This window comes from Rhopalosiphum maidis, chromosome 2 (genome assembly GCF_003676215.2).
Source record: "Rhopalosiphum maidis isolate BTI-1 chromosome 2, ASM367621v3, whole genome shotgun sequence".
In the NCBI taxonomy this organism is placed as follows: Eukaryota; Metazoa; Arthropoda; class Insecta; order Hemiptera; family Aphididae; genus Rhopalosiphum; species Rhopalosiphum maidis.
In genome coordinates, this window is record NC_040878.1 from 81097685 (window position 1) to 81167905 (window position 70221).

General features: G+C 27.9%; 6 protein-coding genes and 1 pseudogene across 10 annotated transcripts; 5 read left to right on the forward strand and 2 right to left on the reverse strand.

The window, feature by feature from the left end:
- Window positions 1-7738: 7738 nt before the first annotated feature.
- Window positions 7739-14409, reverse strand: LOC113555142 (cleft lip and palate transmembrane protein 1 homolog). Its single transcript, XM_026959481.1, has 11 exons — window positions 14365-14409; window positions 12570-12788; window positions 12333-12488; window positions 12065-12253; window positions 11832-11949; window positions 11675-11774; window positions 11364-11614; window positions 10619-10794; window positions 10298-10544; window positions 10011-10178; window positions 7739-8474 (listed from the first exon to the last, which is right to left on the reverse strand). The coding sequence occupies exons 1-11, from the start codon at window positions 14407-14409 to the stop codon at window positions 8302-8304; spliced, it is 1842 nt and encodes a 613-aa protein (XP_026815282.1). The 3' UTR covers window positions 7739-8301.
- LOC113555145 lies at window positions 8908-9743 on the forward strand. Its single transcript, XM_026959486.1, has 2 exons — window positions 8908-9192; window positions 9299-9743. The coding sequence occupies exons 1-2, from the start codon at window positions 8987-8989 to the stop codon at window positions 9447-9449; spliced, it is 357 nt and encodes a 118-aa protein (XP_026815287.1). The 5' UTR covers window positions 8908-8986; the 3' UTR covers window positions 9450-9743.
- A 526-nt stretch (window positions 14410-14935) lies between the features above and the next one.
- Window positions 14936-25294, forward strand: LOC113555143 (eukaryotic translation initiation factor 5). 4 transcript variants are annotated; one of them, XM_026959482.1, is made up of 13 exons: window positions 14936-15036; window positions 15122-15593; window positions 15740-15842; window positions 21104-21218; window positions 21310-21562; window positions 21627-21730; window positions 21818-21998; window positions 22055-22215; window positions 22908-23054; window positions 24035-24178; window positions 24262-24399; window positions 24476-24661; window positions 24826-25294. In XM_026959482.1, the coding sequence occupies exons 5-13, from the start codon at window positions 21406-21408 to the stop codon at window positions 24940-24942; spliced, it is 1335 nt and encodes a 444-aa protein (XP_026815283.1). In that variant the 5' UTR covers window positions 14936-15036; window positions 15122-15593; window positions 15740-15842; window positions 21104-21218; window positions 21310-21405; the 3' UTR covers window positions 24943-25294. The 4 variants fall into 4 exon arrangements, with proteins under 4 accessions (XP_026815283.1, XP_026815284.1, XP_026815285.1 ...); XM_026959483.1 differs by lacking the exon at window positions 14936-15036 and having other exon boundaries at window positions 15078-15593; XM_026959484.1 differs by lacking the exons at window positions 14936-15036; window positions 15122-15593; window positions 15740-15842 and adding an exon at window positions 20393-20597 and having other exon boundaries at window positions 21294-21562.
- Window positions 25295-25976: 682 nt separating this feature from the next.
- Window positions 25977-29379, forward strand: LOC113553435 (zinc finger protein 622). The gene is made up of 5 exons (XM_026956763.1): window positions 25977-26153; window positions 27021-27721; window positions 27793-27976; window positions 28082-28198; window positions 29109-29379. Exons 2-5 carry the CDS (start codon window positions 27025-27027, stop codon window positions 29218-29220), a joined length of 1110 nt encoding a protein of 369 aa, XP_026812564.1. The 5' UTR covers window positions 25977-26153; window positions 27021-27024; the 3' UTR covers window positions 29221-29379.
- A 2442-nt stretch (window positions 29380-31821) lies between these two features.
- Window positions 31822-36297, forward strand: LOC113552282 (annotated as a pseudogene).
- Window positions 36298-45017: 8720 nt separating this feature from the next.
- On the forward strand, window positions 45018-61919 carry LOC113553031 (protein spire homolog 1). 2 transcript variants are annotated; one of them, XM_026956146.1, is made up of 16 exons: window positions 45018-45843; window positions 49748-49815; window positions 50862-50979; window positions 53361-53497; window positions 54417-54605; window positions 54858-54887; window positions 55833-56084; window positions 57968-58079; window positions 58240-58314; window positions 58380-58513; window positions 58591-58699; window positions 60023-60201; window positions 60866-60985; window positions 61047-61148; window positions 61224-61432; window positions 61528-61919. In XM_026956146.1, the coding sequence occupies exons 1-16, from the start codon at window positions 45579-45581 to the stop codon at window positions 61658-61660; spliced, it is 2232 nt and encodes a 743-aa protein (XP_026811947.1). In that variant the 5' UTR covers window positions 45018-45578; the 3' UTR covers window positions 61661-61919. The 2 variants fall into 2 exon arrangements, with proteins under 2 accessions (XP_026811947.1, XP_026811948.1); XM_026956147.1 differs by lacking the exon at window positions 54858-54887 and having other exon boundaries at window positions 61528-61918.
- Window positions 61920-63522: 1603 nt separating this feature from the next.
- Window positions 63523-66045, reverse strand: LOC113553141 (coiled-coil domain-containing protein 43). Its single transcript, XM_026956315.1, has 4 exons — window positions 65559-66045; window positions 64909-65151; window positions 64269-64417; window positions 63523-63953 (listed from the first exon to the last, which is right to left on the reverse strand). The coding sequence occupies exons 1-4, from the start codon at window positions 65718-65720 to the stop codon at window positions 63875-63877; spliced, it is 633 nt and encodes a 210-aa protein (XP_026812116.1). The 5' UTR covers window positions 65721-66045; the 3' UTR covers window positions 63523-63874.
- Between the last annotated feature and the right edge of the window lie 4176 nt (window positions 66046-70221).

Sequence of the window (70221 nt, forward strand, 5' to 3'; positions counted from 1 at the left end):
GTATAAGATTCTTCAACTTTTTACGTCAGAATATTTTTATATATTATGCACAAGATGGGTCGCTGTGCGAAGACAGATCAATAGAAACGATTAATAAATATTGTGAATTATATAATATGTCAAATGTGAAAATTATTATTATTCGATATATTATTACATTAGAAATGTTTTTTCCTCTACAGCGTTTTCACAAAGTACCTGTATCGATAATAAATTATGATTTGTGTGACGTTGAGAGATTGTAATTAATGTTAAAAGTTAGTTAATCAATTATTAAAATAAAAGACAATAAAAACCTAAATTCTAAACCGGAAATTGAGGCCGAGAAGTTATTATATTTCCGAGAAGATTTCAACTTGCACAATTTATATAGTTGTATAATAATATGTTCAAGAAATAAATTAATTTCATGATCTCACTATTATAAATTTAAAATGAATATGTATATTTTTGCATAATGTTTAATTTATTTTTTTTATCGAAGTGTATATTATATTTATATTATTCATATATTTTAATTTTTAGCGAATCTATTTATTTATAAAAATAAATATTTGTTTGTTTGTTTGTCCTCTATAGATTCAAAAGCTACTGGCCCGTTTTCAATCAAATTTATAGATTTCTTGAAATTTAAAGTATGATTATAATATATTTTTTAACTCATACAAGTTTCTATAGCTTATACGGCGAGTTACACATGAATTTAATTTTGATTTACGAAAATTGAATATTTTTTTGTTAATCTAAATGGTTGCTATTGGTTTTAAATTATATTACTATTATAATTATTAGAAATTTAGAAATATAAAATACATAAAAATAAAACAAATCTTAAAATCAAATACTTATAAATACAATTACAATGATTACTTTTAACTTTTAAGATTTACATATCATATTGATATAAACACAAAAAGGTCTCCATAAAAAAGTCACCAATCGACCAATCTTAACAATGTAAGATTTACGTCGGCCTTTGAGCATTTTGTTGAGTATTTCTCTAGTTGCGAGAATAAAAATACGTCAAAAATTAATTAAGAAGCAAAAAATCATAAAATTAATTTAATTGTGCTGGTTTATATTGTATTTCAACTGATATAAAACGGAAAACGATAAAAAGATAAATATTATTTTTAACATGAACAAAGTCGAGTAATACAGCTAATATATTTTTATAACTTTTAATGTTCATTAATATTTTTTAATAGGCATTACATAAAAAAAAACAAATAATATTATTATTTTTAACTTCTACTGGTAAAATAGATACTAAATATCAAACAAGTGAATAGACAAAACAATATTTTTGTTTTATCAATTGTGTCTACCGTTACATAACATTTTTTAAATCTATTTTTAAATATGTTAATCAAATTCCTATAATGTTATTAGCTGAACATAAACTTATACAGTTAAATCACTAAGTTATCACAACAAATTGCGATGTTTTGTACATTTTATTATATTTTTGCATTGCCTTATTATTAATTTATTAAATCCTTACTGACTAATACATTTTGCCATAAAAAAAAATGAAATTATTAAAGTCAATAAGAACCATAAATTACATAATTTAAAATTCATTAATTTCAGTAGACATGAATTGAGTTTGTAAAATATACGATTAAACATAATATAAATACATAATTTAACATAATAAAAAAAATATTTTTAATATATTTTAAAAAATAAATAAAAAATAAAGCTCAACAAAATTAATCATTAATAATGATTGCGTTTTAAATCACAAGTATGATTAATTTTACCAACTCGAAATTTCTCCAATGGGAGGGTTCTTTATTCTTTAAACTATATCTTTAATATAAATAAATATACCATTGATTATTTATTTATATACAACGTATAAGTATAATCAATGATATATACCTAAAACCTACACCAAAATCTTTCATATTGCCGCATATTTTTTTTTTAAATGATTTTGATTGTGCAATAAAAAATAATTAAATTATAAAAAAAAATCATTTTCACTTGCTACTTATAATTTTCTTTATTATAATGAAATATATTTATTTTATCATTAATAATCATGAAGTTAATCCTTTAGTTTAATGAAAAAATAATAAGGGTTAATTTTACGGTTATTCGTCAATTTAAAAATGTTCGAATTAGTTTCCCGATAATATCACTTTCCAATTTACAACTGTTACAAAATATGTACAAATCGATAATCTTACAATATTTTATTAGGTTTTACAAAGTCTGGGTAAGTTTATGAATATAATTTTATAACTAGTTATATCACTTGTATTGGGGCGAATTCTCAGTGGCGAACCCAGGATTTTAATACTGTGGCTCTACCTCATTTACGAGAAGCCACTCGCACCTATATAAAAGGTTTAACCAACTATGTATTAAAAAGTCGCTCGTTGTGCTCGCGATCTATCTAATTTAGATTATATTTTTATACCATAAGAAGTAATATACAAGTCACGACTAAGTTATACACACTTGGGTATTATTAATTAATTGCTATTTTTAATTGTTGCTCAAAATTGATATTTAATTAATAAATTTACCTGAAATTTTATTAATTTTGTACATATAACATATAGTTCAAAAGAGCTAATAAGAAACATACAATTCTACACCAAAGAGGATTAAAAATATAAAAATAAAAAATTCCATCATTTTAACTATGTACTCATATTATGTGATAATAATGGAATAATACATCGTCATAACAACAACACTAGATTAATCAACGTCCTAATAAATGACGCCGAATATAAAACGGGTGCGTTTACCGAATATTGTCAGTCTACCCTCAACCTTCAAACTGGCAAGAACAAAAAAAAAAAAGAAGAAACAAAACCCAGACGATCGGCGGCGAACCCGGTAAGAGAAGAGAAAAGCGACCGGACGAAGCTCGTGGTTAGCAGATTAACGATCAACGAAAGAACACAGTCGACTACGTCGGATCGTAGCAGTACGGTCAGGCCAGAAGTTACTGTGGTAGTCGGGTAGTATCGACTCAGCTGCGACCACCAGCAGACATTGTCTATACAGACCTGTCACAAACACCGGACTAATGTCCTCACGGACGTCGGCCGGTCTTTTTGTGCACCCCGCCAAATCGGTGACCACGACTTGTTCCGCCGTTACCGTACCTTAGGTCCTAGCACTTTCGAGTGGCTCAAAGTTATCACTCCGCTTGTGGCAATTCTGTATGGCATTGGCGGAGAACATACGCGAAGCTCCTCACCCCGGTCCTCACAGGTCCAGACGCCCACTGCCGGGTCGGTACCGTCCGTCTACGGTACGTTGAGACTGAGGAGGAATAACGTGGTGGGTCACATAAGACTCTGCGCACAGGCGCAGTGCAGTATCTGGTTGTTCACCTCAGCTGGGTCGGATAATGCCGACTCAGCTTCACTCGCCTCTACCCAGCCACCACCGGTAGACGATTATCGAAAAAAAAAGAAGAAACAAGTCCCAGACAATCGGACGAAGCTTGTCATTAGTGGATATTGAATATCGGACGAACATCGTCGACTACACCGATAGAATTGTCGACCAAACGTCACGAACTATAGTATAGAATAAGACGCGGCACTCATCATCGCGGACTCCACTAACGACGTATTATGTCGCTGGATTTCTACATTGTACGACCGACGGCAATATTATATCGACGTGCACCGCTCAGAGCTAATCGCTTATCGGGATCGTTATACCTATGACGCCCGACGAACGTTCTCGAAGTGCCGTCGCGTAGGGTTAGGTGTACGTTGCAGACGTCCGCGGCATCACGTCACACGACTGTATGCGTGTCGATCAACGACAGCTCTCTTCCCTGCCGGTCGGTTAATCCCGACCCGGTGCTATCTCATCGGGAAACAAAAATCGCCCTTTCCAGGGCCCCCAAGGGCCTGCCTCGGCCACACTCTTCTTTGATTACACCCGATTATTATGTATCATTATCATTATTATTTTGTATTTAAAAATCAAATATTCGTATTTGAAATTTCCACCAAAAATTTATTATTATCATTCGCTAAATAGTATAATTTTCAAAATTGTTTGACTATTCTTAAGTCAATTAAAGGGATATATATATATATATATATTTTAGTTGTAATTTATAACCTTTATAAATTTATGGACCTAAAATTGTGTAGGAATACAGCGACAATGCAATGATGAAAGAACCACCACTTTTGCATCATTTCTACACTAGCGCTTCATAGTGGCTGGTTAGGTTTGGTTAGTATTTACTAGTAAATATTTAGCTTCACCTAATTATTATTATTGATGTAAGGAAAAAATAAAATAAAAGGTCGAGAACCAATAACCCACTGTGTTAGTCATTATTAGGGCTTGTAGGTTATAGAAGTTTCATACCAAGCTAGAAATTCATTTTTATTCTATACAATGATAACGAGATTATAATATTAATGGAAAATCGAAATGAAAGGGCTGACGAAACGTTTTTCTGTTTTCCCCTCATGCAAATTGATTTTTTGAGGAGAAGGGTCGTGCGAATTTCAAAATTAAGCTTTGCAAATTCGTTTGAATCGCATGCTAAATATCTACATAATTTGCTTATGGGTTTTTATTAGTGGGAGGAGGCTAGCCAAAGGTATATTAAACAAAATTAATTTTTTTCAAATTTTGAATAATTGATTTTTTAACTATTTATTCATAAATGTATTCTGTATTCTGTAACCATACGAATATAAGACGTGTATTTACATTCAGGAACAAAGTCATAACTCATATATAATAACATATAGGTAGATACGAGATAAATTTACGCGACTTTAAAATCAAAATTCAACTTTCACAATAACAAAAACATTATTGCCAACGAATTTTTGATCCTACAAATCGAATTCAACATCATGATTACGCTTTTTAGAAACAAACAGCAATCACAAAAATATTTCCAAATTTTTTTATACATAAATATTTTACATTTCCGTAAGCATTTGCATGACCAGTGTGACGAATATTTTTAATATATTAATCAATTTACAACTTCATATTTGTTTCTCATAAATACATTATTATGGACCTTGAGTCGTTGAAAGATATTAAATTAGTATTTCATAATCATAATATAAATAAAAATACGAAAATACCTAAATTTTTACTATACATTTTCAAGCGTTATTAATTATTTTAATATTACACATGCAAAACCACCCGTAACAAACGCCAGGTATTGAAATATAAGTATCGAGTACGAAATCGTACGACCAACGCATAATCGTTTTTCGCGTCAGAGCGGTGTTTTAGTCAATCAACCGTGTTGACAAATAGACAATGCAATGTTAATTTCAGGTGACCATTCATATGATACAGCTACTATGAAGCACTAGTGTAGAAATGATGCAAAAAATAAATATTTAGTGAACATTTCAAGTATCTACGAATATTTGATTTTTAAATACAAAAAAAAAAACAAAATCAATTTTGTAATAAACTTGTTTTGCAAATTTCTGTTTTTCATTCAATTTTTGAAGAATACTAAGAATTTTCATTTTTGAATTCTCAAAAATATAATCTAAATCCAAATTTCTGACCAAACCATAATTTTCACTTTTAAGTTTTACATTTCTAAATAATACATAATTATCGGATTTAGAAGTTACGGTCACCGTGCGACGGAGCATACCTCAAAGAAGAGTGTGGCCCTTGAGGGATAACGTAGAATTTTTGGGTCCTGAAAAGTGCGATTTTTGTTTCCCGATGAGATAGCACCGGGTCGGGATTAACCGACCGGCAGGGAAGAGAGCTGTCGTTGATCGACACGCATACAGTCGTGTGACGTGATGCCGCGGACGTCTGCAACGTACACCTAACCCTACGCGACGGCACTTCGAGAACGTTCGTCGGGCGTCATTGGTATGACGATCCCGATAATCGATTAGCTCTGAGCGGCGCACGTCGATATAATATCGCCGTGGGTTGTACAATGTAGAACACCACCGATACAAAGTGCTATGACCAAAGGGCGCGGGTACGGTAACGGCGGAACGCGTCGTGGTCACCGATTTGGCGGAACGCTCAAAAAGACCGGCCGACGTCCGTGAGGACATTAGTCTGGTGTTCGTGACAGGTTTGTATAGACGATGTCTGCCGGTGGTCGCAGCTGAGTCGATACTACCCGTCTACCACAGTAACTTCTGGTCTGACCGTACTGCTACGATCCAGCGTAGCCTACGGTGTTCGTCCGGTGATCGGTATCTGTTAACCGCGATCTTTGTCCGGTCGCTTTTCTCTTCTCCTACCGGATTCGCCGCCGATCGTCTGGGTTTTGTTTCTTCTTTTTTTTTTTTTTGTTCTTGCCAGTTTGAAGGTTGAGGGTAGACTGACAATATTCGGTAAACGCACCCGTTTTATATTCGGCGTCATTTATTAGGACGTTGATTAATCTAGTGTTGTTGTTATGACGATGTATTATTCACATTATTGTAACATAATACATAGTTGAAATTATGATATTTTTTCTTATTATATTTTTAATTCTCTTTGGTGTTGGATAGTATGTTTTTTATTAGTTCTTTTACAACTAAATGTATAAAATTATATGTACCTATATATAAATCTTTCTCAAAATCTAATCTGAAATACTTAAAATTATTTAAATATTCCAGGTAAATTTGTTAATTAAATATCAATTTAGAACAAAATTAATAATACCAATGTTTGTAAGTACTTAAGTTATAAATTGTTCTTAAAACTTAAATGTGAATTGTGTCTTACATCTTACTGTGGTTTTACAATTATATTACAGATTGGTATTAAAATATAATATAAATAAGGTAAATCGCAAGCGCAGCAAGCTACTTTGTAATACATAGTAGGTTAAACCTTCTATACCCTATACTCACTAAGGTCCCTTAATTTTCATTTTTAAATACTTAACTAAAATAAATAACACGCAGTAAACAATTGTTAAGAATATTATAAGTTTATTTTAAAGTAATATATCACAAATATAATTATTAATTTATGTTTAATAATATAACATGTTTAGATATAAAATTAATGTAATGTTTATTTAATACTGTATAAATATTTGGAATAACTTTATAGTACAAATTGTTCAATTTAAAAGCTTATATTCAAAATGTTGAATTATATAAAATATATTCACAAATATTAGTGTATTTCTTATTTAAATCAAAATTAATTTTGTTATGTATGTATAATTTTAAAGCAATATTTATAAAATTATTTGAATAATATAAATAGCCACAGATCTATTTGGTGTAATTAATTTAATAAATTACAAATAGGTGATTTTTTATTAATGTTATAATTATTTATCATACTGAGTTAAAAATCAAAACTAAAATTTTGAAATATTTATTTTTGAAAAATGTAATTCGGTATATAAAATAAGATATCCAATATTTTACAATAACAAATATTCAATTAAAAATACTAATAATTTTTTGATGTAACTCATAAGTAAAATATGTTCTAGTACAACATTAAAATATCAATTATTATATTTTAACGGAATATAGAACTAAAATTAATCAATCTTTTAAATGAGTTTCATCAAATTTGTCTTGATAATCTAACTAATAATTGTATAACAAAACCTTAATAATTATATTTGTTTACAAGGACATGGACGTTCATGCATTTAAAAACAGTATGCTTACCATTTATTTATCTTGCACACTAAAAGCTACTAATAGTATTTTGTTTATCTATAAACAATATATTATAAAGTAAAAATAATTAAGGTTAACACAAGTTGAATGATTTGAACAGCTGTATTTGGCATGATTAAAAATATATTAAAGAAACATCAACAGACCGAAGTATTATAAAAGAAAATTGTACTATTTTAATTAAGAGAAGGGTTGTATGTAATACAAAACATTTTAAATTCTGATAGATTAATAAATTTCTTTAAATTCATACATTGCATAAAAGTTTCTCATAACTATACATTGAACTGTGCAAAAGCATGAACTCCCATGCCTTATACATGATAACAATACAAAACACAAAACAAAATATTTTAACTTGCACGCCATTTATCTTAACTATTATTTTATAAATTAGGTGCCATACCCTTTAACAAAAATTAAAAAACAAAAAAAAAAGAAACTTAATTTATCCATACAAACTCACTATCTTATTACAATAATAGTTGAACAATATTTGTAAATTATTAAATTACTAAAGCAGTACTTTATGTAAATCGGTATAATATTTTCTATTTTGTTTTGGTATATTAATTATTAAAAAAAAAAAAAAAATGAAACAAAATACATTTAGTGACTGTTAAATATGTCAATTGAGAAGATTTTATTAATCATTCTTTTTATCATCTTCAGGTTTCTCATTTTCAATTGCTTGTGGCTTTTCTTCAATAGCTTGTGGCTGTTCTTCAACTGGCTCGGCAGCATATCCAAATTCATTTACTCTAGTTGGATCTACTCTATATATCCATCTTTGGTACAAAAATATGAAAAATACAACATCTAAAAAAAAAACAATAATAATATAATTTTTACTTAGACTTTTATATCTCTAGGGGGCAAGAGAATAGTGGACGGATATAATATTAAATACACATACAAATTTAAGAAATACATGCAACAAAATATTAATGTTATAACAAAGTTATAACTTTATAAGCTTATAACACATTCATATTATAAAATTGTTTAACTTCTTTTTATTCTCAACAAATCAAAATTGAGTAAATCGTTAAAACATTTATTAGTAGGAAAGGGGGTTATATTAAATAGCATTTTTTTTCTGGAGGTTCAATATAAAATTGCAAATTTTCACTTAATATATTATATAATTTGATATAAGTCTATTGTCAATATATCTATTTAGTATTTAACTATAAACATAAAAAATCATTAATAAAATTACATTCAACTTTGATAATAAAATAAAATCCAAATCAATTTTAGACACAAAGAGAATGTGATAATACTTATTCAATTTTATTTAATAGTGATGCAATTATCAAAATTCAAAAATGAATCGAATAAGAGCAAGAAAAATAAGAACTATACCCCATTTCATGAGAGAATTCAAGCATCTATCTGCAGCTGTCAATAGCATTTCTCCCACTATGTACCACTCGGTGATTAGCCACATCAATTATAAAGTGGTGAGAGATGCTTATGGACCGACAAAAAAATATGTACCTTCTCTCATGAAATGGAGTATAGTTACTGAATAGTAAATATGAATTATTATTTTTAATTTAAAAGATAGTAATGCAATAGTTTATTGCATTATTTATTGGTGAGAAACATTTAAATGTGTATGTATATATTTTTTTCAGTATAAGAGTACACTGGTTTGAACATATGCTATTGACCGCTGTATGTTATCAGACCCTCCTGATTGATTGTTTTGTTAACAATCGTTACTGGGAGTGGGGAGACAATGACACGACAAATTTTTGTCCGCCACATGGTATAATCTTAAACTGAATAGAGTATAATAAAGAACTATATAATATCTGTGGTCGCAATGTTATTATGATACAGGAAATCGGGAAGTGGTATTAAAAGGATGCAATACCTACATAAGTTGATTTGTCTTATAAACATACAATATAACAAACATTACAATTTTTAAAATTTTGTGTTATTTTTAATAATAGAATGTACTAACTTACTATAAAATTTAAAATTAAAAAATATTAAAATTTACTCCTTTATGTAAATTTACCTATTAAAAATAGTCACTGGAAACTGGGTATGTATATTAGAAGAATGAGTCCTTGGCAGATACCCAGTAATACACAAGAGAAGACATTGGATCGCAGAGAAGAAATGTTATAGATAGTACAAAGTTAAGTTGAGCTTGTGATTAAAGGATTTAAGCACAACTAGATTAAGGTAACCATTTCTATAATAAGGACATTGTAGCAACATAGATTCATTAATTAAAATAATAAAATTAAATAGCTCAGAGGTCAACCCAAAGATGAGTGCTATGGAGTTAAGGAAAAGACATATTAGAGTAGTTTATTCTTGAATGCTACTTACCATCTCTAAAACAACCCAAACGGTACATTGTTGGCATTTTAATAACAAATGCAAATATATCATCAATAAATGTATTTAAACATTTATAAGACATCATTCTCCAAGGAAGATGTGCTACAGACTTGAGTTTATAATTAATGAACAATTGTGGAGTCATTGTAATGAAACCTGCAAAAGTATTATAGTACTATAGAAATATAATATAATTAAGTTTAAAAGTAATTAACTTTTATCTTCTTAAAAAGGATAAATTTTACTTTATTCTGAATAAAACAAATAATGCTCACCAAACATTAATAGAAAACCATACAACATATTAAGTACCCAAGAATACCATCCTTTGTGTTCTTCATAGACGAGTGAATAAATTGCATATGCAGCAAGGAGAGGAAATAGTACCCATGATAAGTACTTAAATGCCAATCTATCATATTCCTTTGTGCTGGATTCAGCATAGGACCCTTTTTCTTTAAATATAAATTTTGGAATAATACCTAAATACCGTGTTTGCCGATCAAGACTTATGTCCAATACCTAAAACATAATATAAAGACACAATATAGTTAATTATTAATTTAAATTTGAAACATTTTTATAAATTATTTTACCTTATTGATTTTCCAACATTCAATACCCAATCCAACGAAACAACTGATGCGAATGATCGTGTTTGTATCATTGTCAAGCACGTACAATAGCACAACAACGGATTGAAATACATTAAAAAATACTGCACGTACAGATAAACCTTCCAAAGACTTGCGTTCCTTCCAAAATTGAATATCTGTAAAATAATTATTTTAAATTTAACTTATTTAAGATATATTGTTTATATACACTATAATGTAATATTTATATATATATATATATATATATATATGTATATATTATATCAATGACAAAGAGTGAATAAATAAGACATGCAGAAAAAATAAGAAATAAAAACTGTCCAATACAATTACAGTTGATAAGGGACGTTGTTATTTTATTTATAATTTGAGTTTAATCCAAAAAAACTTGACCCCAAACAATGTAAGAAATAAAACATATGAGTAGACTTAAAAATAATTGGAAAAAAATTACAAAATAAAACATTCAATAAGTTAGATAAAACATAAATAAATTTAAAAGTATATCAAACATTTTCATTGACAATAGGTATACCAAATTTATCATTTTAAAATTGTTTATACCTCATTGTTTTTATTTTCAAATTTATATTAAGATAGACATTGTCTTCATGCTTCTTAGACAGTAGTGGTTTTCTATGTAAAATATAAAAGCTATTGAGGAACTATATACCATATCACAACCACTCTAATACATAATTGTAGTTTTTACATAAATTGTTACCATTTTTGAAAGCTAACAACTCAAAAACACTATGCAATATTGATACAATGATTGTAGCTGCCAAAATATATGGTGAAGTCTCTAACAATGCTTCTTTTAATGAATCTTGATCTTGATCATCCTCATTAGCATCTGATGCAAAAGTATCGCCTAAAAATCCAGCAGTCCATTTATTTCGCATGGTCTGAGCAGAATACATTTGCCATTTAAATAATGACAATGGTTGGAATGTTAGTGTTAAATCCAAATTTCTGCAACATTAATAAACACAACTTTAATTTTGAAATTAATCAAAAATTATTGTTATTTACTTGACAGTATTATTAATTGGTTGATAGTCTCTAAGCATGTTCCAGAAATCATTGAAAAATACCATTGGCTTGTATCGATTGTGCGGCAAGAATTCTAGATCTAAATATTAAATAAAATAAATAATAGATTAAGTTATTTAATTACATGATAACTTACATTCAGAAAATGGTTCAGGGAGAGATCCTTTAGTCCAATTGGTTTGATCAGTTACTAAACAAATTGTCAAATTTGGATGCCAATGTGATATTATTTCAGTCTCAAATTTTTCAGCTTTCTAAAACATAAAATTAATTCAGCAAAACCACTTTATAATAACTGTTTTTCTCTGTCTTTAACACAACAACCAAATTTATTTACCATTAAAAAAAAAATTAAATTATTTCACTTACTTCGATTTGTTCTGGAGTAGCAGATGTTTCACCAGTAAGTAAGTTATGAGTTTTTAAGAATTTAACTTTTTTAAACTTATTTAATTGTTTTGATGCATGAACAACGTAAGGGTCATTTTTACTTATATTTGAATTTGACTTTTTAATAAAGTACACATGTAAATAAATTGATCCATTATTTTGCAAATTCTAAAAAACAAAACCGTTTTATTTGTACCAATATATCTAGCTAAAATTGTTCCAATTTATTAAATCATGTATCAGTTACCGATGATGGAACGAAAGATTTTTGGATAGTATAAGTACCATCATTATTAGGTCCTGAAGTCCAGTCTCCATATTCTAAATCTGTTTTTTTCCAGACAAGTTCACTATCATCTATTACATTAAAAAGACTGTCTTCTGATAAATAGACATACATATCCTGAAAATAAAACATATATTTTTAAGTTTGACCACCTAATACCAACAATTTGTAAATAAACAATTATCATAAAATACATACAAATTTAGTACCAAATTCAAAAAAATTGACATTTGGAATGGAATCTGCAACTTGAGTAACACCATCAGGAGGTACAGTTGATGGCTTTTTGAACATTGATGTAATGAAATAGATAATTAGTGATCTAACAATTAATGTTTTCACAACTCCAAAGAACATATTGAATCGTCCTTGTTGGGGTTGTGGCTGTTCGCCTTGCGCTGGTTCCACATTACCAGCCTTTAACAATACAATAATTATTAAGTTTTACAAATTAAATTAATTTTAATTGTTAATCGTTTACTATAAGAAATAGCAGTACATTTTTAATTTAGAAAGCAAACAGTATGCAAAGTTAAAGCAAATAGTAAATCACAAAAACCACTTGAATATTTTAAACTAAATTAATAATTTGCTACTTTTATTTTGTAATAATATGTTTTTAGAAATTTAAAAATAACAAAAAAAGAATTATTAAGAAAATGTCAAAACACTGTTTATATTCTTTTTCTGGTCTATACATAATATAACAAATTAGCATTCAGTAGAGAAGCATAAACATTTTAAAATTTATTATTAGATTATTAGAATTATTAGATTTATAAATATTAATAAATAAACTCATTATTTTGTATTTATATGATAGCGGAGCTATAAAGTTTTCACTCACCATGGCGAGGCTATAACAAACCAGTAATATAATATGGCAAGTTGAACCAAATTTTTCCAAAACAAAAAAATTATTATATTTTATTGTACCTAATATTTCATGAAAAAAAAATAGATCATATGAATAGTTTCATAGTAACTTAAAATTATTTTGAAATATTATTATGGAAGTTTAGATAATAATATAAATAATAACAAAAAGCAGGGAATTTTTAAGTTTCACAAATAATTAAATTGTTCTTTTTTGTTGAAAATCTCAAATGTGTATAAATTACAAAAAAAGAATGCAATAATGGATATTGTAGAGTAATTAAAAATGTAATCATGTTGAGTTATGACAATGATTAATATTTCAAATAAGATAATTATTAAATAGGTATCTGGTATACATATAATAAAGCCAGTACATGTAGTAGGAAGATATTATCAAATTATAGTTTATACCATTTTAATTCTTTAAATTTAAATAAGATAACAAAGTACTTCTTAAATTATATAAGTATCTATTGTCTATTGTATGTATTCATGTAATTTTATGAATGGTTATAAATCGATTAAATTGAATGCATCGGCAAATAATATCTTTACAATAATCCATATTTCATATTTAAATCAGTTTTATCATATAAATTTAAATGTTATCAACATTTTTTTAAATTTTTTTTGTAGCTATAAGATTAAGATTTATTACATTTCAGAATTTCTAGGCGATAAAATAGCTTCACATGAACTAGATAGGTACCAATGAAAATAATATGCTAAACAGTCTAGATAAATTAGTTATTTGACCCTATTAGATTGAAATAATTTGGTTTCGTTTTTTTTTTAATTCAAATAAATAAACGCAAACACAAAATCAATGTACCACGAGCAATCGCATATTAAACGACATGTAGACAGACAGTTAAACGATGTGTCTGTTGAAAGTGTACTGCGGAACAGAAACATTTCCGAAAACCAAAAAACCGATTAAAAGGCGTTGGCCGCGCGCGATGCGCCCGCCGAACCGAAAACCGTGCTCCCATCTATAGTCCCGGTCGAAAAGCCGGACTTTCGGTCTGAAGTAACGACAACGGCGGCCTTTCGAAAAACGTCCATCCGCCAGAAACAAAATATTATAATATTATTCACTAAGTGCTTGTCTCACCCCATCGCCTGGCGGCGCTTCATTTCTCCTGGCCACCTCTGCCATGACGTGCGTCGCAGACGTTCGTTGAGTCGACTATGAACGGCCAACGGAACACCATCAACGGCAGCTGACACGAGCGATGCGCTAACGGAACTGCGAATTATCACGTCCGGCGAGCGGGGCGCGCATACGCGAGACGTCTTCCTATCAGACGAAACGGAACACAAAAAAAAAAAAGCCGAAATCCAATAGGATAGAATAGAGTAGAGCAGCGCGAACGTGTGCGTGTGTGCGTCCCAAGAAACCAAGTGTTCGCCGTTCGGAGGTTTGGTCACCGGTACTCGGTCGGTGGTCGGTCGTACGATTTATTTTTTATCCCCCTATGGGCCCTATATAGATATAATCAGCAAGCCAAGCGACTACAACTTTACTGTAAAATACGACCGTACCGTAGATACCACATCCATTATCGCAGTGCGGGGGGGAGTGCGGTTGATAAGAACAACACCGCCCGGTTGGACCGCAGAGTGACCAACCTAGCCGTGGGCCCCGAGCCCGTCGCGTTGGCGGCGCCGTTATCATCGTCGTGGTTTTGCCACCGTACCGCGTGCGACTACGTAGTGGGTACGTAACTAGTTTTCGCAACTTTGTAACCCCGCCTCCGCCCATCACCGACGACGACGTTCTATGGTACAATCTTAGATTATTAATTATTATTTTTTTTTTTTTTACGTTTTATCAACATATTTTCACAATAATTGTTTTTGGCGTTTAGCATTTTGCTGTTCCGATCTTCCACGGACCTCTTTCATCGTGCGACGACGCCGCGTAAATCGCACCATAGATAAAGAAAGAAGTAATTACGACGCCCCCGTCGACTAAACAAGCCGTGGAGCAAGTGAGCAACGAGATCCGTTTCGCGCGCTCGGTGGCTCGGTCGCAAGTCGCAACTCGCCACCAACGTTCTACAAGTACGCTCGTCGCGAAGTCACGGTAACGCGCGCGTTGCCTGCCCCTGTGCCTGTGTGCGCGCGCGCATCGGACGATCCACATCGATCAGACGGTATTGCCGTCGTCGTCGCGTCACGTTCACATTCTCATACTCATTCCCAATTCGCCGTCCGTCCGACCGGTTCGATTGTCGCAACATTGCGCCGTCCCGCCTAAGCAGCTGCTGCAGCAAAGCCGACGAAACGGTTCCCGAGACAGGAACACGACTTGTCTGGAGACTTGTCAAAGACACCGATGTAAGTACCTACCCGTACCGATTTCATCGATCGTACGCGCGCGACTATCTGCAAACGCCGTATTTTTGGCGTGGGGCGCCGTTGTTTTCCGCCGGTTTTCCTGTCTTCGTGTTGTAATACGTGTACGATTTTGTTTTGTGTTTTAGCTTTGGCCAAGTCGACAGAAGCGAACCACATTCGCTAATCATTTCATCGTCAGTCCCGCGTCCCAGAAGGGCGACACCATTTATATGAAGTTTCTCGACACGGGTAAGCAGACGTCGCGACACACACGTGTTATTTAATGCTTGTGATTAATTAAATAACGATTACCCGATGTATTTAAATATAAGTGTTCAATTTTTCCCGTTCTCTTCGTGTCACCAGAATTTTGCCGATAATAACCTTGAAATCCCGTGTGACCAACGTGTTCTATAAATACGGGATATAGAGGTCAAATTACGAATTTCTCAGCGGCCATATGTTTCACGCGTTTTCTATCCCCGAAAATCGAATCGAGCTTTTTCCTTTCTTGCTAGACGTTATTTTGCCAATTTTTCATTCCCCCGCCAGATTCCGTAACATTAATGGCACAAAATGCAACAGTCTGCCCATTTGAAATTTTTAAAGTTAACTTTTTTGATCACTTTAATTACAGTTCATCCCCGGTCAGGTTCATGCTGATCGTAATATTATGTCTATTCTGGTATTATCCACATAAATGACCCAATATGAAAACGTAATGTACCATGTAATAATTGTTATTGCTCATTACTGAACACTGGTAATTACTAATTTGTATAAAATTTAAAATACTATAATCTACCGATAGGTATCAGATACTTAAACTTAATTTTATATACTACTCTTTTTTAGTAGATATAAACAGGTAGGCCAAGTCATTATCTGTTATAAGTTACATTATGATATAGAAATTTAAAATAACTTAAAATTTTGATGCAATTATAATATTTTGATTTAAATTGTCATTATTTAATTGTACTACCCACTGTGTATGAATTATAGATTTTATATTTTTAGATAACAATAATGAACATTGTATAGCACTTGTTAGCTATTAACAATGATTTTATCTTTTACTTGTAGATATACATATTTTGTTGTTTATGCATTTGTTATGACTCATTAATTACTTGCCTTTTGAACAGACTGAGATATGTTTGAGGAACTTCATATAGCTTATAACTGATAATTATATAGGTATTTACAAAACAGTGAGGAATCTACCTATTTATTCAACATAAATTAATGTATTTAGTGTATTGTTATTAAATATGTATATTTTGATTTGGTCATTAGAAGATATTTGTGATCATACTTGGTTCATCTAACATTAAATCATATTGAGATGTGATTTGAACTGTTGTAACTATATTTTTTTTACTGATTAATTATAGGTATAGTTGCAGTATTAGCCATTAGGTTTTTTTAGGTCATACTATCATAGGTTATATTACTGATTTGATAGCTTGTTTAAAAATTGAGTAGATAGCCTAAATAAATAATTATTTTTATTTTGATGATAAGAAATATCTCACCACAAAAAAAATATTAGTTGATATTAATTTAAAAAAATTTTACTCGGCATTATGAAATAATTTTATATCACATATTGTAATGTAGGTATAACCTTTATGTTACAGTTGGATACATATAATTAATTATGTTAAATATACAATATATAGTTCAGTTTAGTAAATACACATGTTAGACACCTAACTATTATAATTTATTGAGTTATAATTCCTCGAGTACTTAAATATAAATGAACTAATTTTGTATGAAGTTATACCAAGCTAATATGTTTTAAAGTTGTCTATATAATACTTATATAATATATGAGTAGGTGATAATCATTTCTTATATATTATATATATATAGTTGGACATTATTATTGATATTACCATCATTGGCAATTATAAACGTATTACTATATTCAATAAAAAAAAAAAGTTTAATAATTTGTACCTTATAAATGGGTTTTTAATGAAAATTACCACTATAAAGATGTTATTATTATTTTGGAATAAAACAAAAATATTACCTATTTAAACTGTCTAATGTTGATTTAGGCATAAAATCTGAAAGTTATTTTTAGTTGAGTCCATAGTACATAGGTGTACGCAGACCTGAATTTCGGTGGGTGCCTACAATTTTTTCAGGCCCTCTTTTAACAAGACATATACATATTTTAATAAATTATAATGCATGAATAAATATTATTAACATTATATTGCACATTAATCAGTGGTATTACTAGTACCAAGTAATATAATATTTCATTAGATAGTTGGATCTAAAATCCATTTTTAAGATAATTGCAATATTTGTTTATAATTTTTACTTTTGTAGTCAATAAAATCTAGCTGTTATAATACAAAATATTATTTTTATTCTAGTAATATTAGTTAAAATATGAGCCCATGTATTATATGCTATAGGACTTAAATTTTAGGGCCCCAATTACATATCAGGGGTGCCTAGGCACACCCAGAACCCCCCGTGCGCAAGCCTATATGGTTTATAGTTTTTACTACAACTTGCAATATAAATAACATTTATTTTATAGAATAGTACTATGTAGTTAAATTCTTAAACCATATAATTTGACATTAATTTTACCATTTCATAGATCACTATTAATCAAATTTATTAAAAAGTTAATCAAATTTTAATGACTTATTTTATTATTATATTATGATAATATATATCCTTATAAATTGAATGAACTGATAAGTAAAAAAAAAAAGTTATAAGTCATAATATTTAAATATGTAGCTAACAATATCTCAATATTTTATCAAATATATATATATTTTTTTAAGTTAACTATTTTTCATGAAGTTTAATAAATGTATTAACAAGATTTAATATTAGTTTACAAGATATAAAATTAATAATCTATTTAACTTTATTAAAAAAAAAAAAAAAAAACAGATTTCTAATCAGTAAATCCTACCAATGCATTATATAAAGTATATTCAAATAACAATATTATTTATAATAAATTACTCAAATCTTGTGTCTTAAGAAAATTGTACTGCTCTAATAGATAAATAACTATTTGATTCTTAAAAAAAATTAATTAATCTCATTAAATATTGTTGTTTATGTCAATATTCCCAAACTTTTACGACCCCGGCACCCTTGAGAAATAATTTATGTTTCGCGGAACCCTCTTTTTTAAAATAAGTTTTAATAATATAAATAATCCAAATACAATATAAAATAATTTTCTCAATAAGGTTCCGCAGAACACATTGGGAAATTCTGGTCTATGTAATGTATACACTATGCATCTGTAACTATCAAAAATATTTGCCTAAGGTTTTAAATTTACAAATTATAATTTCTTTAAAATCAATTTATTTATCACAATTTTTTTGGACACATATTGTAATGTAGCCAATGTAGGTTTATCTAAATCTTAGGGTTATATAAATTTTAAAAAAGGTCTTTGCTGATTCAAACATATATAATATGTTTAATCGTGTTTGCAATTTTTATTTTATAGAAAATAAGTATTAAAATATAAGGAATAAGCGTTTTAATGCGGCATGCCATTATTTAGAGATGTGTTCAGAAAAATTTAAAATTAACATTTTAGTGTGTCTAATCTACCACAAATTAAATATAATCAATAAAAATAAATCAGATTTTAGATTATGAATTATTTGCCGCTGTTAAATTGTCCATTAAAACCTTATCCTTTTTAGAATGACACTGGTCACTGGACAATATAATTAAGAGTTAGGGCTCAGTAGTGTTGTTATAGTAATATAATTATGTCTATAAACTATTTTTATTGATTAATTTGCTTAATATTTAAAATAAATGATTTTAGATTTAATATTCACTTATTGTTTAAAAATGTGTAAATAATTTATTGACAATATATTATTTAAATAAATTATCAAAAAACAAATATATAATAAATGTAATTAACACTTGTAATAAGTGCATATACTTAGTAGGTATGAGAATATTACATAAACTTAACAACTAATAATTTTAAAATGGAATCGTTATTTTATTATTTACAAATATATAATATCTAACATCTTGTTGTTTGAATGCATAATCGCTGCTATGTCTCAATCCATTTATAAAATGTTTAAGGCTTTGTACTGATACTTTATTTTCCATAGAAAACATTTTAGATCTAAAATAATTCTTTATCATTACTTACACCATATTACATATTAGTTATATCCCTAATATAATTTTAAATAAATCGTTTTTCCAATATTGATTAATAAAATTGAATTTCTACTAAACTTGAAAACTAAATTTTAAAATTCAACCATGTGAAACCCGTTTCTAACACGCCCGAGTGCTTGAAATTACATCATCCCTTATCCCCAAAAGTGTAATCAACTCCACCCCGCACATAGTTTAACAGTTCATTCGATTCTGTTTCTATTCGTATGTACGAATTATACGGCTGAAAAAAAAATCGTAAATTTTCTTAATTTCTGGCAAACATAACGGAAAAAATACTATTTATCTAATGATTCAAGGGACGAAAAATTAGGAACACGTCGCATATAATTATCTTACAAAAAAAATCTGTACAAACGTGCGAGTAAATAATGCTGGGTGTAGTGAAGTACTCATTAGAAGTCAGTACTCGTAATGGTAATTTATTGACCTGGACAAAACGCGACGCTCGGCGGCGTGTTCGGGCATGCCCACGAACCGCGAGTTGTCACTGGCTCGAGCCTCCTCCAGACCACCAGTAGGTATATTGATTTTACGCCGCACGCCTGCACACTCCGGTTAGTCTGTCTGTCGTCAGCTTTTATCGTGCACCGCAGCTCGTTTTATTCGCTGGCAAATTTAAAAAAAAAGTTCGGAACCCCAACTGCCGTCGTCATTGTTTCCGCCAATATTTAAAACTGTCGCGAGTCAAAATAGATTTCAGACTTCTGAAACTGATTTACAGTTTAAACATTATTTTACTGAAAACCTCTCGTAAACATATGGTGGTGCTATCTCGTATAGGTGAGTTCATATATGCCCCCAGACTAATAATTATTGTCAAAACCCGATTTTTGCAAATTTGCAATGCAGTTTTGACGATCACTGCAGTCCGTCGATTATAAAAAATCAAAATCAATTTTAAATCTATGTTTTTATTATTTAATATATTTGTTTATTGTTAAAAATTAATTAATATTAAAATACATTTATATTATTTTATAGTATTATCTATATAATAATATAGATAAAAATTCTAAAACTGTGAGATATAGGTAGAGAAAAGCATATAAATACTGTACAGAATATAAATAAGTATATTCATAAATATGTAATTTCACGTTTTTTACATTTTTGAAAAGTATGATGGCTTAAAAAAAATGTATATTAAAATAATATCATAAACAACAATATTTTTAACCTATTATAAATATTTATATTATGTTAGATGTAAAAACATAGTTACAATTATTATTATTTATAGGATGTATAATTTTTCATTTAATAATGAAAGAATTATTTTTTTCCAGTATCGCCATCATTATCCAGAGCAAGATCTGGCAGTTGTAAAAAGCTCATAGAGCCATTTATTGGCCCTGCTACAAGGTGCATGAGTTCTTTAAAATACCAGGGTTTTAGTTTTCGGTAAATATTATGAAATAGTCATTTAATAATGAAAATTGAAAAAAATTTTACTTTTTAAATGTCTTATTTTTATAGAAATTTGTTGGAACAGGACATCAAAATACTGCTGCAACCGACACAGGAAATCGCAACCATTCAGGGAAACGTGACGGGTTACACTTAATACAGGAACAATACAGCTGCGATCATGGGTAGCTTAAACGTAAATCGGAATGTCAGTGATGCATTCTATCGATATAAAATGCCTAGACTTATGGCTAAAGTTGAAGGCAAGGGTAATGGCATCAAAACCGTGATTGTCAATATGGCTGAAGTGGCTAAAGCTATTGGAAGACCAGCTACATGTAATTTAAAATCAATAGTTAATGTTTATATACAATATTGAATTTTTTTATTTCTTTTTATCAGATCCAACTAAGTTCTTTGGCTGTGAACTAGGTGCGCAAACTCAATTTGACTTTAAGCATGATAGATTTATTGTAAATGGAGCTCATGATGCTGGTAAACTTCAAGTAAGGAAAAAATTTGATTTAATTAATTCATATATTTATACTGTTTGAATCATTAAATTTTTGCTATAACTAAATTAATATTTTAAGGATCTTTTGGATGGTTTTATTCGGAAATATGTGTTATGTCCAGAGTGTGATAATCCAGAGACTGATTTAATGATCAGTACTAGAAAGGGAACAATACATCAGGGTTGTAAAGCTTGTGGTTATTATGGTTCTTTGGAATCCAATCATAAACTGAATGCCTACATATTGAAGAATCCGCCTAGTAAGGGTTTTAGCCTTATACATTTTGTACCATCTAAACTCTTAAATTTATTATAGATTTAAATCCAGCGGCTCAGGGATCATCATTAACTGAAGGAAAACGTAACAAGCGTTCTAAGAAACATGGAGGCGAAAACGGTGAAGGAGGCAGGTCTAGTTCTCCAGAAGACAACAATTCAGAATTGATAGTTCAAGCTCCAGAAAAACTAGCTGAAGATGTATGATTTGAAATTTTCTATTATTTAACATGCAAATTATATGTAGTGCTTGACCAGTTGCTTCATATTTTGAAATAATTTGTACATGGTGATAATATTATCTTATTGATCAATTCTCATTATTCCAAAATGACTTAACATTTTTAAAATCATTAAAAATCTTTTTTAAATATTTACTATAAAATATAAAGAAAATTATTTTTTAGAAATTTCAAGTACCAATTTAGTTGAAATTACTCATTTAAACAATAAATAATGATATGTTAATTATTTTGTTATAATTTAATAATGTTTTTGATTTATTTTAAAACATCTATTAATAGCATTATGAATCTATTTTTACAGTATTTACAGTAATATTTTATTAAATAACTTTAATGTTTTATTTTGACTGAAAATTATGTAAGGAAAAAATCAAAAAAATCGTATAAACATTAATGGATTTTAAAATAATGATTGTTTGTTAAAATAATTGAGCAATATATATACAAGCATATCAAAAAGAAAAACAAACTATTTCTAACTAATAATCAAACTGATTTTGTATTGATTAAAAATATAATTTATTGACATCAAGTTTATTTATTTTTGATACTATTTCAAAATATAAACACTGGTACTTCGCCATTACACAAAATGTGTTAAATATAAGTTTATTAAATATTAATATGGTTTATTATTGATTAATTCAGGACGTTGATGATAAATGGGCTGTTGATGTATCTGATGCGGCAGTAAGAGCTCGTATGCAAGATTTAACTGATGGAGCTAAAGGATTAACCATTGATGAAGATACAGATAAGACTGAAAAAGAAAGAATGGATATATTTTACAACAAGGTAACAGTTCGCACTAAAATATATAATTAGTAATATCTTTAATCCTTAAAAAGAAACTTAAGTGTTTTTTTTTTTTATAATTGCTAAATTTAATTAAATAAATGTAAAATAGTAGTAACAGCAATTTAGTGAGCAATTGCAAATCATGCTATTTTTTGGAAGTTGTAGAGATTTTTTGAAGAACTTAAAAATTAAATTAATAATCTACTGATCTATTTTTAACTTAAAAAAATAAACAAAATTACTCCTATAAGTTAAAGCTGTTCTTTACATTAAATGTATTTGAATAGGAGAATTATGAACAAAATGAAACTAAAAATCTATATCTACAACAAATAATATTACGTTGCAATTAGTAATGGAAAATTCAAAATTATCATGAATTAGCGTATAGCTAATTAATGCATTATTATCTAATGCATCATTAGATAATCATTAGTCTTAAATTCTTAAATATACTTAACCAATGCAACACATGCTGGTCTAGTGTCTTAAATAAAATTCAATATTACTAAGCAACTAATTGTAGAACATATTGTAACCCAATTTTGAGTTATAAGGAATTTCATGATTTATAAGAACTAATCATTCTTACCAAAAGCACAAATATTTTATTTTTGTAAATAGTATATTTGTAATATTTATATTTATTTAATTTTGCAATATTTCTTATGTATTCGTATTTGAAAAAAATGGGATTAATACATTTAAATAAAGTCACCATATATATATAATCATTTATATTTACCCTATAATATAAAGTTTGATTTTTCAATTCCTAAATATTGCTTTTTGTTAAGCATAAATTAACAAATTTGGTTCTATACAAAATTTGACTATTTTGGTTTAAACATTTTACTAATGAGTTTTGTTTGTGTTGCTAGATTTCTTTTTATTTATCTATTTATTGATATAAAATTTAACTTGTTTTATATATGGTATACTGAAAGATTATGTATACTTTACATGGTTTTTTATAGGTTCAAAAAGCACGAGATTCTGGTTTAATTTCAGATTCAATTACAATCAAAGAAATTGTAGCTGAAGCTGAGCGTTTAGAAGTAAAGAGCAAAGCTACATTAGTGTTGGCTGAACTATTATTTGATGATAAAATCCATTTGCAGGTACATTACTAAATATTATTGTGTGCTCTTGATAAAAACATTGATTATGTAAAAAATACTCATTAATATCGTTTTGGTTTTAGTTGAAAAAACATCGTGTCTTGTTCTTACGTTTTTGTCATGAGGATCAAAAGGCTCAAAGGTATCTGTTGGGTGGGATAGAACAAGTAATTGGACTCCATAAAAGTAGTTTGTTGCCAAAAGTTGCTGCTATACTGAAGGTATTTTTTTTTTATTAAGTAGTTTTGCTAAAATTTTGTATCAATAAATTATTATTAATTTATTTCATATGTTAAGTTATTTTACGATGCGGATATTTTGGAAGAGTCTGTATTATTAGACTGGGCTAGTAAAATCAGCAAAAAATACGTCTCTAAAGAGCTTAGCCAGGAAATACATAACAACGCTAATCAGTTTATTACATGGCTACGTGAAGCTGAAGAAGAAGAGGAAAGCGGAGACGACAGTGATGATGATGTAGAGGTAAACCATTTTTTATTTGATATTTTTACAAGTTTACTATATTCTATTCCATATTTCTTGATTTCGTTTGTTTCATTGATATCGCTTATGAATGAATAAGCATTGTTCTTCCATAAAGAAATATTTTTTAAAGCTAATATTTATTGAAACAACTTTTTTTCCAGATTGAATATAATGACCGTGTGCATACTAGCACATTAAAAGCAAAACCTGTACCACCAGTTGCTGCCAAATCCAATGTTGATGATAACGAAGATGACGTTGATATTGATGCTATCTAATTATCTTGGTGGACAGAACACCTAAAATTTAATTATTCAAATAAAATAAGCTTACAATATTATATAATCAAATATACAATTCAAAACCAACTAAAACAATTTCAACATTACATTTATCCGATTCTAATTTACAATATATAAGAATATTAAGTAACATTTAAAATCCTTCTTGTACCCTTTGTTTTTTTTTTTTATTATTATAATTATTATAATTTATTTATAATTAGTAGGTGGCTGCAAATATGTTTTACTACGTGGCTATTCACTATTATACAAGTGTATGCCATAAGTTAAAAGTGTATTCAATTATAGTAGCCATTCTAATAAAGATTTCCAGTAATTAAAAAATTAATTATATGACTTATTTTATTTTATTCTTACCTCCCATACACCGAATATTATATTGTAATAATAATTAGCACAATATATTTGTTAAATATGAATTTACATGTTAAATACTTTTACATATTTTGATTCAATACAAATGCAACTGCAACGTTATATTGTTATTTTAATTATTATTATAATTTTTTATAAAACAAAAAGACAATAGTATTGTCTTTTATTTTAATTGTGTTTCATTTACTGCTTGAACAAATGCATACCTTATAATAGTTTTTTAATGCACAAAACTATTTCAAACCCTAATTAATAATAAGTACTCATGGTTGAATAATTAGGTTAAAATACTATAAATATATAACTAATTACAAAAAACACTTAAAAATTTATTGAGTATTGGTTTGTAGCATTCTCTTCCAAATATCAATGCCTGTGACTAGCATGTCTGTGTGACATACTGACATAAATGAGCGGATGATGTTATAAGAAACCAAAAAAAATTAATTTAAAAACATGACATTTTTGAGTTCCATCCTTGCACGTCACGATAATTGTAAGCAGGCTGTACGAGAACGAAACATCAACCTCTTACTTTCTTTGACATTGGTATTACTGTGTACGTATTTTTTTCGGATCGAGGATTATAATCTTTTACCTTATCTATTTATTAACTTTCCCATGCACTTTATGATAACATTGGTGTGTTATTGTCTGTATACTGTATAGTACCAGTTATTACTTTTTCACGTGTAAGAATTTATGGTCAATTAGTTGACTTTTCACTAAAATTGCTACAAATTACGAAAGTTATACCACAGAACGTTATACTAAAATAATTTCTCGTTGTTTCGGCTGCTAAGCGTCCAGAGGTAAGTAACTCTTGATTATGTTTAGACTACTGTTTTAAGACATTTGTGTTTATAAATTGTCAATTATTATTAGCAGAATATATTTATTGTTATTATTGTTAGCTACCACTACCATTTTCAGATAAATAACAAAATAATGTTATTATAAAGTAAATATATAAAGTAGCAGCTCAAACTGATGAACCCGTGTACTATAAAATATGTATTCTTGATGATTACTGTAGTTATTTTATAAATAATAATAAATCTTTAACTTCATCAGAAAATATTAAATTTCTCATTAAAAATTCGTATTTATTTTAAGTAGTTTAATAAAAGTACATTTATACAAATTAGGTCAAAGAAATTATATTATAGTATCCAAGGTACTCTGCACTGATTAACATTTTCTATATAAAGCACTAATAAGCATTTTTAATATTGTTCAAAAGACAAAAGCTAAACATCTAAACCACAATTAAAAGTAGGAAATGTTTATATGATGTGCTCAAATCCTGATGTACTTTAAAGGCGACTGTAACCCAATAATATTTTTTCCAATTATCTATTGATATATTAGTAAAATGATAAGTTATAACTACAAAATTATATTAAGCTCTTTTTAATTGCAATATGATCTTACTCCATCCAAAACTATTAATAAAATGTATTTTATGTACTTTTTTTAATTATATCTTTCAAGTATATTTTAAAGTTACATGCTTATATCTATAAATCCATACTAAATACTATTAACAATATTATATAATATAATACCTAGTCAATGACAATATTTTGAAAATTTGATATAAACAGTATCTTACTTTTAATGCTAAATACATAATATTATCATTAATGTAATTATAAGCTTATTTTTTTTTTCTTTAGAAATATGAGTTCCCCATACCAGGGTGCATTGACATGTGTTACATGTCAAATTGTGTTTGAAACTGGTGATGCACATCGTGTACACTATAAAACAGATTGGCATCGTTATAATCTCAAAAGAAAAATCATTAATCTTCTTCCTGTTGATCGGCCAACATTTGAATCCCGAATACTGAATCAACAAATCAAGGAAAATGAAGAAAATACAAAGAGCTCTATTTATTGCACTATTTGCAGAAAATCTTATAATTCGCAAAAGTCCTTTGATAGCCACACTTCTTCTAAACAGCATAAAACTTTAGCATTGCAATCTGACAATGAACATAAAGATATTGGTGTACCTGCTGCCAAGAAAATAATTAAGCCAGTTGAGACTAAACCTATTGAAGAAAGTGATGACGAGTATGAGGATGTAGATGACGACGAAGAATGGGGTGAAGTGGTCAGTGAAAACAACCCCATAGTAAACAATATATGTTTATTCTGCCCTCAGAGCAGTGAAAACTTATTACAAAATATTAAACACATGTCTGACGCTCATTCATTTTTCATACCTGATATTGAGTATCTGGTTGATTTGAAAGGATTATTGGTATATTTAGGTGAAAAAGTATGTCAAGGCTTTATGTGTTTATGGTGTAATGATTCTGGAAAAAATTTTCATTCAATAGAGTCTGCACAAGCACATATGATTGACAAAGGTACTTTTATAATGAAATAAGGTTGTTTTAAGTTAATATGAACAATTAAAAATAATTTTAAATAATTTTAGGTCATACTAAAATGATTCATGAAGGTGAAGCATTACTTGAATATTCAGACTTTTATGACTATTCATCTAGTTATCCAGCTGACACACCTGTAGATGATTATCGTATTATTGAAGATGTTAATTCTCAATTAATTCTTCCTTCTGGAACTAGAATTGGAAAACGTTCATTAATGCGATACTACAGGTAAAGCAATAAAATAAATGTTTACAAGTTGATTAAGATTTATCAATGCATCAGTTTTTTGTATAGGTTATTGATAAACAAAGTTTAATTATTAATTGATTTTAGGCAAAATTTGAATCCAAACCACGATTGGGAAGCTATGAAGGAAACAAAACTGAACAAAGTAATCAATCATTACAGACATGTAGGATGGACAGGAACTTTCCCTGCTGCTGCTGCTAGGTAAGAATCGTAATTAAATCAAAATACGATTAATCAAATTAAGGAATTTTTAACTGCAATCATTATACAAAAAATATAGCATTTACATCTAATTAATGGTGTGATAAAACTAAGATGTTTATTTTGATTTATAAACATAATGATTACTATGTGCTACTGATTACTTCATTAGGAATTTTCAATGTTTATTATTCAACTGAAATATCAATAAACACAAAACTTGTTTTTAATTAAAACAAATAGTTTTTGAAATATTAAAACTTGTGCTTTGGTTTGAATATAATGCACTTATAATTAACTTGTCAACAATACTTATTAATGTATACCAATTAAAAAGAGTCAATTCATTAAGATAATACAATTTATAGATTTAACTCATACATATTAATTTTAATTTATTTTATCATACACTGAAAAGTTGCCAAAATACTCTTATCAAATATACTATATATTTGTCCTAACAACATTACAAATTATAGTCTTCTTTATTAGCATCCTTTTGATAAGTAAAACAATAAATTTATTTGAATTATTATTATATATAAATGGAATAATAAAAAAAAATTCATAAATATAGTTAAGATAATATTAATAATAGCATTTTTGTTTTTTGTATGTAACTTAGAAAATAAAATATATTCAAAATTTTATTTTTAATTGCAAAATTAATGTATGTCTATTTTAATTAAACTACACAGTAAATTAGTTAAATATTTTCAGCTGTTTTGTATATTATGATGACATGTAAGACAGTGTGTATGAAACATAATGGTATTATAAATGTTATTTACTTCAGTTTACATTATAATTTAACATCCTACTTCTCCACTGCTATAATAAATATTCTCTTACATTCACAAGACAATTAACTATAATTTATTTAATAAATCACATTGATATGTTTTTACAGGAAAGCCAGAGATTTAAAAATTATGAGACAAGTACAAACAAAAATGTACATGCAATTAGGAGTTAAAGCCAACAAGTTCCAAAAGCATTTTCGCCAGCAAGTCAATTTTTAGATTTGATTTTATATTTATTAAAATACTGAGTATAAGCTGTTTTATTATAAAATAAAATATATCATCATAATGTTATTTTTTAATATTAATCTTAAAAATAAATTAATCATGATTATAACTTAAATGTTATTCAATTGTTTATAGTACCTTTCAAATGTTTTGGTGGACATATTTTTGAATAAATTGAAATAAATGTTAAAGACAAAACTTCTACAATTAAACTGTGTAAAATTCTTACATTTATATGCTATAGTGAATTAAATAATATTTAATTTGTATGGCTAAATAGATATGTAATGAATGTTTCATTTAGTTTTAATATTTGGGTAATTAAAATGTATAATTTTTTTTTTTTGACTAACTTATACTTTAAATTTGGGACTGGGTGACAACATTATTACCAAGTTACTGACAAATTTAATAGCTTCATATACCTATATAAACTATCAGGTCAAATGCGCAACAAATGATAACTAGTAATATTATTTCAGATTCATTAGTTATGAACTTGGTAATATTAACACGGATATAGTAAAAAGTTTATGGTATTATTCCATATTTCTTATATTAAACTATGGATGCCTACTTAAATAACTGACTGTAACCATGAATAAAGATAATATTTTATATTTGTATATAGCCGTGATTTGAAAAATACACGATGAAGCAGTTTCTGCTTTACTTCAAGCTAACTTAAACAAAAATATAGAATGGTATTAGTATTAATTCAAAATATATATATACATTCTTTCATAAAAAGAAGTAGAATTTAATTGTTTTGTTATAAAAAGGCTTATTGATATAATAATGTTTATTGGTAAGCAAGGATTACCTATTAGATTAAAAGACAAAGCAGCTTATAGTTAGAGGATAGGACTATTGATTATGGGAACTTTTTGGAATTAGTATTGTTAATTAAATACTATGATTTTATAGTAAATTAATCAAAATAAGCTCAAAAGTTTTAGTATTATAGCAAAATCAACAATAGATGTTTCAGTATTAGATCAGCTAGCCATTTGTATTAGGTATATTTAAAAAAAAACTACATTTATGAAAAACTTTTAAGATTAAGTGAAGCTTATGATTCTAGTGTGATTTTTTTATATAATTTAATCACAAACAAACTAGATAAAGAAAATTTAGATATGTATAAAATTATAGGTTACTCTTTTGATGGGTCATATATTATGAAAGATGTCAATAACTTATAAATTCATTTAATGTAAAATGTAAATTAATTATGTACAATATACTCAATCTTTACATAGGTCATGTTTTTAATTTAGTAATTGAAAATTCATCTATCATCTGAATGTTGCAAAAACATAGAATTTCCTTTTGTATTAGGTAGTTCATTAATCTGCTACTTTTCTTTAAGATTTACACAAATGAATGAAAGTATAGTCAGATACCACTAAACAAACAATAAGTTACAAGAAATTTGCAAGTAGGCCCATGTCCCAGGATCCACAGCTTAGACTTCTCGTTTGGGCCCCACGCTCAATTTGATGTAAAATTAAATATATTGCTCACAAACTTTTACGAAATTGGTCTAAATTTGAAGTAATTTTAACTGCAGCTATTTGCCTTTATATTTTTTTGGTATGAGTTTTCTTGTCTCAAAGTTCTTACAATTGTGCTCATTAAATTATTTTACAGTTTGTATATGACAAGTTTAAAAATAAATTAAAGAAAAAAAGGTGATGAGACATTATTTAATAGACTTATTATTAGTGTTAAAACTGTATAACAAAATTGCATGAGGTATTGAAATTAATTAATAAAGATTTTAGAATAAAAAATAAGTTTAGTAAAAATAAATAAAACCTGATAAAGTTGACCTCATATTTTCACCGAAAAAAGGTTTAAGGTAGAAACAAATAATTATACTTGATATATAATAATAATTCGGAAGTACCCGTGTACTCAAAGATTGTATTTACTCAGACCCCAAAAATGTTCAAACTATTAAGTGGTATACATGAAAACTCAATTATTAACTTAATTGTACATTTTTAAAACTAATTAGATAACTACAATAATTAGCATTACAATAAGATTCAATAAATAAAAATTGTAATGACATTTAAAAAAAAAAAAATCTATCTTTTAACAACGAATCCGACTCTGAACCAGAACTAAATATTAACCACTCTTTAAATTACAATACGTATTTTAGGTACTAATTGATATATATGAAACTAAGAAATTAGAATAATATTTAAATACACGAAAATCTCTGTTTTATAGGTCTGCCGCTACTCAATATTAAAATTACCAAATGAAAACTAAAAGTTAAAAGTTTAACATTTCCCAAACGGCACTACGGCCGTCATACACGAATACACGATACACTGTCACACTGACGCGTCTCGACCAATTGATATACTCAAAAACTATTGACTATATATTGATACGTATAATTTTTTGTTTGCATTTAAATCATTAATAGTATTTACTCAAGCACACTACGCATTGCCATTCAATAGATGGCGGCGCACGAGGCACGACCATAAAAATACTCCGGAACGATTTTTTACTACCACGCGGTGACCAACGACCACACGATAAACACATGTAAGTGTAACAGTAGTGAAACGTTCTGCACAGCAACCGGTACGTTATGACCTGGACCGGCGTCCGGCTGGACCTTTGGGAGCGACAGCAGCATTAAGCAAAGCACATTAACCAGTGCATAATACGTTTCTCTATCGGCCAATCACTTTCGAGTTTTCAACCAGTCGCGCTGTTGCCTGTCGGTACCATCAACGGTCAACCAAGACCCAATGTATGTGTCATCTGCTCACGTGATGCGCTCGGTAGATTTCGCAGTGACTCGACATTATTTTTGTACTTGGCTATTTTGTTGATTCTTAATAACTGGGTACACCTAGCCGTCTCGAGTGTCTTGGCGTAAAGGACGCACCTCAACGACCGATTCCTGCGATTCAAACGCTGTGGCGACTATAAATAAAGGCCGAATTTAACTTCCACCGACGCCGCGCCAAATTTTTCCATCAGGTACCTACTACTATAGTATATAGGTAGTGTCTGTTGTCTGTGTGCGTGTGCCGTGTATGTCCCTGTGCGCCCCTCTTCTATATAGTCAGACCAGTTTCGTACGTCGCGTTTTCGTTTACAATGTTCAAAGATCATACGCGTGACGCGCCAGAATTAAAGTTGATACTAATATACTTAGGTATGTTTAAACAAAATAATAGTTTCTACCATAATACTCAGTAATCAGTTCTATTGTATGGTACCTCTATCGATTATTGATACAGTCTAGTAAAACCGATACAACAATAATAAGTAATAAAATACACCAATATTAAACTCAATAATATTTTATTTATATTATAAAATATATTAATATATTATAAATGTATATGTACGATGTATAGACTATAGTGATGGTATGATACAAAATATGAGAAAACATTAAACCTTAGTGAATATTAATTTTCAATTCCTACATGAATAATAATTAAAATTACCTAAGTAAAATCATTTAAAAAATAGATACTTATTAAAAAGTAATGTGATTAACAATAAATTAAAAAACTTTTTTTTGTGTGTTCAATTATAAATTTATATTTTTAATCTGTTAATTTTCTAATAATAATTCATTATTCTTTCTTGTATAGATTTAGGAGTGTGAAACATAATTTATTAATTTAATACATATCATTTATAGTATTTTATATAAAATTTATTGTACTGTAGTAGTTTCAAGTAATTCAACCAAAATGTATACTTGTAATAAATTGATAATTTTTAAACAGTACAGTATTTGTAACCTTGTAGAAATTATTTTCTTCCATCTTCTTACTAACTTAAACCTTGTGTATACTCTTATAAAAACTAGCTAAATATTCTTTAAATATTTTTTCATACAAAAAAAGAGATGAGTGAAACTACAAAGGAAAATTCAACATGTGAATCAATTAATGATCAAAAAAAAAAAAATTGAGACACACAATAGGAGTGATCAAAGAACATATAAAAATAGCTCTCACATGATTGAAGTATTTGAAGTCCTACAATCTTTACGCAAGTATATTATGAAGGAATTTAATTTTTAACTGCTTATAAAATAACTTATGCGCATAAAACTTTTGTTTTTAGAGACAAAATCCAATGTGATATTAAAATAGAAACAGATGATGGTACAATAATACTTGGACATAAGGTTGTTTTGATATCAATTAGTACATATTTCCGTGAAATTTTCATCAGTTATAATGAAAGCAATATAGATCATATTAATATGAGAGAATTAGATTCAACTGATCTACAACTCTTGATAAATTATTTTTATTCTGGCGAAATGATAATCACTGAAGGAAATGTGAAGGTATAAAATAAATAAATAATTCATTTTTATTTACCTAGGACCAAAATTATTTAAATGCTTTAAGTTCAATTTTTCTAGGTATTGTTAGCAGCTGCAAATCTATTACAGTTAGACTATGTAAAAAATTCATGTGCTGAGATTTTACAAACACAATCAGAAGCTTCAAACTGTATTGGTATCAAAGCATTTGCTGACTTATATAACTGTATGGATTTGATGTCAAGTTCTCAAACATATATTAAAAATCAGTTTTTGTATGTATACATTATTAAATTTCTTGGCACCATCAGTAAATTGTATAAATTAAATCAATTATTTTCAGAGAAGTGGTCAAATGTAATGAGTTTTTATCTTTATCTTCTGTAGAAGTAATTAAACTAATTTCCTGCAATAACTTTTTTGTTCCACTAGAAGAAAAAGTAAGCAAACAAAATTAATAATTATAGTTACTATAATATAGTATTTAATATTGTGATAAAAATATCAATTTACACTTACATAAAAAAATATTCATCTTGTATCATTGTGGTTTGAAAGGATTATATTTTAATCACATATGCCATAATCAAAAATAATGGATAGGGTGTTGTCCAGGTTGTAAAAAGGAGATATATTTAGCCAAATATATCTTATAATATGTTAAAAAAAAATACTTGATTATATTCAATTAAATTTAGTATATACTCAGAGAATAGCGATAGAAGATAATTAACAACAGTGACGAATTAAGCAATATGCCGCCGTCTCAAATTATACTATAATATATTTTATTTTTTAAGTGCGGTAAAATGTAAAAGTGCACCAATCACCTGATTACTTTGCCTGTAGGGTAACCCAAACCGAATTAGCCATAATGACAATATTGTATTGTAAATGTATTTTGTAATTTAATCTGTATTGCATAATGTATCGTGAACAAAAAATATTGTTACTAATAACCAATAAGAGGTTATCTTTCCTACAACACCTTGTTCAAAAAGCACATGGTCTATTGTTACTGCTGAAATATCATACATTTTTTTAACATAAGAAACCAAGAACTTTATAAGAGACTAGATGATATATAATAATAAGATCCTTTGAATATATTCTAAAACTTTTAATGAAACAAAAACATTTTTTTTTTTTTTTTAATAGTATAATAATTGTATGACTTGGTACTTTGGCAGATACATTTTAAAATGTTAATTTTGTATTTGTACATTTTTACAACTCATTATATAATAATAAGTAATTAAATTATATTTATTTGTTGTAAATATTTGAATGTTTAATTAATTGGGTAAACTATGAATTGGATAGTAGAAAAAATTTTTTCTCTGAACTTATGGAACATGTACGTTTGCCATTAATTTCAAAACAGTATATACTAGAAAAAGTAGTTGATGAACCTCTTCTTAAAAATAATCCTAAATGTATGTTTTTTTTTTCATAAATGTGCCTTTATTATAATTTATATGTTATTACTTTAATAAATTTAGGTAAAGATTATATAATTGAAGCATTACATTTTCATCTATTTAAGACACTACAGCCTTTCACAGTCTCACAGATAATTCAGAGTACACCTAGACAGTCTATTGGTTTTCAAAAAGTATAAAATTAATGTATTAATTTATTTTTACACAATTATTTTATTAATTTATTTCTACCAGGTTGTTCTACTGTTATTTTGATCTAAAAAAAATCTAGTGTGATATATTGGTATGACAATATTTGGCAGCCTGCCCCAACATTGAATAAATGCGTTTGAAGTGTCCGCCTAGGTTTAATCAAAGATCAATTTGTATTTGCTGTGGGTGGTATTCATACAACATCAAGTTGTAAATTTGTTGAAATGCTCGATGTATCTTTACAATCACCTTGTTGGATACCCATAATGGACATGTTAGTTAAACGGAGTTATATAGGAATTGGTTCATTAGACAATTGTATATATGCCGTAAGTCATACTAATATAATACATATTTTATGTTATAATTATATTTTATGATAAATTCTAGATTGGTGGAAGTGATAGTACTGGTTCTTTAAATAGTTTAGAAGTTTTTGATATCAATATTAAAAAATGGCGAATGGTATCAAGTATGTCTACTAAAAGGTGTTTACCTGGTGTCGGAGTACTCAATAACCTCTTATATGTGGTAAACTAATCTTTTATTTTTTTTTTATTTTACATATAAAATTATTGAAATTTTATTAATTTTTAAAGGAGGTTTGAATGATACAGGATCATTAAACTCTGTTGAATGTTATAATCCCAGTCTTGATATGTGGACACCAGTTGCAGATATGTGTGAATGTCGTGACTATCATGGTATAGAAGTCCTAGACGGTGTTATGTATGTTATTGGAGGTTATAATGGTTCAGAGTGTCTTAAAAGTGTTGAAGCTTATACACTGAACTCTGGAGTTTGGATTGCCGTTGCTAACATGCATTTCCCCAGAAGAAACTTTGGTGATTAATTTTCAAAGAAAATTTTGGTAATATTATATTGAAATTAAATTTTTTTTTTTTTAATACAGGAGTAGCCATATTGACTGGTTTATTGCATGTTATTGGAGGAATATACAGTTCAACTACTTTACATTCTGCTGAAACTTACAATCCAAAAACCAATACCTGGACATTGAAAACATTATCAAGAAATGTTGGTCATGTTTATGGTGGAGTTGTTGTTAATAGGCCTCCACATTTTAAAACTTATGATGATTAATTTTTGTAGCTATAATATTATATATTTATATTTATGTATATTTTTTAATAATTTTTTTGTTAAGTATTCTATAAATTTAGATTTTGTACATATTCAATTTACGATTAAAACGTTTTCATAAAGTTTAAATTTATTATTGCAGAATCAAATAAATTAGCTAAAGAATTTATTAAATATTACTTTAGATAATCTGAATATTAAATTTATATTGTATTTTTGGGCTGGCAACTGATAAATTTTGTGGAACTGCTCTAACTTTTAAAACCAAATTTTTATTTAATATTCCATGACCTTTCCATAAAAAAGTTTTATTTGAAGTTAAAAAAATGTTCATACATTTTCGTAAAAATTTTCAAACAATGTATTGACTGCAATTTTATTGAAATAATTTTATTTAAAATTAGTTTCTGGCGGCATTAAACCTACTGCAGTATTGGCAGTATTGCCACCATTATATAGTTTAAATGTGTATTTGTTTAGTAAAAAATAAAAATGTTAATAGGATATCAATGTATAATTTGTTGTCTCTTTTTGGCCAACGTACAATATGGACTAAAATAACAACATAACATATTCATGCATTTTATTATATCTTATTTTTTGAATAATCTTTAAGTACAATTTCCTGATGCAAAAATTAAAAAGAATAATATTTTTGAAGGTTTGTTGTATAATTTGGTCCAAATATTGTCTCAAAAACATTTTAGTCTGTTCAAATTTACAACATATCATTTTAGATTCTGATTGGAGCTCTGAGCGATGAATATGTGTATTGTTTTTTTGTATGTCTTACAGCGCCAAGTTGACGAAAACAACTTCAACTTTGAGATGGTCTCTGATAGAAAATTAAATATTGGTAGTACCTTTGAGAAATCTAAATAAAAAACTCCCAGTATTTTTAAAAATAACCGTGAAAAATAAACAATATATTATAAATTAAGGAAAAACTTGAGTTTTTTCATAAAACCGGTTTATGACCAAACTGAAATGTAACTGAAAAACAATCATTAACTGTATATACTTAACATTTTCATAAACGCTTATTTCAGTATATTATATTTATATACCTACCTATGATAACATTTTCTAAATATTTTATCTCGTTTTAATGTAAATTTATACATTTTCGATTTTTTTTTAATGATTGTCGATCAAAAAATTGTCATTAGGTCAAAAAACTTGAAATTTTATACAAGTTTTCAAGTTGTTAATAAATCTATTCAAAATATTAAAGACAAATAGGTAGATCATAGGTACAATTTTTTCATAAGTATTTAAGTTCTTATTTCTACGAAATTGCATATCTCAACAAAGAATGGCAATTTTAGACATTTTATTATAATTCAAAAATATTATTAAAAGGTCTTTAAACGAGCATTTTGAAATTACACTATTTTATAAACGCAAAACTCGACTAGAAAATGAATTATCGACATAAATAATAATAATAAAAACTAAATCAATCTTGATAAAATCTAGTTTTCATAAAAATTTCGTTTTTCATTTATTGTTTTATCAACTGGATATTTTTCACTTTTAGTCACTCGAACTCTAAAGTACTAACTATATAAAGATAGAATACTAATTCAATGTTTTGCCACAAATAGCACTAGGTTGAATATTCAAATTGAGCTTTTATTGTTTTTAAAAATGATTACACCATTCGTTATACACAAAAAAAAAAATACATAATATTGTAAAACCCCCACCGGTTACGGTCAGGATTTAAAACCAGTTTGATTACCTACTGAATCTGCAAAACTATAAAAAAAAATAATGTTCTTGAAAAAATTGTTGTGTACACATTTTTTTTAATTATATAACACAGCGGTTTCCAAACTGTGAGGCGTGAGCTTTTGGCAAGGGATGCGCAAGCCGTGTGGTAAATATTTACTGTTAACTTATATTGTCATAAAAATAAAAATGTTAGTACATTTAAATACTATAAATTTGTAATTTAATTTTTAGGGTGGCGTGAACTAAAAAAGTTAGGGAACCGCTGATATAACATATATAAGTCTTATAAAAAAATAACATACATATTTTTTCTATTATGAATCGAATGTTATAAAAATTGTGATATTAATGATTTAGACAAACTCTTTAATCTTCTTATATGTAAAAAATAAAATAATTACCAGTTTAGACCTAAATGTTGACAGCACTATCAAAAAAGCCTGCAGCATAGAACAATTATTATTTGGTGAACTTTTAGACAAAGAATATTTCAAAAGTTATGCATGGAAAAATTAGAAGAATCAACGCTAATAAACTATACAATGATGAAAGTAGTCGAGTTTTCTTCAAACGACTGTACATTTTTTTTACATATTATATGATCACATTGAAAGTTGGAAAAAACGCATAGATACACCCGAGCAATATCTAAATACGGCCTTGTGGCTGGTCGTTTTAAATTCTTGTACTGTTGTCTGTTGTACTAGATCTTCGATTTTAGTCATGATCGGATGTATGTGTTTTTTTTAAACTTTTAATGTGAATAATGTGATCATAATTCATAGGTATCTGGTATACGTCAAAAAATGTATAGTCGTTTCACTCGTTTAGAGAAACATCAACTACTTTATTGTCATAGCTGATTTTTCTAATTTTTCCTCGCGCAACTTTTGAAATATTCTTTTTCTAAAAGTTCATAAGACAATAATTGTTCCATACTGGCTTTTTTGATAGCGCTGTCAATGTTAACGTTTGGGTCGAAAAAATTAACTGAATAAGTTAACTCATTTAACAGTAATTTATAACAGCCAATTGATAATAAAGATAATATAATATGTAATTATTTATTATAACGTATCTAAAACTTTTTCTTGAGTATACATTCGAATATTCGATTCGATCATCGGCATCTAATCATAACTTCGTAACTTTTATTGTTAATGTTTTAGTTAATAACTATAAGAAGAGATGAATATTTAAAAATAATAAAAAATAGTATATTTTATAGAAATATAGACTGCTTCAGTACGGTCGATGCGTTACTCATTTCGTCATAATTTCCACTGTCGAGTGAATATATTTGGTAAAGCTGTATAATTCTTTCATATTTATTTATGTATATAGTGTGATAGGAGGATCGATAGGGATCGGAATGAATATTTTTGAAATGTCTCCTGTATATTTTGTCAGATTTAGATCCAACAACCTACCTATATTATTTTTAATATTTATTTTAATTAATAATATTTAACCTAACGCATTTATCGCGCAGTTCGCCGATGAATAATAATATTATTACGAGTATTTGTCCGACGCCATCGCGTCGTTCTCCTCCGCGCCGCGATCGACATTCCGCTGTTACGCGTTTACGTCACACGCCGACTAGTGGTCGGTCGCACCTATAATAGCACCCCACCGCCGCCGCCCACGCAACGACTAACAAGTTGGCGATGACGAGTGACGGCTATGCAACGACAGCGTTCAACGCGCAGTGCGCTCATAATATTATTAGATACTGCATACTGCGGACTGCGGTATGTGCGCTTGCAACAACAACGTAGGTAGCTTGTATTCGATGTATGCATAACCGCGTAATAAATTATCGCACAATTTTGTCGTTATTATGAATCGAGTTAAATCGTTCACGAGCGTTATATAATTTCGCGCGCGCAACCGGGCACGCGTACAATACGTGCGGCGCTAGAAACGAGACGTTTTCCGTACCGGACCGCCGTAAATAATTGCTATTGCATTATTTTTAACATTTATACGGGTATCGAGAGATTCGTGTACCTACGCAATAATAGTATAATAATACTGTTATTTATTATATACTTAAATAATATGGGATATATTATATTGTGTAGTACAGACTACTGATCGCAGGACGTAACCTATCGCACCATCGCACACTATAATAATAATATGGTGTTTACTTTATTACTTATTAATTATTATAATATATACACATTAAAATATATCATAAATTATAATGCATGATTAATTCGATAGCCCAATGGCCCCTATGATATTATATTCTATTAACATTTTCATACTTGGTTATTTTCATTTAAATAGAATTCATCTGCGAGAAACCTTTTCACGCGTTAGTACACGTTCTCTATTATCTGAAACTTTGAATCGGGTCAATGAACACTGTCACAGTGAACCGCCTTTTACAGTAAAAATATATTAGGCACTAAATAATTGAATTAACAGTTTTTTGTGATTTAAATCAATACACGTTTAAGTTAAAAATGTAATAAAAAACACTTAATGTTTATATATATATATATATATATTATACAAGAGCGCACCCAAGGGGGTGGCTAACGGGCTTTAGCCCCCCCCCCCAAAAAAAAATGGCTAGCTCCAAACATTTTGATAATTTGATTAGGTATATTGACATTAAATTATTATATAAAAAAATTATCAACTAAAGAAATTGAAACATTAGGTATAACATAAAATTATATATTTATACCTGTCATTCCGGGCCCTCCGTTTATATTATTATAAATACTATTAATATTTAAAAATTATTTGAATTTAGCCCCCCCCCAAAAATGTATCCTAGGTGCACCCCTGATATTATATATATATATTCCGTGTTGTTCGAAAAGTTTGAAGACACTTTAATTATTGTATGCATATTTTAATACCTATATGTAGGTACAGTTCAATAACAGATAACACTACTGCACATTCGTTATGTAAACTATTTAATTACCTCATTAATTATATCATACATAATATTATTATCGTTTATAATGACTGTTTCTTGAACTTTTTGAACACTGTATTATATATATAATATATTAAACTATTATTATACTTATCTTAGTATCTATGCGTATATAAATAAATATTTAAGTATTATATTTTGTTTTATCCGAATTATTATGTAGGTACCTAATGGCTAATAACAGCTCATATTACTAATGAATTGCGGAATAGAATCAGTAAATAACTAGAAACAAAGTCCTGGCTAGGAAAAAAAATCTTCAGAATGCAATATTCTTCACAGACAATCATATTTTGAAAATTATTGAATAAATATTTTTAAAACGCTAACAATATTATTTATATTATCATATTTAATCATATATGTAAATGTAGATAGTAGTTATGTTATTTTTTATCAACTGTAATAAATATAATTATTAGAAAATAGAAGGTATATGTTTAAAAGTTTTACTTTATAATTATATAGTATGTAGACAGTGCCGTCGTTAATGGATAGGCAACTTAGGCAATTGCCTAGGGCCTCGCGAAAGTAAAAATATTAAGAGGCCTCGCCAAGTTTCCAAAAAAATTTTAAAAATTTAAAAGTTTTAAAAATAAATGCTCCAATAATATTATATGATATGGAACGAAATATTATTTTAAATTAATCGGTAACACACCAATACTGAATACACATTATAGTCAATAATCATTAAGTGTTTCACGACTAAACCGGTCGTATTCACTTCAACATAATGTAGATGTTATTCAAAATATTAAAAAAATAAAATAAAATCATGACTGTAATAGTTACTTCATCGTAGAAAACATGTATATAACATACCTATGTTGTTTAAAATAGTCGACATGTTAAATAAAAAATTATAAAACTAAATAATTATTAAACAATAGTTAATGAATGATGAGCAGTTAATTATAACTCTTTCCTAATATTGTGACTTATTAGTCTGCCATAATTTATTGTTTAAAGTACTTTCAATCTTTTTTTCTGTCGTCTCTCGTCCTCATTTATCCAAGTTTGGTAGAAATGTTATTGTTTTCTCTAACGTTAAAATGTCCATACCGTTGTCGTTCTCTACTTATTTTGTTTGTGTATCGTGTACAACAGGAATGTTTACTGCAGATTACTGAATACCTATGTCCAGTATGTCCTATACCTATCTATTGTAGTCTACTGAAAATCGTTGCTAATTTTCATTGTATTGTGCAATATTTGAACGTTTTGGTCATACCTAATTATTTTAAGATGGTGAATGTCCAAATCATAGACCTATAGGTCTATGGTCTAAATCATGGTCTTAGAATATAATCGTGTTCGTGAGCCCATTACAGATAACTGATTAAGGTATATTAGACAGGTGTATTGTGTATATTGCCTTATAAATTGTATTATCAAAGGTACATACTAACCGTATGCATCAATAACATTTAAAGACTTAAAGTCCTTATACATAAATGTCAACATATTACTTTATTTCGGAAATTTTTTCCGAATCTCTCGAGGTTTTTCGTTCGGTGTTTTTTTCCAGGGAATTTTTATATTATTCTTTACCATTAATTTTTATTATTATATCCTAATACCCAATAGCTTATAATACCTTTACATATTAAAATTAAATGTTTAAAATATTTAAATTTATTTTAAGCTACATTATTTATATAGATATTTGAAATTATTGAATTTTTTACTTATTTATTGTTTTTCTAAGACTTATTCAATATAATTATTTTTTTAAACCGTTTTTAATTATTTAGTATCTAGTTGAAAAGATTTTTAGCCATTTAATTTAAGTTCTCATCCATGTATTGTTTTATACCATATACGTCTCAGTAAATTAGTTAGGTATACATATATCACAAGTTTTATAACTTACTAAATATTAATATTAGTACTCAATAGTTAATCAATAATCATAAAAAAAATATTAAATAGATACTATAAACACGAAAAAAGAAAAACATTTGGGGAGCTAATTTTATATTTGCATTGAGGTCTATACGGGGAGCATATTATTATGGTTATGATTATGCATTTATGCCTTTACAAAATACGAATCTTTACCCAAAAGTTTAAAATGATATTTGTTAATATGAAGTTTTACATTAATTTCATTCGAATTATATGCCTATATTAAATTATTAAATAGTATATGTTATTTGTTATATATTTTATTTTTATACTATGTTTTTATGTTTTTGTACTTAGTGCAAATATAATAATATGCGAATGGTACCTACGTCACAATAATAATTAAAACAAAAAATACGATTAAAATATTTTTGCATTTTTATACCACTAAGTGGTCATCACTATTATAATAATTTATAATATAAAACTATAATGAATAACACAACTACACAACGATGAGAAAATACAAGATTGTGCATATAGGTAGTATAATATTGTTTAGTAAAACTAAATGTTTATGGTTTAATGTTACACAATATTACAATAATGTTTTTTTGTATTAATTAAAATAAATATTGTTTTAATACTTGCATAAGGAATCAAGAATAGCATTCTAAACATGTTGTTTGACCTTGTATACTTATAAGTTATAACTTACAAGCCATAAAGCTATATAACTGCCTATATATAACCCACATACATCGTACCTACCTTTAAGACTACAGCTGGCTACATAATATATCTGTATATCGATTGGATTATTGACAATAATTATGTTGTCTAGCACTTTAGCTGATATATTTTATTATTTATTCTTCAAGTCTTTAAGAAGACGTTTGTGTGGGGGACCATCGGACTATGAAACATTATAATTATTATATAGGTAGTATACATATAATAATGTGTAGCAATGTAGCATGTGGGTATTGTAGGTACATATAGGTATGGTATGCAGATGGTCATCTAGCCATCTAGGAAATTAAAATTTTAAAAAAGTAGGTAGGTATGCATAAATTTAACAACATGAAATTGGTAATTTTAGAATATGTCAACTATTTTCGGTTATAAAGTTAAAAGTGTATCTACCATTCTACTAATCTCCTTTAATTTGATCGTTGCCTATTTTTATATTTATAATTTTATATATCTATCGTACTACAGCAATTGATAAATATCTAATAAAAGTTAGGTCACTAAATTAAGTTTCTACAGTATTAAATTTCAATATTATTTAGTTATATGTAGAAAATTATGAATGAATTAATAGTAACATATAATTTAAAAACATGATAAATCTATAGACAAAATTTCTTTCTTATTTAAATATTTATAATCTCATTAATTATACAATATTAGTTGCCCATACATAAATACATTATTAGGTATTATATATATTTGTTAAAATGTACCTAATATATTCTCGAATAAAATAACAATTTATGTATTTATTTTATTTTAAAGTCGTATATTACGTTCATAATACAAGGTTAACTGCCTTTTGCAACATTTTATCCTATAATTATAAATTATTATATAGTTTTAGTTATAATAACCACAAGTCCACAAAGTCAATAAACCAATAATTTTTATTGCAAGGATAAAATACATTGATAAAATAATTGACGAGAATCATATGGCTTTAGGTTTAAAAATATAACGGATTTATCAATATTCCAATGGCCCAGACATAAATAATTTTTATTTTATTTTATATAAAATATTATTTTAGCAGCGTATCGATAAATAAATAATTTTAAAATACGAATATCGCCGTCACTGACGATTATTTAATCATAAAATCAATATGGTTTGCGGTATCGTACTCAATAGTCAATACCGATAAATTCAATAATTATATTATTTATATTGTATATTAAATTAATATTGATAATTATTATAAATTATAATATAATATTATATTGATGGCTTACGATTTAGGCCTTTAGCACCTTTAGGGGTAGAGATTGTAATTCAGCATCGGACTAGTGTCGTTGTCGCGGACGGTGCACGTGGCACACACCTGTCCGTTAACACACTAATAACCTTTCTAATAACAATAAAAAATTCCACCAGAGTAAACACTGACCGCGACCACCGCGAACACCGCCACTGACGACTACCGTCTACCAGTTACCATCGCCGCAATCATCGCCGAAGGTTCGTGTTATTTTTTTGCGTTCGCTTGTTTTTCTTGTAATTTTTTTTCATTTTATCATCGTTTAAACTTTTATCGTGTGAATGTGCGATCCGACATCTCGACGTAAGACACAAAACAAATATACAATTACGAACCGTTAAAATCGGCGGTCTAGTGATTCTCGTTGTCACCCCGTAAAGTGGCATTATTGTATACGACTTACGTACCTCTATTACCTAAAGTCATTACAATATCTCGCGAGTCTCGACTTTCGTCAACCCTTGTTCTGTGAGACGTTCAGATTTTTTTTTATTTGCGTTTTTATTTACCAAAATCGTGTCGGTATTGCTCTCGAAACGTCACGATCGTTTGTGGAATAGGTCCTCGTACTTTACGACGAACTTTTTTTTTACGATTCGTTATTTGTCGGATCTCTTGATGACGCGTTCGTCCGTATCCAGTGTACCCTGTCGCCTTCTAAAGTACTATTTGTCGACTTCCAACTACACCAGTCTCATGTGAGTAACAGACATGGATGTACCAAACAATTTCAAGCCGTACCTCTGCAAATTGGACGATAATGATTGTGTTTCACTCGTGAATATAATTAAATCATTCAATACACCTGTTAGCGAGGAACATGCATGGGCCCTATGCTATCAGTGTGCCAAGTGTTTCAAGAGTGCTTTTGAACGCGATCCAAACAGGTGTCGTGTGGTCAAGAATCTAGAAGAAGTTCGTATCCATAAGGATGGATTCATCCACCCAAGTACCATTTTGAACACTGAAGAAAAAGGTATGTCTTGTAAATCATTTATTTATTTGACTATTTTGAATTTAAAAATTAAATTGAATACTAAAGAGTACATTTTTTATTCGAGTTTTTATTTGGTTTACCTTGGTAGTTCACACTAATTTTTAATAACTACTAACTATTTAGGTACCTACAATCAGTATTTATATTTTACCCTGTTTTTAAATAAAATAGTTAATTTTTAATTGGTTTAGGTTTACCATTTAACTAAACATAGCAACTTACTGATTTACTACTTATTTTAATTTTTTTCACTGTGAACTTTAAAACCAACGAAAGATAAAACTATTTTCACAGTTTGAAATTAAATTTCACATACATTTACTTAAATATTGTTGTACATGTGAATGAGCCTTGATGACATGCACCCAAAAATAATTATCATATATAAGACTATAAAATATTTGGTGCTATACTTATAATAGATACTACCTAAGTACCTATATTCATAGTTAATTACCCTTATGTAAATTTACTGTGCCCAATATTATACATAGGTAGTTTATATATTGGTAATTTAAAGTGTGTAGGTACTTTGTTGATACCGTTTGATAAGTAGTTATGTAATATTTGTACCCTTATAGGCTGGGAATCTGTTTTAAAGCCTTTTCAATCTCAGGTTTTATTTTTTATTTAAGTACCTATCAAAAAAAATTCAATTTTGCAGTATACTCGTATTATAATATAAGAACTTTTATTATGGACCAAGATTAAGCAGGTATATACTAGATCCCAATTTTTATCCAGCCCTGTGTATGCACTTAATGTGAGTTGGCTGGGCTGTCAAGCTTATTTTTCAATTATGATGCAAGCCCATACAAGCCAGTCTGGTTCTTTGGGCTATAAATTAAACAACTCCCAAATTCTCTTATAGATTTTGAAATGAAAAATTATTAATAGATAATAAATATTTTGAGATCAAATTTTAATTTAAAAAAAAAATTGATTGTTTTTATTCATAAACATTAAACATATCAAATTTTAGATGAAAATTAGGTAACAGGTTGGGCTAATTTTTCATAAGATAGACTGGACTGGACAAACTAATTCTATGTAAAAATATTTTGGACGCGCATGGGCCTTAAAAATCAGTCTTATGCAAAGTTTTACATACCTTACAGATAAAAAATTTAACTTCTGAATTTATGCCGAAGTGTTTATGGTACCTATTTTATATTTGTATTATGCATTGTTTAAATGTAATACATTTTTTTGTCTGTTTTAATTTTTTTAATCAAAATTATGTCTATTGAAATAAATTAACTTTCCGCATACTAGATTCTGTGATAAAAATAAGTTTCTCCAATAGTTACATTAAAAAAACAATTTTCTCCCTTGATTTTTTCCAAATCTTTAAATATAATAACTACTTTAAGATATTTAAAAAAAATAATTTATAAAAAAGTAATAGGTTTGAAACATATGTTGTCAATAACCAAATAAGCTTATACAATTTGACATTAAACTTCATGCATATTTTTGTTGGTTTTTGTTCCAGTGCATACCTATATATATTAATACATAACTTCTAATAAATAAAAATTATTCTCAATTAAATAATATACAGGCCATACTTCTTATGAAAGATGTATAAAAAAAAAATATTGAACCACTCCAATAATGATCATATAAATTTCAGCTATTTCAAACTGCATTAAGAACTTAAGAAGATAAAAATAAAAAGTTGTTATGAGACTTAACAGTAAAAATAAGAAATGTGTTATAAATATGTGTTTCGACTTGTAAAAATATTATTGCTGTTTCACATAATTAATCACTTAACATTTAATTATTGATCAACAATAGTGAACTAATACTTCCTATACATGATTTAGTGTTTTCTGATTTTTCCACTAAATATTAGTAAACTTTTATTAAATTAATAAATTTTTATGAAACTTAGTAATCTACATAAATATAGGTATATATTTTAATTTCTTGTATGTAAACTAAATTAATTTAATTTAATATGTGCCTATATTTATCTGTTATATGAAATTAAATAATATTAGGTACCTGTAAAAATAGGTAGGTTTATACTTATACAATAAAATAAATTAAAATATACTGAAACATTCAATCGAGCATTCAATTGTATAATAATTTATATTAATCATTAAAACAATTATTTTTTCTAAAGTTATTTAGCAATTGTGTTTATATTTTAGTGTTGACTCAAAGAGTATTGGTAGTTATCGAGTAATGACTATAGAAATAGAAAACATTTTTATTTTGCCTAAATATATTTGTACAAGTGTTCTAAATTGTGGTAGTCCAAAAAAAAAACTATTTATACTATACAATGTAAATCTTGAAGTTAACATCATTAATTTTGTATCACAATAAATTTTAAAAGTAATATTAGATAGGTGTATAGTTTATGGTGGTATTTTCTGTAGGTACATAACAAATGACATTGATTAATTTTTTTAGTTTTTATTCTTGTTACAATAAAACCAAATAATTTCGTTGGTAGACAGGTGTATAAGGTATATTTTGCAATAGTGTATGTATGATATTAAATACATTAAAAGATACTAATTAATTGGTAATTAAGTAATTACTTTTATAATTAATATCTAGATCCAATTAGTTATTCAAGTGTTTATAATGTTTACTAAACATTGATTAAGACTTAGGTATTTACTTATTAAATTATAATTTATGAATGAAAAATTATTAATATTTATTAAGCATAAGTACTAACAAATAATTTTGTCTGTACCTATACATGTTATAAAATAATAAATAAATATTATACTAATAATACTAATTTTACAACTTAATTTGAATTTCTATATTCCATATCAATCCCTAAATATTATTTGCCATATGGACTATATGCTAGATTATTGTTGAACTATCAACCTATAAGAACTTTAAATTTAAAATTATACTTTTATATAGATATACAAACATACTACCAAAAAAAAAAGAACTAAAATATAAGATAGACAATAGAGCTCCTTTTAAAATCTTTTCAAAAGTAATTTTGCATACTTAATACTTACCTATGTAATTCTGTATATATTTACAGTTCACAAATTTATTTGTAATTTAAAGTAGCTCATATTTTTGTTTCTTTATGTGTTTATTGTATGGTGAATTTTTTTAAAACTAGCTAATTTAACATTAAATAATAAGTTAGTATTTATCTTATTAACTCTTTTTTTATGTATCTTCAAAAATGTTCTAAAATATCCTCTATATCATAGTGTATGATAATTCAAATGTACAAAATCTAGTATGAACTTTAAGTATACAAGGTAATGGCCCGTGTCTACAACCTGGTTACCAAATCTTATTTTAACCTATTTTGTAAATATAAGTAATGTGCTGATTAATTTCTGATATTTGAAGTTTAATAACACAAAACCCTCCACTCTTTCTAATTTTGATCTCAATACATGTTTTTTAAATAAAAATATCTATTCAATAATTTTCAGAAAATAAAAGGATTCTAAATGAAAAACATAAGTTTGTATCATCACAGAATCGTCCTTAGATAGTATAGTACATTAAACATAGTTTATTTATATTTGCTTTTTTCATGTTTAAAAACAATTGTAGGTACTCATACCTAATTAAAGACTTTCCATAGTGGATTCTGTAGGAGAGGAGGTTCACTACTGATCAAATAATTATTGATTTCTTTTTATTATATAATTATAAACATTTTAATATATTAAATAAATTAAGTAATATAATTTATATTAATTTGTAATAAAGGTATAAAACACTCTTCCCTCTTTTAATAAAATTATTGTTTTTATGCATCTGGTCTACTAGATAATTTCATTTACACTGTTATACAAATAATGCTTTTGTATGATATTTTGTATAACTAAGAAAATAATTTTAATATACTTTTTTATGTTTGTTTCAGCTGAATCTCATGAAAATATTGAAAAACTTAGTAATGAAAATGATAGTAAAACTATACTTCAACATCATGTAAGTATTAAGTTTGTATTTTTAACATGTAACACTGTAACTATGTAGAATGAGCAAACATAAAATAATTTTTGATTAGAGTAATTATAGATTTAAATTACTTAACTATTTAGTATGAAAAATGTTTGACTAATAGTTACCTATTTAATAAACTTGAGTAAAAGATATACCAAATCATTTCGCTAAAATAATTTGTGAATTTCTTTTAAATAATAATTAAAATATTAAAGCAATTTTAGAAACATATATATTTTATTACATGTTGTTCTAATAAATATTTACAGTTTTAATCTGATTTAATATTTTATTCACATTCATTTTACAGTATCTTTTATATCTACATTATCCAGTAAATTCAATAGATATATATTATTAAAAATTTATAAACTCAAACATTTTTTGGTCTGTTATTAATTTATAAATACCTACATTTTTGTTTTGGTAATCTGGGAACCGTGTATTGTTATACAAATTAACATAATTCTTAATGCATAAAAATAAGTAGGTAATAATTAAAATATTTTCTTTTCTTTGTAAATCAATTAGTGTCTGTAGTCCTTATATACTATATAATTTTATATTTAGTTTTAAAACACATTTCCTTATGTTTTTAATATACCTGCTTTCTGTTTTTAAATTAAATTAAATTATTAATTTTATACCGTGTATTATGCAACATATAATATCTCTTATATTACATATATGTAAACACTTTTAATATAAAGACTATAAGTTCTTAGATAAAAATTAATGGAAGTTATATCAATATTTTTTAAATAAAAAATATAATCATCATACTAATTATATTTACGTTTTTTTTTTTTTTTTACTGTAGCAAATTTTGTTGAAAAAAATATGTATTGTAAATTCTATTGATCAAAATGTATATACTATAATAAGATATTTTAAAATGTGTATTAAAAATTATTTACTATACTGACATTTATTACCTAACAAAATTAATTTAAAATATGCCAATTAATAAATTTAAATTTTTAAAAAAATATATATTTTGTCATATATTTTCATAATACTAATTTATATAGGTGATTGCCAGTCTAGGATATATTGTTTTTCAAGTACTTGATTTTGGAATTGATGAAGATGAAGAAAGGTCATTAAATCCTGAGTTGGAATCATTAATTAAACGAATGATAGCTTCGTGTAAGTAAATATTAATATTAATTACTAAATACCATATATTTTAGGAAATAAGTACAATTATTAAATAAAATAATTTAATACCTAGATAATAATGTTATGTTTTTTAATAGATATCCAATTTATCAGAACATTTTTCAAAAATGTTGATAATTTTCTAAATCTGAGAAATTTTTTTATGTGTAATAGGTTTTTCAAGTGTACCTTGCCATTGAGTAACGGATGTGTTCAATTTAAATGATACAATAAATCATTGTATGTAGTCTATCAAATATTTTAAAGGGATATTCTGTATATTATATATTTATATTGATATTAGTCGTATGTTAGGTTGAATTAATTTTTGGTAAAAACAATCACATATGATAACTATTATAATATAATTTCATATATTCCTTTTAAATAAATACCAACATACTGTAGACCTATGTGAATAAGTTTGTGGTTAGGTAAATAGTTTAAAAATAATCTGATTATTTTGAAAATTACATTGTGTAAAATAAAATAACTTTATACATAGTGGTAAGTTTCCAATTCTTACTAACAATCTTTTAGGAATTCCAACAAAATATCAACTTGAAATTCCTTTAACAATTACCTATTTGTATATTTAAGGTTTTTAGGTTTCTATAAAAACAACTTGAAAAACCTAGTATTACATTTTTAAATCTAGGCTATAAAAATCTAAATTTTGAATTTTAAAATTAAATGCTTGTATAAAAAAGTTGTAGTTAAGTATTTAACTTTTTTTTTAGTGAGAACTATATATTATGAATCTTTTATTACATTTTCAAGCTTTTTTACTGATAAACTAAAATTGCATCATGCATTAATCAAAAATATTTTTAAAAAAAACCAATTACAAAACATTTCTAATAATACCAAAATAAATTTTATAAAGGTCATCATTATTTTTACTATTGTTATATAATTATCAATTTACTGAGTTTTTGATTATAAAATAGTTTTTTTATGAGGTTTTTTGCTTCAATATTTTGGAAATTGATGTCTATTCTTATTAAAGAGATTAAATTATGTATATTATGTCACTTAAGTATAATAATATTTATTGAACACTTTAAACTTATATAATCTTCTCATAGTTAATTTAGTTTGGTTGAAAATATTTAGCTGATTAGAGATTGCGCTATGTTATTTTAAATAGTGTAGTACTTGACATTTAATTGTACTATAATTTATATATTTTAGGTACCTATTTATTTATTTTTTATTTACCTTTAAAATTCTAAAATATTTTAAAGTAAGCTACAAACTATGTATTGTGTGTCTAAAAAGTGATACATATAATATTTTAAATAAAAGTTATCAATAATAATTATTCTTATGACAATTAAAATTAAAATTGTTTACTGAAAAAACAAAAACTTTTTTTTTTTTATTGAATACCTATTATGTGTAATAGTTTCTATGATGAATAAGGTAATTTTATTGTTAATGATCTGATGAATATAATCATAGCATTTCAACTGTACAAACTTTCCATTCACTATTATCCACTTCTACTTATTCTAGCAGTTGTTAGAACTGAGTAGGTACTGACTACTTAAAAGAAGTATGTTACAATTGCCACTACTTTCCATGAAAAGTAGTCCATTACAAAGAGGATTATTTTTCTTTTCCTTTAAAATACTATGTATTTATCAGTGTTTTATAGTTAACAAAAAACTACCTATTGATAATTAATTTTAGTTGTATATGGTATACCTAAACTATTGCACATATAATATACCCAACAGATACATTATTATTTACTAAATTGATTTATTATAATAAATTCAATTTAAATAATATTTATAGAATAAATTAGATTTTATTCAATAAAAATTTATGTGTTGATTGATTCTTGTTTTTTGAATTAAGACAAAAAGTTGAATATTATAAAATTGTTTGACCATCAAAAAATTGTGACATTAATCATTATTCTTATCAGGAACTTCCGAACATATTGATATTTTTTGTAATTTTTACAGTTATTTTTCCAAAAAGTTTGTTTGGATCATACTATATTGGGATGTTATTTATTAAAAACTTTTCTATTTTACAGTTTTTCTCATGTTCTTTGTTCTCTTACAAACCTGTTCACCTACTAGTAGGTATAGTACTACTTTACCTGTTTCCAGATAAAAGGTATTAGCTTAAACAATTCAGTCAACACAGTTCAACTTCCTATGAGTCTCATTTAAATAAATATTATCTTTTCAACATTTTGTTAAGTAATATTTTTTAATTTCTCATATTTTTCTCATTTTATAATTTATCGTTAACTATTACCTTGTTATACATTTGTTTTTATCAATCAATAGTAGATTAATTTTTATAGGATCCTCCTTTTAATTATCAAGTTTTCGTTTTTTAATTTTCAGTTGAATATGGTTTGCATGCTCAATCTATGGATCATGGACAATCAGGTGAAACTGATGATGAAGGAATTGAAAGAGATTCTGCTGAATGTGAAGAAATATCACGAAATAATTTTGCTACTTTTGATGATGTGTTAGAGGTAAATATTATATTTTTTCAAAAAAATAAAAATTACTTGATAGTTATTTAATTTTCATTAAAGGTTTCAGGATTTCAAAATTAGAGAAATAATGATTTCCTAATTTTGGGGTCTTCTAGATTGAAAATAAATAACATCTCAGGAAATTTTTTTTGTTAAAGTATTTAACAATATTTTTAATTTCATAAAGAAACTATATTATAGTATACAAATAGTATAAGTATAGTAAAAACTACACTCAACATTCAAGATCTTTAAGAAGTATTGTATGTGTGTAGATAAAAATTATATAGTAATTACATAATGTTTGAGTCTAGCATACTTGTCACTGGCATATACATATTTTTTATTCAACTATTTTAAATAATTTTGAATTTATAAATATTGATACATTCAAATTTCTTCCTTTTCAATCTATCTACTTCTTCTTCTTCTTAGGCTTAAAACAGACCATTTAGGTCTAATGCCGCTTCTACAATTCCTTTCCATTGCATCCTATTTACATCCTATCTAAGTAGGGTTTATTCGTGTTAAGTCTCTCTTCACCATATCGAACCATCTTTGACATGGTCTCCCTATTGGTCTTTTTCATTCAGATTTCCATCAAGCACTTTTCTTATAAGACATTCTTCTGCATGCCACATGTGCCCATCCCATTCTAGTCTTTTGCTACTTAGAAATTTGCAAATGTTCAGTTTATTATAAAGTCTTTTATCTTTTTTCTTCTTTTCAATCTATTTTTGTATTTATTTATTAATTAATTTGTTTAAAATGAATAAACAAATTTCTTCATTCAAAACCAGGAAATTGTGTTTTGATATTTCCCAAACCCATATCAACTAGAAAAATATATCTTGATCATCTTTATTGTTAAAATTTCTTACTTTTGTTTATATATTTTGGATAAAATTTATTCTAGGAATGCAGTAGACATATTGGTGTGTCAGGATTGGGTTCTGAAACTCATTATAAAGCTGTATGCAGAGCATTAGTGACAGAGGCCCTAGAGCTTTCGTCATTTTTAGATAAATTATCTGATGGATCTGTCAGTTTAAGACACAGAAATTCAACTTCAGCTGAATTAATTACATTGGATTACAGTGATTGGGTAAGCTATCAAGGACTTAATGAATATTCATTATTGCTGTTATTTTTAAATTAACTTTTGGTTATCTAAAAACTATAATTTTATTAGTCTCAATTAAAAAGTAGTGTTGATTCATATGTGTTCACATAATTAAGTTTTATTGTGAGTAATACTTAGAGTATTATGGCTTTAGGAAGTGAATTTATAAGTTTGTATTGTTTATATTTATTATGGCATCAAAACTAACACATTTGTTGTGTTACTTTTTGTTAGCCCAACCGCAGAAAGTGGAGTATTTTACAAGTATGTCTAGATTATAGTAAAATAAATTACATTTTATTATAATTCAAAATAATAATTTTGATTTCTAAGTTAATACAGGTTCAAGTAATTTTGGTACTTGTTTTTTATCACCTCACTACTAACCTGTATAATGTTTATTACCCTACCTCCAAGTGACCTTATGTTAGCAGTCTTGAATCTTAAATCTAGAATCTTGTAATTCTTGATTGATATTTATCTGTATCTTTATGATATTTTACATGTAGGTTAGTCTAATGTGATCTTATCATGAAAAAAGTAATACTTCATATAATATTTGGAGTTGTATTTTGTTATGTTTGAATCATATTAGTATGTTGTTTGCTTGTCATTATATTGTATGTAATTGTAATTTAAAATTCATATCTATCTTACAAATAGTATTAACTCATTTTAAAATATTGTTAAAAATTAATTTTAGTGAATTATTTTCCATAATATTCATTCAATACTGGCATTCAATTTTTAAAACAAAAATTTCATCAAAACAAATAAAATGTGTGAAATTTAAAGATCTTTTGAAAATGTATTAATTTTTTTTTTTGTGCGTGATTATAAAAATTAGTTGTTAACTATGCTACTATTAAATGTAATCAATTTATTATTATTATAATTTACCATTATTTGATAGTTTTGTAACGCTATGTCAAATTATCATAATACAAACTTCAAAGGATGGTCACTTGATGGTAGGGTGATCAATTTTATATGGTATGGTGGTGTAGAAATAACAAATAAGTACTGTAATTTTTTATGAAGATTTTGTAGTTTATTTTAACATTTGAAATTAGTTTGGATATTATATTTTTATATTACAATATTAATTTTAATAATTATTATATAGTTTTTTACTATACAAATAATATAATATAATATTATGTGTGTTTAAAAATCTAAAAATAATATTATTTATAAAAAAACTTGTAGGCACGTTTATGGATACAATTAATACGGGAACTACGACGTGGTGTACAATTGAAAAAAGTTGATCAAAGGTCTCGTACTGGAGATGAATTTGTTGAATATGCATTAACCCCCTATGAAATGTTAATGGATGACATAAGGTCTAGAAGATATACTTTAAAAAGAGTTACCCCTCTAGAAATTCCTGCTAGAATTCAAAGAGATGCTCACGATGCAATACTTGAATTTATTAGATCAAGGCCGCCATTAAAAAGTGTAAGTACTTTTCAATAATATTTTAAACAAATAAATAATTAAATTAGATCATTTTATTATGTTAAATTGTATTGCATTATAATAGAGTATTTTGGTTTAATGTCAATCTATCAATACAGGGTGATTCTTTTATCATTAAACACTCACTATTTCTAAGTGTTGACTTTTTACAATTTTTTTTTCAAAATTTTTAGTTTCATGCTTTTTTTAAAACTAACATTTTAATTTTTTTCACCCTTATATATAATAGTGAAATCACTATCAACTTTTGATCATAAAATTGCAACCTATATTTAAAATATCATAAAATAGTAGGGCAATATTTTAACGTTAAAATTATTATTTTTCATTTAACCGTTTGTGAGTTATAGCTGCTCAAAATTGGGTGGTTTAGGTGTTTATCCTACAAGCTACAGGTTATTACAGCTGTAAGGTATGGTTACTACAAATTCAAAGTTCATCACTGCGTCAATAGTTGATAATAAGTTTATTACATATTATTATATGAAACAAGAAGTATTAAAAAAACTGAAAACCACCAACTTTGCAAAGCTATATCTTGCTAAAAAATTAACAAAAAATAATAATTTGAACATTAAATTAATATGGTTATTTATTTTATGAATTTTAACGTTAAATTTTAAATATAGGTTGCTATTAGAAAATCAAAAGTTGATAGTGATTTCACTATTTTATAAAAGAGTGAAAAAAAAATATTTCATACAGTTTGAGAAAAGCATGAAATAAAATATTGTGAAAAAAAAATATGAATATTTGACAAAATAGTGACTGTTTAATGATAAAAGAATCACTGTATACAGATTTTGTATAATTTTATTATTTTTAGTTTTTAAAAATATGGTTAAAGACATATTTATACAGACATATAAAAACATAATAAAACTATGTATGTATGTTTTTATTTTTTATTTTAAATAAAGAAATATGTAAGGGAATAATGACAATATTCAACTAAAGGATATGTATTTTAATATATAAATATATTTATATATATAAAATTATAAAATAATTTAATTATGATATTCAAAAGATGAATGTAAAAAGTATTATTTAATTAATGCAGCAAGTATATTACTTATATTAATTGATTTAAATACTGTAGAAACCTATCATTTGGCAAAATTATGAAATTTGTATTGTTAATTACTATTTTATTGCCCTAAACTTTTGTTAGATCATATGTTAGACAAGTGTCAAGTATTTTATATTTGTCGACTCACCAAATATTGTTGAAATAGTTATAAATTTATTTTTACAAAGTTGTATATGATCAATATGAAAATATTTAATAATATCAATGATTTTTATATTTGTAAAGCTTTGCATAACTTTTAATAACACTATTGTATTCATATTTGTAATAGTGTTGTGTCTGGTGACCTTGTTTTAACAGATATTTAAAGTTATTTTTTAAATCTTTTTAAATAGAAGCTATTACAATAACATAAAATTTATCAATGTCAATATAGTCATTGTACAATTTGATATTGTTCTAAGAAAAAGTGAATTTAATTACGAATGTATTATATTTAATAACAACAATGTTTCTTATACTATATTGTGAATTATTTCATTGGAAAAAAATAGAAATTAATTCATATTTTTGTTTCTTTAAATTACCTTTATTAATATATAAGTATGCAATAAATAATTATTCAGTTTAATGTACTATAATTAAAACTCTAGATAAGCTCAAAATTTTAAAATGTTTTAGTACTTTGTTAAACCTAACTAACTTGCTCATATTTGTATTAATGTTTAATAATTTATACATATTTTTTCTATCTATTTTGTCATATAAATAATTTATTTAAAGTTGTTACTTGTTAACTTACTTATTTAAGTATTAATTTTTATTAAAGGCTGCTGCAAGAAAATTAGCTCCTCGTAGACAAGATAAACTGTCACCAAGGGAACATTTATTGGAGTGTATAAAAAGTGGAAACGTCAAGTTGCGTTCTACTTCATTAACCAGTAAGCTCATTAAATTTTAAAATGAATATAACATATATTTATTTTTGTTATTTTAATATTGTTGATTATACTGTTACTGTTAATTATTATTACATGAATTATTTAATGTTGTTCTATATGTGTTCAGTTTTAATTTACAATCGTTTTTAAATTTATTTAGAAAGTCCTTTCCGTAATATTAAATCATCGAGATCAATGTCGAGTCCTCCAAACTCTCGTAACAATAAATCAAAAAGTAAATTATTTTATTTGTTCAAAATGTAATATTTCTCTGTAAATTAATTTTAAATTTTTGTTTAGTTCACTATGACAATTCATCTATGAACAATTCAGAAGAAGAATATATGCCTAACCAATCTATCAAAAGTATGCTAGATACAAATAAAGAGCGAAAGCTTATAAAAGTGGATTTTTCTGCATTAGCTCGTCTAGTAGTATGTCGTTTAATAACATGTTATTTTGATAAAATGGTTTTGTTGTTCATGTGTGTGTTTTCATATAAAATTTTTAGAGTTCTGATTCTGAAGATGATTTTGATGACGATGAAGAAAATAACTCATTCAAGACTACTACAGTGGAAAAAACAGAAGAATCCACATTTTTGGGCGTGGCCACTCAAGGTAGTGATTCCCAACCAAACAACTGTGATTTGCACTATCGATTAAAAACATTGTCACCAACCTCATCCTGTGTGATATCTTAAGATAATTTATCTTACCTTAAGTTCTTGTAACATTCCTAGTTCTTTTTGTGTTTATTTAAATCTTTCTTTTTGTTTTTTTTTATTTCATCATTTTATTGTTTATGTTAAAACCATTTAACCATTGTGATTTCGTGTTGTGGTTGTCATTGTACCACTCAGTCATATTTTCAACATTATAAGACATTTTAAATTACTTAATTATTTAAAATAAAATTTTTCGTACAGTCGAATACTAAATAATTTATAATTCCAAGTAAGAAAAAAAATATTGTTACAATTTAAATCTTAAATTTATTCATACCTATCTTAAAAAAATATTTATAAATGTTGTATTATATTTTGTACATAAATATGAGGTGATTGATATATGAAAATAAGGACTATTTTTTTCTAATAAATTTACTATCCACATTCACAATTTAGAATGCACCACGATCCAACACTTTTGCTTCACCTGTCTTGGTAATTTATGTTTATGATTTTTTTTTTTTTTTGTAAATATTTTATTTAGGTACAGAATTTTATTTTGTAGAATTTAACATTATGTTGACACTTAAAAGACCAGCTGTTATGTATATTCTAAAAAGAATAGTATAAAATTATATGTACAAAATCCAGGTAAGTTTAATTGAACAATACCTTTTTAGGTAAAATTCTACTTGATCATCCATAAATTAAGGCTTTAAGATTTTTTTCTATGCTTGCTAACATTTAACCTTATTATTAAAACTCCTCTTGTATTACTAATATACTATTAACTTATGTAAAAATCCTTGGTATAAAAATAAAATGTAACCAAGTATTTGTTGCAACACTAATAAATCAAAAATAATTTATGTAACTTTAACAAATTAGATTTATATACATGTTACAATTATTATTATAGTGAAAAAATATCTACGTATCATTAACAACGCATAATTACAAATATGTTTTTAATTATTTTTCTATGTTACACAAGTTATATTGTATTTAAGTGTTAAAACAATTTTATTTTATAATATTAATTGTGACTGGTTTATACTTTAATTAATTTGTTTAAATGTAAATTGCTTACTTAATAATTAATGTTGAATAAAGTTATTTTCAACTAAATTTATAAATTGGGAACAAACAAAACTAATTAATTGAGCAGTTTGACACTGAAATAAATACAAAAAAATAAATAGTATTTTGTTATTTGCATCATAATATATTAATAAAATGTATAATTATTTGATACTGGTATTATTGATTATAGGAAGAGAAGAAAAACATGGACTTCCTGACACAAAACCCAATAAAAATATCCATGCAATTAGAAAACAACAGCGAAGGCACACAATTGCAGATCAATCATCTCTGCCTTTTATCAAACCAATGGGTGGATTATGGAAGCAATCTCGCAGACAATCTATGTTCAAAAACACTTTGCCTACTGTAAATCTTTCTCTCCTTATGCTTTTACTTTCAATATCTGACGATAATAATAATAAAAAATTATGTCATGCATATTGAGAAATTAATATCATAGTTTAGTTTATGCTATTTATTTTGTCATACTATTTTTAAATTGGTATTTGCAAACGAGTTTTAAAATGCTCATAACTTGCTTTCAAATTTACATATCAATAGAAACCTATGAGAAGAAAATGTATCAAGCTTAATTAAATTTAAAGATTAACTTAAGGATTAATTAACTAATAATATTAAAGTCTAACAAACTAATTTACTATGTTGTACATTTGCAAGAATGAGATATTTGTGGGTTTGGCCGTTTGGCGTCCTTATAATTTTTTTACTTTCAGTCAAAATTCTTCATAATTTCATTATTGTGTTGATTATTTAAAAAAATATATATTAACTACTTAAAAATAATACTTATCTTTGTTTTTAATAATATTTTATTGTATCTGTAGATATCTCAGGCTTAAACCAGTAATTTTTTTTTAATCATCTTGGCAACTGAATTCTTAAATTTTAAGTTTTTTTCTCATATGCTATTATTCTAAAAAAAAATAAAATATATATTTTTTTTTTGAAAATTAATCATATTTTTATAAAATAAGTATATTAAATTAATAAATATTAAATATTTTTATAGAGTGATTGTTTGACCTTGACTCTGCAAGAGCTTATACATATTCGTAGTGTACTTACCAAAGCAGAGATAGAAAGTTTACCAGTTGAAGGAAATTTCAAAGAAGATGTTGAAAATCGAAAAGTACATATTAATTTTATATTGAGATTTGAAACAGGATTATAAATATTTTTTGTTGTTTTAGGTTTGCTTCTTATGTATGAAAACAAGATTTGGCATTTTTGGTCCATGGGGACAGGAATGCAAAATGTGCCAACGTACAATATGTTCGAAATGCTGTACCAAGGTAACATATCTAAAATACTATAGTTATACAGAATCTTTGACTGCCTATGTTAAATATTTTTGTTTTATAATATAGATGCGTATGCCTACTGATCATTTGTCCCAAATCCCGGTTGTAGCGCTCAGTCCAAATGTAGCAATGTCGGAACAAAATCCTTGGTGGTCAAAAAGTAGTTGGGGCAGTGCTCCATCTAGTCCTCAGAAATCGTTGACAGTTGGTTGTCCCAATAATAGTATGTCTGCAAGTTACCATGGTTCATCTACAGTCACACAAAACATCACTCGGTAATAACCTCTTACCTTTAACCCGTTGTTGTAGAAGAAAAAATGTCAAAATCTAATTTTATTTTATTTTTTTATATAAATATTTACTGTTTCAGAACCAAATATAGTGCACAAATGACTGTTTGCTTAGATTGTAAGACAATGGTACTACAAGAAATCAAAACATCTAGAGTGAATCGTTCAAATTTACTTCGCCATTTAACACTTGACGTGTCATCTGTTTATTAGTCAATTGCATTTGCACATTAATATGTATTCCTTTCTTTGTCACTTAACATTCCATTATTGTTGGTTGATTGCTAAATATTATTTGCAATTGTAGTATTAATTTACTTATTGAATATTTATTATAACTCATGATATAACTACAATGAATGCCCAATTCAGTGACTAAGAGTCATTTATATTTGATAGTTGTATTTAATTAATTGAAATTAAATTAATAAACACCATTGTAGCACAAATGAAACATAAATATATATATATACAATTTTTAATTATAATGTAAAAAAATAATTGATTATGTAAAATTCATAAATTGTTGTCTTTTAGAATTAGTTATAATTTTGATTTTTGTTGCAATTTATTTTTTGATATTGCTACTGCAGTTCTGGAATCTCAGTAGATTTGTCTTTGATTGTTTAGATATTTGTCTTAAATGTTAATTATTATAATATTGTAAATGATAAAATCAATGTTGAAATTTAAAATTTTAAACTTATTATGTATTGCAATATATTTTTTTGACAGTTATTTTCTTTTAAAATTAATTAGAAAATGCTAAAATTTGGGGCATTAAAAGGAAAAAACTCCTATATTTCTGATAGCCAACATCCTCGTCTGGCCAAACACTGAAAATCATATGAACAGCACAGGATTGGCAAGATATTGGTTTACCTAGTTTTAGAATGTCTAACGATTGATTACAGCTACATCTATTGTATGGTTTAAATAATTTGAATCAATTATATTTTTTACCTATGTTTATACTATTTTATCATTATAATAAAGAAAAATATGACCAAACACTCAAAACCGACCCTTATTTTGAGTGGTCAACTGAGTTTAAGTCGGTAACTCGCTTGATCAATCCGGCCCTGCGTATGAATTACAATCGGAATAAATTGAAATATTATATGTTTAATGTTAATAAAATAAAATAAATATGATTACAGATTTGTTAAATATTTGCCAAAAAGATTGTATAGAGCAGTGGTTCTTAACCATAGGGTCGCGAATAATTTTAAACGGGTAAAAAATTTTTATTCCGCCATTGAACATTAATTATAAAAAGGTCACATGAAAAATTTGGTAAATATCTTGGGTTGCCACTACACAAAGGTTAAGGACCGCTGGTATAGAGAAGAATGTTTCATGATACATTAACAAACTCTCAATTGTATTGTAATAGTTTTAAATTATTATGTAATAAATTGTTCTTAATGATAGTTAACAAAAAAATTACAAATGTAATTTACGAGTATAAATTTAAAAAAAATCAATGTAATATATATATTTATATTAATTATTATGCAGAAAAATGTATTTTATAAGTATTAGATTAGCTATTTGTTGACAAAAAAACTGTTAGCAATTAATATCTTAAAATTTCAATGAAATATAATATGTTTAAATGTTAGCAATAAAACTTAGTTGATTAACAATATAACCTTTTCTTGGGTTACTGAAGCCAATGTCAGGTTAACCGACCTAACAAATTTTATAATGTTTATTATTTTAAAATCTGCTAAAATGGGTTAGACAAATTTAATTGAATATTTAAATACAGAATACATAAAATAAAATTGAATCTATTCTGAGACCCAATCTACTAAAATATAGTCTGACCCACTGGATTAAATCTGATATTTAGTCATATCTCCTATGCCTAACCAAATTGTTAAATCAAATTTATAACGTAAAAATCCAACTAGTTTCTACCACCTTAGACTGTGTGCTTCTTTCTCACGAACTGGCTGGAACCTATCTCACTGTTGCAAGGAACCTTAAGAAATACTTATCAATATGAAATTGAAGCAAATCTGAGACAGGAAATAATTATAAAAAATGTCAACCGATAGAAAAGGAACTTGAGCTTTAATAATTATTATTTATTAATACATGTTTTATATCAGTATTGGACCAAATGTTAATTGAATTTAAAATTAATTAAAACCACAAAAATACAATTAATTCTTAACCATTCTTTTTAATTGTAAGAATATAAAGCTCTAAAAGTTAGGTGTTAATGTTTTTAAAATACAGTCTTTGTACAAAATTAATATCACTTTTGTTGTAAATAATCAAACATAATACACAAATTGATAAATATTTCAAAATGTGTAAGTACTCGTAGCCAACATTAAATGTCAACTAAATTCTAATTAGATGAATTGAAAAAACACATGTTAAACTGAACAGAATTCTTGTTACTGTAGGATTTCAACGCTTTCTTTCGACTTTTTGAGCTTTTTTCTTTTTAGCATCTTTCTTTTCTTGTGCCAATTGCTTTTGTTTTTCTCTGTAAAATTAAATTTCAATTAATATATTTGTTATCTTTGTTTTTAATAATGATAATCATAAAACATAAATATCAACTTTTGAGTGGTGTGCTCAGCTTCATTTTTGACTTGTAATAAACCCTAATTTTTTTTTCATGTAGATAATAAATCATTACAAAAAAATTCAAAGGAGGAATATGACACCCTGATCCTCCCCCCTGTGAGCACACCAATGCAATACTATCAAAGCTTTTATTGACTGGTATGAATTCAAATACCAAAAAGTACTACTATAGTTTTATATATTTATAATGATGTACAAATCAAAATTTTACCTGTCTTCTTTGTCTTTTTCCTTTTTCCGTAAACTTTGTTCTTTAGCTCTTTCTCTCTGTTCTTTTTTTAAAGCTAATACAGAACTAGCATTAGTATTATGTTCTATGTCTAAATCGTCACTTTCTTCTTCTTCTGAATTAGCTTCTTTCTAAACCAAACAAATCAATATATAATAATTACACACACATAAGTCTAAAAACATAATTGATCCAATAGTTAAGAAGTGTCCGGATTCTCAAGTAGAAAAAAAGTTGAGATTTTAATGCTCTGAAAAAACATACAAAAGTATGCAGGATTAATCAATTAATATCAAAATATGCAAATTCTTGAATATTCACACTTGTTTTTAGTAGCGACTTATTTATGAAAAAATTATTATTTTATTTCATTGGTACCTAAACGATAGGAAAAAAATTGTTAAAGTAGGCCTCAAAATAAAAATATATAAATATTTTTCCGCAGTTTAACAAAATATTTTAAAATACAATAAAGAAACTAACCCTTGAAAATATTATAGAAAATGTTACTCTCTAAACTTTATGTTAAACAAATTATTCACATTTTTTCATCTTATAAAATTGCACATGCTAGTTAATGATACGTAAAAACCTAGAAATCTAAACCTTAATCAAGACATACCTGTGCATATTGACTTAAAATATTTTTTCTAATTTTTACTAAATCCGAATCTTCCTCGTCTGAATTTAACTTGTTGGTTTTATTGGGGACCGTCACAACTGTTCTTATATTGTTTTCTAACATTTTAACCAAAGCCTCTTCGGTATCCTCTATGGGTATTTTGATTTCACTAGCGCCACTGTCATCTTGTGTGTCATACATATCAATTATTTCCATGCATTGGGTTTTCACTTCTTTCTCACTCTGTGGAATAGAATAATAATAAAAATGTGTTTGATTCGTGTTGTTTAAATATTCTTTTTTTTATATATTTGGAATGAGAATATTGTTTTGTCAAACTCTCAATGCACGATATACCTAAACAAGTATAGTAACAATCCACACAGCATTGATTTTTTAACGTTGACACTGGGACTTGGGAGATGCAAAAATAAAATATACAAAGTGGTTTTTCAAATAACAAACGAGTAGGTAATAAGAATAAACGATAATCATAACGATGCAGATATCCCCCTCAGCTAAAGTAGAACACAAAAAAATCGATAGACCTCATGCTATGAGCATATCATATTTTTTAGTTTGGTGACAAAACAGTGATTGACCGCGTCATATTGGCCAATAGCCCTGGTAACGTAGGGTGCGACGCTTACCAATACTTCTCCGAGAATCGCCTCAAGTGCACTGATTTTTTCGCACCGATCTTCTTCGCCGTCCAACACACTTTCGATGTAGTTCAAATAGATCTCCTCGTCCAGCGCGAATTGTTTGAGTTTCGACGACAGCCACGCCGTTTTCGTGCATTGCGCCGACATGTCTTGAGGCCTGTAGGGGAATCACGTGTGGAAAAAATAACAAGAGTAGGTACGTCGGAGGGAACCGTGTGACCGGTCCTTCGACAATTCGACGTCGGGCGACCGAAAGTGCCCGGGCTTGGCCAGATTCGTTACACACGATACGCGCCGGATCGAGCGATTCCAGTGGACGGAAGAAAATCGACGTTAAGATATTATTATATTGTATCTTCGAACGCGCGAAGTTTTTAATGATCACCGAACTCATTGCCAGTTGCCACTATCACGGTTCAAACTTCAACCATTATCACGACAGTATGTTATTATCACACCGCGATGAGATAACGTCACGAACATGTCATAATATTATTATTTCCAATCATTTCCGGTCACGGATCCGTTTTTATTTATTCATTCATCGTGTAGTCTGCGGCTCCCGCTATAGATATTCTACCTTTCTAAGGTATTACTATTGATTTTAAAATATATTTTGTTACAAATCACAATGTGGATATCTTTGCGCGGCGTAACCAAAATAATTTGTAATTTTGTATGAAAAGCACCTCATCAAACTGTAAAAGAGCATTTAACAGCAATAATTTATATATATTTAAATGTGGAGTGCAGGAGATCTGTGCATGGACGAGACTCATATTATTTATCACAGAAACGCACTATTGCCGTAAGAATATGTCATACAGTTATTTTATACGTATTACTGTATTACACCAAAGACAGTAAAAAATATGTTAAGGAAAAAATGCATCGTTTCATCTATGTACTATGTGATAATATAATGCAATAAATCTTCTTCATAGCAACAACGTTAGATTAATTAACGTCCTACAATAACTGACGACAACGGGTAAATATATATACGAATGCGTTTACCCAATATCGTCAGTCCAATCTCAACCTTCAAACTGGTAAGAATTCAGAAAAGAAAAAGAATAGATCAAGAAACAAGACCCAAACGTTTGGCGGCAAACACAGTGAGAGAAGAGCAGAAGAGAAAAGCGACCGGACGAAGCTCGCGGTTAGCCAATACCGAACACCGTCGACAACGCCGGATCGTAGCAGTACGCTCAGACCAGAAGTTACTGTGGTAGAGACGGGTACAGTGTTGACTCGGCTTCTACCCGGCTGCGACCACCGGCAGACATCGTCTACCTACAGACGTATGCGATATACGTATACCGACCTGTCACGAACACCAGACCAATGTCCCCACGACGCGTTCCGCAGTTACCCGTACTCGCGCCCTCTGGTCCTAGCGCTTTCCGGTGGCTCAAGGTAATCACGCCGCTTGTGGCATACGGTACGGCATCGGCGGGGAACACACGCGAAGCTCCTCGCCCGTCCCAGACGCGCGACGACTATCCGCGAGCTAATCGGCCACTGCCGGCTCGGTACCGTCCGTCTACGGCACGTTGCGGCTGGGGAGGAGTAACGTGGTGGGCCACAAAAGACTGTGCACCGGCGCTGGGCGCTATCTGGTTGTTCGCGTCAGCTGGCTCGGGTGGTGCCGGCTCAGCTTGGCCTACTCCTACCCAGCTACAACCGGCAGACGATTGTCGGAAGAAAAAGAAGAAACAAGACCCAGACGATGGGGCGAAGCTTGTCTCATTGGTGGATATCGAATACTGGACGAACGCCGTCGACAACACCGATAGAATTGTCGGCCAAACGTCACGAACTAGTACAGAATAAGACACGGCAGTCGTCGTAGCGGACTTCGCTGACGACGTGTTGTGTCGGTGGTGTTCTGCATTGCACGACCCACGGCGATATTACATCGACGTGCACCGCTCAGAGCTAATCGATTATCGGGATCGTCATACCTATGACGCCCGACGAACGTTCTCGAAGTGCCGTCGCGTAGGGTTAGGTGTACGCTGCAGACGTCGGCTGCATCACGCCACACGACTGAATGCGCGTCGATCAACGACAACTCTCTTCCCTGCCGGGCGGTTAATCCCGACCCGGTGCTCTCTCACGGGGAAGACATAAAATCGCCCTTTTCAGGGCCCCCAAATTCTACATTATTCCCCCTAGGGCGTGATTTTCTCCGCCACGCTCATCCTTGAAGAATATGACGTGTATGCAGTTTACCAAGCATAAACAGATGAATAAATTGAGTAGTATCACACATTAACATAGTAAGTGTACCTAATTGTTATGACTCTGTTGCTTTTATAAGTGTCACTATCTGTACTTACGCGTCTGTCCATAGCGTACATCAAACTCGACGACTTAGATGACTAAAAAGAATAAAAAATATGATAAGGAAAAAAAGCATCATTTTAAATACGTAACATTATGTGATAATAATGCAATATAATTCATCGTCATAGCAACAACGCTGAATTAAGCAACGTCCTAATAAGTGACGCCTACGGGTATAAATACAGGTGCGTTTTCCGAATATCGCCAGTCTTCTCTCAATTTTTAAACTGTCAAAACTAAGAAAACCAGCCAAAGAAAAAGAAGAAGCACGACCAAGCGATCGGTAAGATTTGTTAGAGTAAAGAGAACGCCCGAACGAAGCCTGTTGTCAGCGGATATTGATCATCGGACGCACACCGACGATCACACCGGACCATAACAGTACGCCCAAACCAGAAGATACTAACGACAGAATTGTCGACCAAACGTGAACAATCGCGTGAACTTCAGTAGGTAATGGCGTGTTGTCGGTGGTGTTTTACACTGTACGACCGACGGTGATTATACCGACGTGCACCGCTCAGAGTGCTAATCGATTATCGGGATCGTCATACCTTTGACGCCCGACGAACGTTCTCGAAGTGCCGTCGCGTAGGGTACGCTTGCATCACGCCACACGGCTGAATGTGCGTCGACCAACGAAAATTCTCTTGCCGCCGGGCGGTTAATCCCGACCCGGTGTTCTCACGGGGTAGTCTAGAATAGCCCTTTTCAGAGCCCCCAAATAATATGTTCTATTTTCTTTTTTTTTTTTATTTAAATTTATAAATAACCATTTTTATTAATATTGATTAAATAATTGGAGTAAAATTTATACTTTTTTACAGAATATTATGTCAAATAAATAATAATATAGGTAATACCTATATAAAACCGGACCTGAAAATTTTGTAGGAATAGAGTGACAACAGCGCAGGTAGTTTTTATTTCTTAGGATAACTTTTTCTACTTGCATCTTTTTCCTAACCATAATCACCGTCTTGTTTGCAACGAAATTCACCGAATTCTCGCAAAACTACTAAAAATTGAACAAGGATAACCAGAAGCATGTCAAATATGACGTGCATGTAATTGACCAAGCTCAGATACTGCGAAAAGATAAAATAAGCTAAGTAGTTTCGCACATTAAAATGTACCTAATTTTTATAACCTTGTTGCTTTTACAGATATCAATGTACAACATAAGGGTTACAAATAGTTTATTAAAATGGTAAAATGGTAAAGTCTCGACAACATATATACTATATAGGTAAATAGGTATAATACCTACGCCTATACGATTACCATATTATTATTTTTCATCCATAAATCATAATCTTTTTATAACATAGCTATAATTTTACTCTTATAAAATATTATAGAGGAGGATATTTATAAGTATACTCTTAATTTGTATTACAATCATTTATTTTAATACAACGGTATAAGTTGACTATAAGTGATAATTCATAGATTAATGGTGCGGCGGTTGTGGAGAGGGCAAATGGGTGGCTGTGGGTTGAATTTCTGCCAATTTTCACCTATATATACATGCGGACTTTAATATCCAACGGAACACTAATAATCTTTGCAGTGGTATATTATTTAGCGTTTAATAATTAACTACAGTATGGTAATGCAGTTTGAAGTGCTGTCAACATGCAGACCGCGGTACGCTTTAAATAAAATGTCATCCCCGATGTTTTAATAATTAGCATCTGTTTGCAGGCGTTGTGCCGTTGTACATAATTTAGGCACCTATCATACACACACACACACACACACACACACACACTATATGTATTAATAGTAGTGGTACAGTCAGTATAGTAAAAAAAAATTAAAAAAATGCTTGGAACACCCAAGATGACGCGACGCGCGTCAACGATTCTATTTCGAACTAGCGTGTACCTAATTTCTTTTTTTCTCTGTCTTATTCCGTGAAGAAGATACGTCCAATTTAAAAGGAACAAAGAGATGATTGAAACGAGGGAGGACGAAATCGTAAATACATTTTTAAACAATGGTTTTAAAAATAAGTCTCATTCATTCCTCGTCCGTTGTGCGAAAGCGCGCACATAATATACGCTCGTCCGCCGTTTGCCAAACGAATGATGAATAGAAGAGCAGAAAAAAAAGAAAGAATTTCACCGGTCTATCGGTCGGCCAAACTGCAGTGCAATTCGTTTTCTATTTCGGGTACGGGGAATCTCTCGTGCACCTAAAGTATTTTATCTGTCGATTTTTTTATTTTCTGGCAAGATTCCCGAACGGAAACCAAATTTCTAAAAGGTATGCACTTCGTATGTACACGAGC

What these genes read in the sequence shown, in the direction of transcription:
- LOC113555145 (XM_026959486.1), top strand. Translation starts at nt 8,987, where the DNA reads ATGAATCGAATAAGAGCAAGAAAAATAAGAACTATACCCCATTTCATG. An exon ending in TGGAGTATAGTTACTGAATA is followed by an intron (nt 9,193 to 9,298) that starts GTAAATATGAAT and finishes TATTTTTTTCAG; the next exon opens with TATAAGAGTACACTGGTTTG.
- LOC113555142 (XM_026959481.1), bottom strand. Translation starts at nt 14,409, where the DNA reads ATGGCAGAGGTGGCCAGGAGAAATGAAGCGCCGCCAGGCGATGGG. An exon ending in AAGCGCCGCCAGGCGATGGG is followed by an intron (nt 12,789 to 14,364) that starts GTGAGACAAGCA and finishes GTATTGTTAAAG; the next exon opens with GCTGGTAATGTGGAACCAGC. An exon ending in CCCTGAACCATTTTCTGAAT is followed by an intron (nt 11,775 to 11,831) that starts GTAAGTTATCAT and finishes TTTAATATTTAG; the next exon opens with ATCTAGAATTCTTGCCGCAC.
- LOC113555143 (XM_026959482.1), top strand. Translation starts at nt 21,406, where the DNA reads ATGGGTAGCTTAAACGTAAATCGGAATGTCAGTGATGCATTCTATCGA. An exon ending in CATATTGAAGAATCCGCCTA is followed by an intron (nt 21,999 to 22,054) that starts GTAAGGGTTTTA and finishes AATTTATTATAG; the next exon opens with ATTTAAATCCAGCGGCTCAG. An exon ending in ACAGTGATGATGATGTAGAG is followed by an intron (nt 24,662 to 24,825) that starts GTAAACCATTTT and finishes CTTTTTTTCCAG; the next exon opens with ATTGAATATAATGACCGTGT.
- LOC113553435 (XM_026956763.1), top strand. Translation starts at nt 27,025, where the DNA reads ATGAGTTCCCCATACCAGGGTGCATTGACATGTGTTACATGTCAAATT. An exon ending in AGCACATATGATTGACAAAG is followed by an intron (nt 27,722 to 27,792) that starts GTACTTTTATAA and finishes AAATAATTTTAG; the next exon opens with GTCATACTAAAATGATTCAT. An exon ending in TCATTAATGCGATACTACAG is followed by an intron (nt 27,977 to 28,081) that starts GTAAAGCAATAA and finishes AATTGATTTTAG; the next exon opens with GCAAAATTTGAATCCAAACC.
- LOC113553031 (XM_026956146.1), top strand. Translation starts at nt 45,579, where the DNA reads ATGGATGTACCAAACAATTTCAAGCCGTACCTCTGCAAATTGGACGAT. An exon ending in AAACTATACTTCAACATCAT is followed by an intron (nt 49,816 to 50,861) that starts GTAAGTATTAAG and finishes TAATTTATATAG; the next exon opens with GTGATTGCCAGTCTAGGATA. An exon ending in AAGATGTTGAAAATCGAAAA is followed by an intron (nt 60,986 to 61,046) that starts GTACATATTAAT and finishes TTGTTGTTTTAG; the next exon opens with GTTTGCTTCTTATGTATGAA.
- LOC113553141 (XM_026956315.1), bottom strand. Translation starts at nt 65,720, where the DNA reads ATGTCGGCGCAATGCACGAAAACGGCGTGGCTGTCGTCGAAACTCAAA. An exon ending in CGATTCTCGGAGAAGTATTG is followed by an intron (nt 65,152 to 65,558) that starts GTAAGCGTCGCA and finishes TCTATTCCACAG; the next exon opens with AGTGAGAAAGAAGTGAAAAC. An exon ending in TTTTAAGTCAATATGCACAG is followed by an intron (nt 64,418 to 64,908) that starts GTATGTCTTGAT and finishes TGTTTGGTTTAG; the next exon opens with AAAGAAGCTAATTCAGAAGA.